Raw genomic sequence first — 72089 nt, forward strand, 5'->3', positions numbered from 1 at the left:
TGGTGGTGATAGTTCAAACTCTGGGTTCTAAGGTCATCAAGGCAATCAAAGCAATCAGGGTAGCCACCATCAACAGTCGGGTCAGGGGAGTCAGCAGAAGCAATCCGGGTATCAGAGTAACCCGAAATAGTTGAATAGTGGACAGTACCACGTCTTCACTGCGAGTTTGTGTAAACGGGATCAGAAGCTTCATAAAAGGGCAGTAAACTCTGTTGAACCGGCAGTACCCCATTACTTGCGCTGGTCTGAGCAGTCCATTGTGTGGAGTCGAGAAGATCATCCACCCAGGGTTGATAATCCAGGTCATCTAGCATGGGTGGTCGCACTTCAGGTTGGAGGGTATAAGTTCACCAAAGTGCTCATGGACGGAGGGAGCAGCATCAATATCCTTTATTATGAGACCTTCCATCGCATGGGGTTGACAGGTAAAAATCTTAAGCCGGCAAACACTGTTTTCCATGGTGTGGTGCCTGGTAAATCGGCATATCCGGTTGGTAAGATAGCTCTGGAAGTTGCTTTTGGAGATGATCATGACTCTAGATCAGAGACATTGACCTTTGAGGTGGTGAAAATCAAGAGCCCTTATCATTCCCTGTTCATACGGCCGGCTTATGCTAAGTTCATGGCAAGGCCCTGTTATGTTTATCTGCAGATCAAGATGCCGGGTCATAAGGGGACCATCACAGTGCATGGGAGCCGGAAGATAGCCTTGGAGTGTGAAGAGCGTGATGCGGCTTATGCTGAGTCGGTTTGTGCAACGAAGTAGTTAAAGTTTTATAAGGATAATGTTGACCCGGCAGATATGACGTATTTGAAAAAACCAACCACAGAGCATGATCCAGTTTTAAATTTTAAGTCGGCAGATGACACCAAGATGGTTGACTTTGTCCCTGGCGACTCATCTAGGAAGTTCAGCATCAGTGCTAATCTAGATCCGAAATAGGAAAGCGCGCTCACGGGACATCTTTGCATGGAAGCCCTCAGACATGCCAGGTGTACCGAGAGAACTCGTTGAGCACACTCTTAATATTGATCCAAAGTTTAAACCGGTCAAGCAGTTTCTTCGCCGTTTTAATGAGGAGAGACAGAAGGCCATTGGAGAAGAAGTAGCCCGGCTCTTGGCAGCTGGGTTTATCATTGAAGTTTTTCATCCTGAGTGGTTGGCTAACCCGGTGCTGGTACTTAAGAAGAATGGCACTTGGCGTATGTGTGTAGATTACACAGACTTAAGCAAAGCCTGTCCGGCTGATCCTTTTGCTCTCCCTCCTATTGATCAGATTATTGATGCTACGGCAGGTTGTGAGCATTTGAGTTTTTTATATGCTTATTCTGGTTATCATCAGATCAAAATGGCAGTTAAGGACCAGGAGAAGACATCCTTCATAAATCCCTTTGGAGCCTTCTGCTATGTGTCTACGCCTTTTGGGCTCAAGAGTGCCTAGGCGACTTATCAGAGGTGTGTGCAAAATTGCCTTCATAACCAAATTGGGCGGAATGTTCATGCCTATGTGGATGATATTGTGGTGAAATCCACACAGAAAGAGACACTGATAGATAATTTGAAGGAAACCTTTGATAATCTCCGGATCTACAAGATGATGCTTAACCTGGCCAAGTGTGTTTTTGGTGTGCCGGCGGGTAAGCTCCTAGGTTTTTTGGTGTCTAAGAGAGGGATTGAAGCTAATCCGGAGAAGATCAAAGCTATCAACTCTCTGGCTAAACCGGTGTGTATCAATGATGTGCAGCGCCTGGCGGGTCATATCGCGGCGTTAAGCCGTTTCATAAGCCGGTTGGGGGAGAAGGCTATCCCTCTGTATCAAATGATGAAAAAGATAGATAACTTTGTCTGGAGTGATGCTGCTGATGCAGCGTTTGAGGATTTAAAGAAGCAGCTAATTGAACCGCCAGTGCTCGCAGACCCTATTGATAAGGAGCCTTTATTGTTATATGTGGCTGCTAATAGCCGGGCTGTCAGTGCTGCCATTGTGGTGGAAAGGAAGGAAGCAGGAAAGGAGTATCCGGTTCAAAGGCCGGTTTACTATATCAGCGAAGTGCTCATTGAGTCCAAGTAGAGGTATCCGCACTGGCAGAAACTTGTATATGGAGTGTTCTTGGCCAGCCGGAAGCTTAAACATTATTTTCTGGGCCATCATATCACTATGGTCAGCTCTGCTCCTTTGGGAGATATCATCCAAAACAGAGAAGCAATTGGCTGGGTCGCTAAGTGGGCCATTGAGCTTGGACCTCACGGATTAAAATATGTGCCTCGCACGGCCATCAAGTCTCAAGCATTGGTGGACTTCATCAATGATTGGACAGAGCTACAGATACCTGAGGAAAATACGGATAACACATATTGTACTATTCATTTCGATGGGTCCAGGTAGTTGGAAGGCTCGGGGGCTGGAGTGATTCTTGCTTCCCCTCGAGGTGATAAATTTTGCTATGCTCTTCGTTTGATGTTTCCTTGTACTAACAATGCAGCTGAGTATGAGGCCTTACTCCACGGTCTTTGGATGGCTAAGGGAATGAATTTAAGTCGGGTTAGATGCTTCGGTGACTCCGATTTGGTGGCTCAACAAGTTTCTGGTACTTGGGATTCTAAGGATCCACTCATGGAGGCTTATCAGCGAGAGGTGGACGTCATTGCTGGTCACTTCAAAGGTTATCAAGTTGAGCACGTTGGTCGGAGGAAAAATGAAGCGGCAGATGCTTTAAGCCGGCTGGGCTCTCAACGTAAGCTGGTACCGCCTAATGTCTTTCTTGACGTCTTGCATAACCTATCAGTTAAGGTTCCTATAGAGGAGGATTTGGCTATTCCTGACCCGGAGGCTCAGTTGGTGGCGGCTCTTCATGTAATCCTAGATTGGACATTCCCTTATTTGGCCTATATGACCCAGGGTGAGTTACCTGAGGATGAAACCTTAGCCAGGCAGATAACTCGGCGGTCTCAGTCAATGTAGATTGTTAATGGAGAGTTACATCATCGTAGTTTCACTGGGGCATTTCAACGTTGTGTGTCTCCGGAAGAAGGCTGTGAGATCTTACGAGAAATTCATGAAGGAGATTGTGGTCATCATGTCGGTTCAAAGTCCCTTGTGGCTAAAGCTTTCCGTCATGGGTTTTATTGGCTAACAGCTCATGCTGATGCAAAGGACCTCGTCCGCAGGTGTGATGGATGTCAGAAATTTGCACGATGTGCCCATGTGCTGGCTCAAGAGTTGAGGATGATTCCAATTACTTTACCATTTGCAGTTTGGGGGCTCGATATGGTTCGACCTTTCAAAAGATCCAAGGATAAGAAGACTCACCTTTTGGTGGCGGTTGATAAGTTCACTAAGTGGGTAGAGGCAGAGCCGGTCAGTAACTGTGATGCAGCAACGGCAGTTCAGTTCATGAAGAAGGTGATCTTCCATTTTGGCTTTCCACACAGCATTATAACAGACAATGGCACTAATCTTTCTAAGGGTGCCATGGAAGAATTCTATCAACGTGAGAATATCCGGCTTGATGTGTCATCAGTGGCTCACCCCCAATCCAATGGTCAAGCTGAAAGGGAAAACCAAGAGGTCTTGAAGGGTATTAAACCCCGGCTTATGGTTCCCCTGTAGAGGACGCCGGGTTGTTGGGTGGAAGAGTTGCCTTTAGTGCTATGGAGCATCAACACCACCCCAAATAGATCCACAGGATATACACCTTTCTTCATGATTTACGGAGCAGAGGCGGTTCTCCCTAGTGACATCCGTCATGACTCGCCTCGGGTGGCGGCTTATGTGGAAGCAGACAATGAAAGAGCACGTCAAGAGGCACTTGATCTATTGGATGAAGAGCGGGACATAGCAGCAGCTCGTTCGGCGATTTACCAGCAAGATCTGCGCTGTTATCACAGTCGCCGGGTTAAAACCAGAACTTTTCAAGAAGGCGACCTGGTGCTCCGGCTTATCCAGGATCAGACTGATATGCACAAGTTATCCCCACCTTGGGAAGGACCCTTTGTGGTCAGCAAGAATCTAAACAATGGGTCATATTACCTTATCGATATTCGAGACCACAAGGACTCACGCACATCGGAGGAGGAGACCCACCGGCCCTGGAATATTGCTCAGCTTAGGCCATACTACACTTGAGCCACAAGCTCTTCTTATGTACATATTTAGACAGTGTATATATTATGATTGATATAATAAACCAGCATCCCTTCTAAAGCAGGGCCTCTATCTTTCTCACAAATGATTTTTTGGTTACTGGGGGATTCCGGCTTACGCATGAAGTTATGATTACCCTTTGAACCGGCTGAAATATATATATATATATACTTGGGGGTTTCCTACCCAGGTTAAAGGGACCAAAGAGTTTGTTGTAAAAGCACAGCTCAAACATAGGTACCCCTTGGGCACAACCCACAATATCACTTGGGGGCTTGGTCGTATTCGAACCATAGCTTAAACCCTCTTGATAAGCGTAAGGCCACTAGGGAAATCACTTGGGGGCTTGGTCATATTCGAACCATAGCCTAAACCCTCTTAATAGGCGTAAGGCCACCAGGGAAATCACTTGGGGGCTTGGTCGTATTCGAACCATAGCTTAAACTCTCTTGATAGGCGTAAGGCCACCAGGGGAATTACTTGGGGGCTTGGTCGTATTCGAACCAAAGCTTATACCCTCTTGATAGGCGTAAGGCCACCAGGATGATCACTTGGGGCTTTGGTCGTATCCGAACCATAGCTTAAACTCTCTTGACCGTCGCAATGCCACAGTTATGACAATTCAAAACCTCTTGATTTTTTGGGTTTATTTAATACAACTTATCATACTTTATGATTCTAATGCACCGGTGTTCATTAAACCGTCTTGGTTTTGACTATAAGTCGCCAGTATAATATCCGGTGTTTTTAACAAAACCCGGTCTAGTTTTATTCATAAATCGGCAACATCCGATAATTATCAGGCTTCCAGTTGTGGATTATAACCCTCACTACACTCGTTTGGTCAACCAACGGTGTGATCAACTAGCACAGGTATGATATCTTTTTAATGATTATTATTTCCACTAGCTTTGGTTATAAACCATGATAAATTCATGTTGGGGCAGTATAATCCGTCCAGCGGTAAACCGCCAGGACATTTTTTGGCCCTGTTTGGTTCAGCTTTTATCAACGGATTCTGCTGCAGCGTAGCAGAATCTGAACCAAAGGGCGAACCCAGACGAATCCGATTCCAGAAATCCGCTGCCAAAATCTGAACCAAAAGCGGAAGCAGCCCAGGACGTGCTTTCCAAAATCTGATTCCTCTGCGGGCCAAAATTTGAAAAATCTATATCAGCTAGTTTGCCAAATGACATACATCTTTTTCACATATGATTTTCCATAGTTGTTTTTCCCCAGCAGATTTTTCGCAGCTGCTTTTAGAAATCCACAGCCGAACCAAACAGGGCCTTTGTCTGTTGTATGAAGGAACAGCTTCAGGATGGATAATATCATCAGGCATACATTGCGTACTCTCACATGACGGATAAAGAAGTATCATAAAACAGCCAAGTGTGCACGAGGGCATAGCAAAGCAAAATGTTTGAGCTAGCCTATTACAAGGCATTTCAAGCCCAAAAGATAACCGTTTTTAAGTCTCACAAATAGCAGCTGATAAGCCGGCCCCGGCTCATGAATCCTGACCCGGCTGACTGGATGGTTGCGCTTCACCCCTTGCCGGTTCGTCGTTTTCCACCGTCTGGAAGTTGGGTTTGGACCAGTCAAAGCCATGAAGGACGAAAAATTCAGCTTCATCATCAATCAGACCAGACGGGGCAATCTCAGGGGCAAAAGTGTGCTTACGGATTGGCGGCATTAAGTCCATCACTTTATATGAAGGAGTCGCCATCTTCTTATTATCTGCATCAAAACCCGACTGATACTTGCTGAGGTTGGTTTCCTCACCAATGATGGTAGCATGAGGACAAATTTCCTTGACACAAGCAGCAAAATCTTCTTGATCAAAAGGTGTTCCATCTTCTTTGAGGCTGGGATACCCTCTTCCTACATCCACCAGGTCTAATTCTGGCACCCAGGCTTTAGCACTGCTTAAAGCGGTTATAGCTCCGGCTCTCGCGCACGATCATTTGATTTCTTGAAATCGAGCGGGCAAGATAGAAAGCTTCTTCAAGATATCACTTAATAAAGTCGGCCCTTGATTCACGGGGGAGATGGTGGCAAGAGTTTGTTGGGCTCCGGTGTGCAGCTGTTCAACCAAAGTGTAAACCGCCTTCAGCTTTACTACGGTATCTTGGCTCAGATTACTGCTCCTGGGACCTGTAAAGATTACACGATGAATTAAGTAGCGGTTTATAATGGAAAATACTCAATTTGAAGTATGTAACAAGGTGATTTACCGAAGATTGCAGAAACCATCTGAGACACACGGTTTTTTAAACAGGTGAGTTCAGCTGTAACCTCTTCCAGAGCTGCCTCAGCCTTCTCAGCGCGCCACGTCAAGGCAGTCTTTTCATTGGCCTAAGCCTCCTTCTCCACCGTGAAGCTGGTATTCAATTTTTCGGCCTCGGACACACTCAACTGGAATTTTGACTCAGTTTTCTTTGTCTCTGTCTCTTGAGTCGCCAGCCGGGCCTTGGCCTCAGACAGTCGAGATTCCAGTTCTGTGGTTGCAGCCTGAATACAGCATAATGTTGTTTCAGTTTCATGGCAGATTATATAGGATAAGTCCCAAGTGCTTTGTAAGCAATAACACTTGGCACTTGGGGGCTAATGTCTGTCAGCGCAAATTTTTCAAAGGAAACAGTTTTTTCTAAAAAGTCCCAAGTGTTTTGTAGGCAACAATAGTCGGCACTTGGGGGCTAATGCATGTTGCTTGACTTTTTTCTACAAGTGAGCCGGATAAGCTGTCAACAGTCTCAGCTGGCTCATGAGGGCTATACAGTTCAGTTATATGCAGTAATTACTAGGACCAGATCATTCATACTGATTAAACCGGCCCTTGGGGGATACACATGCAAATTGAAATATTATAAGCATCTGGTTTAGTAGCAAACCGGACTTGGAGGGAGTCTAAGACAGAGGTTTCTAAAAGTCTCCAGATCACTCTATATTCTCATAATCAGTAGACTTGGAGGCTAGCAGGGTATATAACTTATATAAACCGGAGAACGTACCTCATATTTTTGGTGCATCTGCTTGACCATCTCAATTTCTGAATCATGGCTAGAGTACACTTGACTGAGATAACCATATAACACTTCACTAATACTCAGGTGAGCATAGTGGGAGATGTCAAACCTCACCCTCTGCCTTTCCATAACTTCTTGTTTAGCGGAGTGTCGCGCCAGAACAGTTGGGTTCCCTGTTTCAACAAATCGGGTACCAGTGATTAAAACTCATCACTGTGTTTCTCCGGCGGGTTAGCTGAGCTGGACGGCTCAAGGCTTGATGGATCGATAGCAGTTTCATCCGCAGATAGTTCAGGCACATCCGGTTGAATGTTGAAAGCATGGTCCTCTGGTTGTTCAGCGTGTTCTGGCACAAAAGTTGACTGCTCTGGTTCCTCAGGATGTTCTGGTACAAGGTTTGGCTGCTCTGGTTCAGTGGTTTTTGGATTCTCAGCCGGCTTAGTCACCTTTGCTTTCTTGGGCTTTGCTTGACCGCTAAAAAAGGATTTAAACAAATCAGCATAATGATGTATATGTAAATATATACAAGAAGGGTAGTTATCTTTACCCGGGGGCGGTTTTGAAAGCCGGCAGTTGAGTTTCTGATGAATCGCTAGAGGAGGATCGGGAAATCTTCTGCAAAGATAAAATTGAAAGTGAGTAATGAAAGTAATTCATTGAACAAATACAAGGATTGAAGGTCAAAAACAACCGCATTCTGACATTTCTGAGGAGTCTTTGGTAATTCGAAGGGTAAATCGTCATCTCCACCAGACCGGGTCTGTCGGCGGCTCTCATGTTGTTGTCATTTCAAAAGAAAATGAGGATCTAAATAAGCCAAAGGGTGTGAAAACCTTACTTTCCGGGTTACTCGTCGAAGTTTCTGCCTTGGTAAAGGTTCTGAGTCGGAGGAAACGATATTTACCTCTTCTTCAATTGCCTGGCTGGCACCCGTGTCATCCTGGCAATAGTCAGTGTCAATAAGGTGGTTAAAAACAGACCAAGAGAATCAAGGGCTACCTCCGACTCAGAGGTGTCATCCAGCTTGTGTAACTCAAAGGCGGTTGGCTTCTTCTTCTTCGATTTTCTAACGGTTTTCTTGGCGGCTATCGCAGCAACTCTAGCTTTCTTGGCAGCCTCATGGTCATACTTGACTTTCCAAAAGTCAGATTTAGCCTATGGAAGGGTAGCATGTTGAAATTCATGCAAAGATTTAAACTGCTAAAGAAAAAGAAGTCAAAGGATTTACCTCTGGCGTCGGGTTAAGCTTGCAGAAAGGATTTAACCCCACTATGCTGCAGTCTTCATACTTGTTGTTAACAAGAGTGGTTGCCGTTTCCACAATGGCGTCTTCGGTCAGACGCGGGGAACTATGACGTAATGGATCATCTGTTCCTCCGGTGTAGTTACACATCAAGCCGGATCGGCATCTCAGAGGGATGATCTGCCATGTGACCCAACAGCGGATCAAGTCAACTCTAGTTAAGCCATTTCCAAGCAAGGCTTGAACTTTTTTGATTGTGGGGACAAGTTTCTTGCGTTCAGCGGCAGAAAGCTTATCATGAAGTTGATACTTGGCGTCAAGACGTTCAGCACGGTTACCCGACATTGGATTTTCATCAGACGGTGAAGAATCCTTGCAATAAAACCATGTTTGATTCCAGTCTTTAGGATGGCTTGGCAGAACTACAAAAGGGAAGATGGCATCCCGTCTGTGTTGAATCGAAATCCCGCCAAGTTCTAAGCTAGGACCGTTGGTGTATTCATTCTGGCGGTTCATACAGAAATATTCTCTGAAAAGCTCCACAGTAGGTTCTTCTTGAAGATAAACCTCGCAGAAAACTTGGAAGTTGCGGATATTTGATATGGAATTGGGTCCGATATCTTGCGGATGAAGCTTGAAAAAATGCAGAACATCTCTAAAGAATTTTGAACCGGGTGGTGAGAAGCCCTGGTTCATGTGATCAGTGAAAACAATAATTTCACCGTCCTTCAGCTGAGGTTTCACTTCAGCCGGGTCAGGAGCACGGTAAGACATGACACTTTTTTCTGGTAAGTATCCAACAGTGACAAAGTCTTTCAAAGTACTTTTGGTGACTATGGAAGGGACCCATTTGCAAGTGGTCATCGTCTTTGAGGCATGATGAAAGGACAATCTAAAAAGAAATAATTTGCCGGATTAAGTTAGTTGGTGAGATTGCAAATCAACAACTATAGAGTATGTTTTAAGCGAGGGCTAATGATATATGAGGTACAGGTAAGCCGGCGGAGTAAGTTGCCATGACTAAGATATTCAAGAATGACCAAAACAAGATTGGCTAAGTACTGAGACAAACAAGTTCCATAGATGGAGGTTATAAATTTGGATCTACCGCCGTTCAGAAAAAGGGGATAAATTCATCTATAAAAGGTGATAGTGGAAACACAAAGAAGCCCTAGAGGAGATTTGCCACGGCGGGGATGTGATCTAGTATTAAAATAAGTGCTAAAACTACCACCGTGCAAGCTTTCCATATCTTTTGGATCTAATACGTGGATCTAAAATAAAGGAAAAGAAGGATGATGATGAACGTAGATGAACACCGAAGAACACCGATGAAACCCTAGTGGCAAGATTAGTGATCAACAGAGGAAGACTTACTGGAGCTGTAAGAGCAGTGGAGTTGCACCACAGTTCTCTAGTCTTCTCAGGGCGATGCAGTGGCGAGAGTCGAGGACGAGGATGGAGGTCGAAGACGGTAGGGTTCGTACAGGGAGTCGCGTTGTGAGGAAGGAGACGGAGAAGAATGGAAGATGGCTTCTGGGTCCTATTTATAAGGAGACAGAAATAGGCAGGCGCGAAAGACGAGGAGGCCAAATGACAGTTATCCAGCTAATTGGACGCCTTGATTTTCGGGAAGACATTAAGATAAATTTCCGTTAAGATGACATCATGGTGGTTTTCCGAAAATCTAGGAGATGACGTCATGGCGGGTTACAAGGTTTTCGCAGCAGGAATGAAAGGATTTTTCTAAGTCTTGAAGTTTGACATGAACGAGTCCAAATCAACCTGGGGCCTAATGTTGGGGATATGACTATTAGGTATGGCCCTTCTAGGAGGGGCCGGGTTAACCCTATGAAGATATACCACAATGAAGCCCAAGGTCACATGGCGATTTATAGATAGGCTTAGTAGAGGGCCCAGACCCAAAGGCGGCTTAAAGCCCATGAGTATGAACCGCCATATATGTAAACTTGTACTGTGAGGCATATGTAAAAGGTCACTGAGCCAGATACGTCGTATAAGCCGGCCGAGACTCTAAGGGCCGCAAGGCGTCTACCCGTGTATATAAGGGGATGACCTAGCAGCGGCTTAGGACAAGAAACAACAGATCGAGAGCCGGGTCAAGCATATTCGCTCCCTGCTCGTCGAAACCCTAGCAATACCAACTACAAAATGGACTAGGATTTTACCTTCATCGTAAGGGGCCCAACCAGTATAAACTCTCCGTGTCCTTTGTCCTGTTTAACCCCTTTAAGTTAACCTCAATGCGATGGCTCCATGACTAAGTCCTCACACTAGGACATCTGCCGTGACAATTCCACGATAAAGGTCGTCTTTCACTACAGTAGATTTCCTTCCCCGTCGTCGGTAGCCACCGCAACTGCATCACCATCATCGACTCACCAGATGAACCTGTGGACTACACGGGCCGCAAGAGAGGTCACACTCTTTTGTTTCTGCTTATTTTATTCATTACTTAATACTACCTTATGCTTTATCAACCTGTTCATGTCTTAGACTACGAGTCAGATCCAAATTAATGTTCAAACTTGAGTTTTAAAATGCTTGTGGGGCATATATCAAGGAAATAATGAAAAATATCTCTGTCTACTATATGGTTCACCTAGGGTATCTACTATGTGGTTTATCTTGGGTGGGAAACAAACAGTAAAGCAACCATCATATGTCTTTCTATTAAAATAAAGCTATCACAAGTCAGCTATCATTAGCTTTGGATCTCTCTGCCGGTTGTTACCATCGCTCTGGATTTCTGCATGCACACCTTACATAATCTCATTATATCTACTATGTCAGTTATAGTTGTAAGTGCATCTAGTGCCCCTTAATGATTTTGGTGTATTGAAGACTTATAGGTTAAGGGACTAATGTGTTTATGAGTGTACACAGGTTCTATAAGTCTATGAGGAGTTTGATATTTACGAAGAAAGTCAACCCCTAAAATGAATGTCTTCAGTTGAAGACTTTGGTTTTATTGAAGACTTTGAAAATGAGGAAATTGGTGTGACCTTGAAGACTTTGATATTGATGTGAGGATTATGAAGCGTGAAGACTTCTGTTTTCATAGTTTCATTTTCTCTTTCTTGAGTCATTGGAAACACCGTACTGTTAAAGGGAGTCGAGGTAAAACTAAGGAAAAGTTTCCAAGTGATGCTCATCTCAAATCCTACACCTACCCAATCCTTTTGAGTGAAGCCATTGGAAATCTCATACAGTTTAGTCAATTTCTTCAGTGACAGAGACGAAGTTCTTCTGTTCTCTGAGGAATTTGTTCTGACTAAGGAGTTAGGGATTCGCTAGTATGGGTTGCCTACAAGTGAGGAACATGATAGCCTTGAGGAATTCGAGAGCTCAAATTTCTGACCGTTGTTGTGTTATTCCCCAGTTTTCCCAAAATATCTTATCCACCTAACGGTCATATCATTGAAGGGCATTTATGTCTTATCATGTCGGGCTGCTCCTCGCCTATAAATAGCCGCCCCCTACAACCACTAGCTGGTTGGCTGCTCCGAGAGAAACCGGCACTTGTCATTGAGAGCATCCCATCCTCCAAGGACTTTGAGCAAAAATCATCAGTGAGGAAAACCCAAACCCAAACACCTACAACCCAAAGTGATTGAGCATCATTGAAGAGATTGTTCCTATGTGGAACCGACGCTTGTTACCTTTGAAGACTATGCATTTTCCAAACGGTTAGGCGTCATGGTCTAGAGCATCCAAGAGGAATTGTGGATCGCCGAGTGACCAAGTCTGTGAAGGTTTGGAAGTCACCTGAAGACTTACCATGAGTGATTGGGCGAGGTCTGTGTAACCTTAGCTAAAGGAGAATACGGTGAGGACTGTGTGTCCGGGACTGTGTGTCCTCAGGTTTAAATACCTAGCCGCTCCAACCAGACGTACAACTGTCACAACAGTTGGAACTGGTCTACCAAATCATTGTCTTCACCGAGCTACTGGTTCTATTTCCTCAACCCTTCCATTTCCTCATTCATGTATTGATGAAATTTATCATTACTGTTTGAAGGCTTTGACTGAAGACTTTCTCATTTCCCCAATCCTATTTCTTTAGTCACTTTGTCTTCTACCTGCTTATCCTGTTTACACGTTACCTATACTCTGTGCTTGTTTCAAATCATGATGATGACTGTGTTACTGCCATGTTATGCGTGCACCTGAGTACTTATTCCGCTGCATGTATTTCTTCACTTAGCAAATTCCTCAAGTTGAATTTCCTTAGTGATGAATTTGTAAAAATCACCTATTCACCACCCTCTAGTCGATATAACGCACTTTCAATTGGTATCAGAGCAAGGTACTCCCTTGTTCTGTGTGATTTTGGTTTAACCACCTGGAGTTTTAGTTATGTCGACCGCAGGTATAAAGAAAGTGTCATGCCCCATCTTTGATGGTCATGATTATCCCAAGTGGAAGGCTGCTACCTCCTGAACTTGCGTTGGATTTCCCCAAAGAGGAAGGGATGATGCAGCAGAGTAGCGTAAGTATTTCCCTCAGTTTTTGAGAACCAAGGTATCAATCCAGTAGGAGGCCACGCTCAAGTCCCTCGTACCTACACAAAACAATAGCTACTCGCAACCAATGCGATTAGGGGTTGTCAATCCCTTCACGGTCACTTACGAGACTGAGATCTGATAGATATAATATTTTTGGTATTTTTGGTATAGAGATGCAAAGTGAAAAGTAAAAGGCAAAGTAAAAAAGCAAAACAAGATTAAAGTGATGGAGATTGATATGATAAGAATAGACCCGGGGGCCATAGGTTTCACTAGTGGCTTCTCTCAAGAGCATAAGTATTCTACGGTGGGTGAACAAATTACTGTTGAGCAATTGACAGAATTGAGCATAGTTATGAGAATATCTAGGCATGATCATGTATATAGGCATCACGTCCGTGACAAGTAGACCGAAATGATTCTGCATCTACTACTATTACTCCACTCATCGACCGCTATCCAGCATGCATTTAGAGTATTAAGTTAAAAACAGAGTAACGCTTTAAGCAAGATGACGTGATGTAGAGAGATAAATTCATGCAATATGAAATAAACCCCATCTTGTTATCCTTGATGGCAACGATGCAATACGTGCCTTGCTGCCCCTTCTGTCACTGGGAAAGGACACCGCAAGATCGAACCCAAAGCTAAGCACTTCTCCCATGGCAAGAACTACCGATCTAGTTGGCCAAACCAAACGGATAATTCGAAGAGACTTGCAAAGATAACTAATCATACATAAAAGAATTCAAAGAAGATTCAAATATTATCCATAGATAGACTTGATCATAAACCCACAATTCATCGGTCTCAACAAACACACCGCAAAAATAAGATTACATCGAATAGATCTCCACAAGAGAGGGGGAGAACTTTGTATTGAGATCCAAAAAGAGAGAAGAAGCCATCTAGCTACTAACTATGGACCCGAAGGTCTGAGGTAAACTACTCACACTTCATCGGAGGGGCTATGATGATGTAGAAGCCCTCCGTGATGACGGCCCTCTCCGACGGAGCTCCGAAACAGGCCCCAAGATGGGATCTCGTGGATACAGAAAGTTGCGGCAGTGGAATTAGGTTTTTGGATCCTCTTCTGATCGTTTGGGGGTACGTAGGTATATATAGGAGGAAGGAGTATGTAAGTGGAGCTCCGAGGGGCCCACGAGGCAGGGGGCGCGCCCTAGGGGGTCGGGGGGCGCCCCCACCCTCGTGACCGCCTCTTTGACTCCTTGGAGTAGGGTCCAAGTCTCCTGGATCATGTTCGGTGAGAAAATCACGTTCCCGAAGGTTTTATTCCGGTTGGACTCTGTTTGATATTCTGTTTCTCCGAAATACTGAAATGGGCAAAAAACAGCAATTCTGGGCTGGGCCTCCGGTTAATAGGTTAGTCCCAAAAATAATATAAAAGTGGAAAATAAAGCCCAATATAGTCCAAAATAGTAGATAATATAGCATGGAGCAATCAAAAATTATAGATATGTTGGAGATGTATAAGGCATCCCCAAGCTTAATTCCTGCTCGTCCTCGAGTAGGTAAATGATAAAAAGAGAATTTTTGATGCGGAGTGCTACTTGGCATAATTTCAATGCAAATCTTCTTAATTGTGGTATGAATGTTCAGATTAGGAAGATTCAAGACAAAATTTCATATTGACATAGAGAATAATAATACTTCAAGCAAACCAACAAAGCAATTATGTTTTCTTAAAGTAACATGGCCAAAGAAAGTTCATCCCTACAAAATCATATAGTTTAGTCATGCTCCATTTTCGTCACACAAGAATGCTCTCATCATGCACAACCCCGATGACAAGCCAAGCAACTGTTTCATACCTTAATAATTTCAAACTCATAAACTTTCACGCAATACATGAGCGTGAGCCATGGATATAGCACTATGGGTGGAATAGAATATAATGATGGGGGTTATGTGGAGAAGACAAAAAGGAGAAATCTCACATCAACGAGGCTAATCAATGGGCTATGGAGATGCCCATTGATTGATGTTAATGCAAGGAGTAGGGATTGCCATGCAGCGGATGCACTAGAGCTATAAATATATGAAAGCTCAACAAAAGAAACTAAGTGGGTGTGCATCCAACTTGCTTGCTCATGAAGACCTAGGGCACTTGAGGAGGCCCATTGTTGGAATATACAAGCCAAGTTCTATAATGAAAATTCCCACTAGTATATGAAAGTGATAACTCAAGAGACTCTCTATATGAAGAACATGGTGCTACTTTGAAGCACAAGTGTGGAAAAAAAGAATAGTAGCATTGCCCCTTTTTTGGGCCTTCTTTTTTTCTTTGGCCTTTCTCTTTTTTTGGGACAATGCTCTATTGAATGATGATCATCACACTTCTATTTATTTACAACTCAATGATTACAACTCGATACTAGAACAAAGTATGACTCTATATGGATGCCTCCGGCGGTGTACCGGGATATGCAATGAATCAAGAGTGACAAGTATGAAAAAATTATGAACGGTGGCTTTGCCACAAATACTATGTCAACTACATGATCATGCTAAGCAATATGACAATGATGAATGTGTCATGATAAACTGGATGGTGGAAAGTTGCATGGCAATATATCTCGGAATGGCTATGGAAATTCCATAATAGGTAGGTATGGTGGCTGTTTTGGGGAAGAAATAAGGATGTTTATGTGTGAAAGAGCGTATCATATCACGGGGTTTGGATGCACCGGCGAAGTTTGCACCAACTCTCGATGTGAGAAAGGGCAATTCACGGTACCGTAGAGGCTAGCAATGATGGAAGGGTGAGAGTGTGTATAATCCATGGACTCAACATTAGTCATAAAGAACTCATATACTTATTGCAAAAATCTACAAGCCATCAAAAACCAAAGTATTACGCGCATGCTCCTAGGGGGATAGATTGGTAGGAAAAGACCATCGCTCGTCCTCGACCGCCACTCATAAGGAGTACAATCAAATAACACCTCATGTTTCAAATTTGCTGCATAACGTTACCATACGTGCATGCTACGAGACTTGCAAACTTTAACTCAAGCGCTTCTCAAATTCACAATTACTCTACTAGCGTGACTTTGATATTACTACCTCCATATCTCAAAACAATTATCAAGCATCCAACTTTTCTTAGTATTCAACACACTCAAAAGAAAGTTTCACAAATCTTGAATACCAAGTATGTTATTATTAAGCAAATTACCATGCTATTAAGACTCTCAAAATAATTTAAGTGAAGCATGAGAGATCAATAGTTTCTTTAAAAAAAATCCACCACCGTGCTCTAAAAAATCTAAGTGAAGCACATAGATCAAAATTATAGCGCTCAAAAGATATAAGTGAAGCACATAGAGCAAAACTACATAGCTCAAAAGATATAAGTGGAGCACATAGAGTATTCTATCAAATTCTAATTCATGTATGGCTCTCTCAAAAGGTGTGTACAGCAAGGATGATTGTGGCACACTAACAACCAAAGACACAAATAATACAAGATGCTCCAAGCAAAACACATATCATGTTGGTGAATAAAAATATAGCTCCAAGTAAATTACCGATGGAAGTGGATAAAAGAGGGGATGCCTTCCGGGGCATACCCAAGCTTTGACTTTTTGGTGTCCTTGGATTATCTTGGGGGTGCCATGGGAATCCCCAAGCTTAGGCTCTTGCCACTCCTTGTTCCATAATCCATCACAAGAATTCACCCAAAACTTGAAAACTTCACAACACAAAACTTAAAGTAGAAAACTCATGAGCTCCGTTAGTGAAAGAAAACAAAAAACCACTTCAAGGTACTGTAATGAACTCATTATTTATTTATATTGGTGTTAAACCTACTGTATTCCAACTTCTCTATGGATTATAAACTATTTTACTAACCATAGATTCATCAAAATAAGCAAACAACACACGAAAAACAGAATCTGTCAAAAACAGAACAGTCTGTAGTAATCTGTAGCTAGAGAAATATATGGAACCCCAAAAATTCTAAAATAAATTTATGGACGTGAGTAATTTATATATTAATCATCTTCAAAAAGAATTAACTAAATATCACTCTCCAAATAAAAATGACAGCAGTTCTTGTGAGCGCTAAAGTTTCTGTTTTTTACAGCAAGTTCAACAAGACTTTCCCCAAGTCTTCCCAACGGTTCTACTTGGCACAAACACTAATTAAACACAAAAAACACAACCAAAACTGAGGCTAAATAATTTATTTATTACTAAACAGGAGAAAAAAGCAAGGAATAAAAATAAAATTGGGTTGCCTCCCAACAAGCGCTATCGTTTAACGCCCCTAGCTAGGCATAAAAGCGAGGATAGATCTAGGTATTGCCATCTTTGGTAGGCAATCCATAAGTGGCTCTCATGATAGTTTCATATGGCAATTTTATTTTATTTCTTGGAAAGTGTTCCATGCCCTTTTTTAATGGAAATTGAAATCTAATATTCCCTTCCTTCATATCAATAATCGCACCAACCGTTCTAAGGAAAGGTCTACCAAGAATAATAGGGTAAGAAGGATTGCAATCTATATCAAGAACAACGAAATCTACGGGCACATAATTTCTATTTGCAACAATAAGAACATCATTAATCCTTCCCATAGGTTTCTTAATAGTGGAATCTGCAAGATGCAAGTTTAGAGAGCAGTCATCAAAATTACGGAAATCTAGCAAATCACACAAAGTTTTGGGGATAGTGGAGACACTAGCACCCAAATCACACAAAGCATAAAACTCATGATCTTTAATTTTAATTTTAATAGTTGGTTCCCACTCATCATAGAGTTTTCTAGGGATAGAAACTTTCAACTCAAGTTTTTCTTCATAAGATTGCATCAAGGCATCAACAATATGTTTGGTGAAGGCTTTCTTTTGACTATAAGCATGTGGAGAATTTAGCACGGATTGCAACAAGGAAATACAATAAATTAAAGAGCAACTTTCATAATTAAATTCCTTGAAATCCAATATAGTGGGTTTAGCAACATCTAGATTTTTATTTCTTTCAATCCCACTTTCATCAATTTCATCATAAAGATTAAATACTCCGAGTTTTTAGAACGCCTTCTAGGTAAAGGAAGATCATATTCAGTTTCATCAAGATTCATATTGCAAAAAAAAGATTTAATAGGAGACACATCAATAACTTTTAGATCTTCATCTTGATTTTCATAGGAATTGGAAGAACACGCTTTAATAAAGGCATCTTTGGAAGCACGCATCCTAGCGGTTCTTTCCTTGCACTCATCAATGGAAATTCTCATGGCTTTGAGAGACTCATTGATATCATGCTTAGGAGGAATAGATCTAAGCTCTAAAGAATCAACCTCAAGAGAAATTATATCAACGTTCCTAGCCAAATCATCAACTTTAAGCAATTTCTTTTCAAGCAAAGCATTAAAATTCTTTTGTGAATTCATAAACTCTTTAACACTATTCTCAAATTCAGAGGGCATCTTATTATAATTTCCATAAGAGTTGTTGTAGGAATTCCCATAATTATTAGAAGGATTACTAGGATATGGCCTGGGATTAAAATTCCCTCTATAAGCGTTGTTACCAAAATTATTCCTACCAACAAAATTCACATCCATAGATTCATTGTTATTCTCAATCAAAGTAGACAAAGGCATATCATTAGGATCAGAAGAAACACTCTTAGTAGCAAATAATTTCATAAGTTCATCCATCTTTCCACTCAAAACATTGATTTCTTCTATCGCATGTACTTTTTTATTAGAAGATCTTTCAGTATGCCATTGGGAATAATTAACCATAATATTATCTAGGAGTTTAGTAGCATCTCCTAAAGTGATTTCCATAAAAGTGCCTCCCGCGGCCGAATCTAAAAGATTTCTAGAAGCAAAATTCAATCCGGCATAAAAATTTTGTATAATCATCTACAAATTCAAACCATGAGTAGGGCAATTATGTATCATTAATTTCATTCTCTCCCAAGCTTGTGCAACATGTTCATGTTCAAGTTGTTTAAAATTCATAATATCGTTTCTAAGAGAGATTATCTTAGTGGGAGGGAAATACTTAGAGATAAAAGCATCTTTGCACTTGTTCCAAGAATCAATACTATTTTTAGGCAAAGACGAAAACCAAGCTTTAGCACGATCTCTAAGCGAAAAAGGAAATAGCTTCAATTTAACGACATCATTATCGACATCTTTTTTCTTTTGCATATCACATAAATCAACGAAGCTATTCAGATGAGTAGCGGCATCTTCACTAGGAAGGCCGGCGAATTGATCTTTCATAACAAGATTCAACAAAGAAGTATTGATTTCACAAGATTCAGTATTGGCAAGAGGAGAAATCCGAGTGCTAAGGAAATCATTATTATTGGTATTGGTGAAGTCACGCAATTTGGTAGTATCTTGAGCCATTGCGACAAACAAGCAATCCAACACACGAGCAAACAAAAAGGCAAGCGGAAAAGAGAGGGAGGATAGAGAGAGAGGGCGAATAAAACGGCAAGGGTGAAGTGGGGGAGAGGAAAACGAGAGGCAAATGGCAAATAATGCAATGCGAGAGATAGGGATTGTGATGGGTACTTGGTATGTTGACTTTTTGCATAGACTCCCCGGCAACGGCGCCAGAAATTCTTCTTGCTACCTCTTGAGCTTGCGTTGGATTTCCCCGAAGAGGAGGGGATGATGCAGCAGAGTAGCGTAAGTATTTCCCTCAGTTTTTGAGAACCAAGGTATCAATCCAGTAGGAGGCCACGCTCAAGTCCCTCGTACCTACACAAAACGATAGCTACTCGCAACCAATGCGATTAGGGGTTGTCAATCCCTTCACGGTCACTTACGAGACTGAGATCTGATAGATATAATATTTTTGGTATTTTTGGTATAGAGATGCAAAGTGAAAAGTAAAAGGCAAAGTAAAAAAGCAAAACAAGATTAAAGTGATGGAGATTGATATGATAAGAATAGACATGACGACAAGCAAACAAACTAGCACGCGAGCAAACAAGAGGCAAATAGAGAGGGAGGATAGAGAGAGAGAGGGCGAATAAAACGGCAAGGGTGAATTGGGGGGAGAGGAAAACGAGAGGAAAATGGCAAATAATGTAATGCGGGAGATAGGGATTGTGATGGGTACTTGGTATGTTGACTTTTTGCGTAGACTCCCCGGCAACGGCGCCAGAAGTCCTTCTTGCTACGTCTTGAGCTTGTGTTGGTTTTCCCCGAAGAGGAAGGGATGATGCAGCAGAGTAGCGTAAGTATTTCCCTCAGTTTTTGAGAACCAAGGTATCAATCCAGTAGGAGGCCACGCTCAAGTCCCTCGTACCTGCACAAAGCGATAGCTACTCGCAACCAACGCGATTAGGGGTTGTCAATCCCTTCACGGTCACTTACGAGAGTGAGATCTGATAGATATAATATTTTTGGTATAAAGATGCAAAGTAAAAAGTAAAAGCAAAGCAAAAAAAGAAAAGAAAGATTAAAGTGATGGAGATTGATATGATGAGAATAGACCCGGGGGCCATAGGTTTCACTAGTGGCTTCTCTCAAGAGCATAAGTATTCTACGGTGGGTGAACAAATTACTGTTGAGCAATTGATAGAACTGAGCATAATTATGAGAATATCTAGGAATGAACATGTATATAGGCATCACGTCCGTGACAAGTAGACCGAAACGATTCTGCATCTACTACTATTACTCCACTCATCAACCGCTATCCAGCATGCATCTAGAGTATTAAGTTAAAAACAGAGTAACGCTTTAAGCAAGATGACATGATGTAGAGAGATAAATTCATGCAATATGAAATAAACCCCATCTTGTTATCCTCGATGGCAACGATGCAATACGTGCCTTGCTGCCCCTTCTGTCACTGGGAAAGGACACCGCAAGATCGAACCCAAAGCTAAGCGCTTCTCCCATGGCAAGAACTACCAATCTAGTTGGTCAAACCAAACGGATAATTCGAAGAGACTTGCAAAGATCTAATCATACATAAAAGAATTCAGAGAAGATTCAAATATTATTCATAGATAGACTTGATCATAAACCCACATTTCATCAGTCTCAACAAACACACCGCAAAAAGAAGATTACATCGAATAGATCTCCACAAGAGAGGGGGAGAACTTTGTATTGAGATCCAAAAATAGAGAAGAAGCCATCTAGCTACTAACTATGGACCCGAAGGTCTGAGGTAAACTACTCACACTTCATCGGAGGGGTTACGATGATGTAGAAGCCCTCCGTGATGACGGCCCTCTCTGGTGGAGCTCCGAAAAAGGCCCCAAGATGGGATCTCGTGGATACAGAAAGTTGCGGCGGTGGAATTAGGTTTTTGTCTCCTCTTCTGATCGTTTGGGGGTACGTAGGTATATATAGGAGGAAGGAGTACGTCGGTGGAGCTCCGAGGGGCCCACAAGGCAGGGGGCGCGCCCTAGGGGGGGCACCCCCCACCCTCGTGACCACCTCTTTGACTCCTTGGAGTAGGGTCCAAGTCTCCTGGATCATGTTCGGTGAGAAAATCACGTTCCCGAAGGTTTTATTCCGTTTGGTCTCCGTTTGATATTCTGTTTCTCCGAAATACTGAAATAGGCAAAAAAAATAGCAATTCTGGACTGGGCCTCCGATTAATAGGTTAGTCCCAAAAATAATATAAAAGTGGAAAATAAAGCCCAATATAGTCCAAAACAGTAGATAATATAGCATGGAGCAATCAAAAATTATAGATACGTTGGAGACGTATCAAAGGCCATGACGAGGAAGCGCCTCATGGTGATGAACAGCAAGTTGTGGACCATCACTGAGATTGGTCTTACCGATCTATGCAAGATGGCGCATGTTGATGATATTCACAAGTACACACGGTTGGACACTATGGCGAAGGACATCATCTGCTCCTGCCTATCCAGAAATCAGTTCAGGCTCATTATGCACCTCTACAATGCGAAGCTTCTCTGGGACCAAATCTCTGACGTCTATGAAGGTCATTAAACTCGTCATGATCCCTGGTTTCATGAGTTCAAGGAATCACTCAAAACGATGACTTTCAAACCTGAACCATCATCTTCAGCACCATGCCTCATGGCAAAAGGTGCAAATGTACCCGAATATTCCTCATCTGAATCTAGTGGTGATGAATCTGATGATGACTTCGGACCTAGCTATTCCAAACTTGCTAAGATTGCCGTCAAACAACAAAAGGCTTTTGAAAAGGTTCAAAATCCGCTAGACAAAAGCGATGACCTGTTGGGTGCGAAAATGGATCAAACTCAAACTGATAATCTTCAGCGACTACAGTATATGTTTGATAACCTTCAAAGTCATCATAACACTCTCTTAGCCGATCATGAGAAGCTTTCTTATGAATTTCTTCAAATAAAGCAAGATCTTGAGAAGCTAAGGGTGAGTCATGAAGATCTTCAGAAGGAAAATGATTCATTGCTTGCTCAACAAATCAGTTTCGCTCAGGATGAATTCATTCCACCATGTTTGAAATGCATTGAACATGAATATGGTGATCCTTCACCTAAAAGTTCAAATGCTTCTATTGCTGCTAATTTTTCAACTATCTCTGTGGTCACAAATTCCTCATCTGAGATACCACAAGTATCACTGACGACAATGCAAGTTTGAAGGAATTGTATGTGACAGGCATGTACAAAAGCCTCAAAGGGCATCAGGCTCTTTGCGATGTGCTTAAAAAGCAGATCTTGAACATGAACCATAGGAAAAGAGGGTATTGCCTTTGAGAGGAAACTCAATGCTGATAGGACCTACTTGAAACCTGACCAGTATCCCAAAACCACATGGGTTGCTGCAAAAGGACCTCCCGTAGATCCATCCACTTTATCTAGCTTTACATGTGAATCTTCATATTCATCTGATGTGTCATTTAACTCCAACTATAAGCTGTTGAAAAATCAGAATGGTGAAGTATTTGCTAGATATGTTGGAACTAACTGCAGGAATGGCCCCCCTATGAAGAAAATATGGGTTCCCAAAAGATGCCTTGAAAGTCTTCAGGTGAACGTCCTCATGACACCACCTGTGAAGAATAGGAACCCCAGATCAAATTCTTCATATGGACGAAAGTCTTCATATGGATCCAAATCCTCATACGGATCAAATTCCTCACGTGGATCCAAATCCTCATATGAACATCGTCATGCGAACGCTTATGTTTCGTAGTGAAAATCTAAGAGCTGTGAATATGTGCATTATTCTTCAAATTATTATGTTCATAAGTCCTCGAGGAATTTCTTTACTTATTCATATGCCTACTCTAACCCCTCTTCTGTGAAACAAAGTGCACTAGCTTCAATGCCACATTTCTCTTATGGAGCTCGCAGAATGATGAACTCTTTGGCACCCCTCCAAATGTAGGTGGTGAAGAAAAAGAACTAATCTATTACGCAGGGTCAGGTCTCCAGACGAACTTGAATGTCTGAAGAATTTGCTAGAGACCTGAATATGCTTGAAAGGACACAAGCTAATCATGAAGAAATGAATGACTCATTTCTCACGTCCCTATACTGCTATATCTGATGTACTGCTTGATGTAATTCAATCTGATGAATTTGTTGTCCTATTCTTCACTGATGAAGTATATCAGTTCGTAAGATGCACTAATTCATCTGCATGATGATCAACCCAAAGCTACTGAGTGGGTCCTCGAAAGTGGATGTAAAAATCACATGATCGGTGACAAGAACTTATTGATGGACACTTCTTTATCTCCATTGCATCTGAAGCATATCACCTACGCTGACAAAGGCAAAAGGAAGGTATTGGGTCTAGGTAGGATTGCGATCTCAAAGGGTCGACACATGGACAAATTCATGCTTGTCGAGTCCCTAGGATTCAACTTGATGACTGTCTTAATGCTTTGTGATCTTGATATGGTTGTCATCTTTGGCAAATATCGTTGCATTGTGCTCATGGAATCTGAAAATTCTAAAGTCTTCGAAGGCTTTAGGAGAGGAGACTTGTATATTGTTGATTTCTCTGCAAGACCACAACCTGCCACATGTCTACTTGCAAAAGCTTCAGAAGGCTGGCTATGGCATCGACGACTAGGTCATGCTGGCATGAGGAACTTACATACACCCGCGAAGAAGAAGCACATCATTGGCATCGAGAGTGTCAAATTCCTCAAAGATCATCTTTGTGGGGCTTGTGAGCCTGGAAAGACGACCAGATACAAGCATCCCTCAAAGACTATCATGACTACCACTCGTCCTTTTGAATTGCTTCACATGGACCTCTTTGGCCCTACTCATTATGCCACACTAACAAATGCAGCATCTCTATATGGCTTTGTTATTATTGATGACTATTATCGTTACACCTGGCAGCATATCATCACTTACAAATCTGAAGTGCAGGAAGTCTTCCGACGGTTTTCCTCAAGGGCATCTACAAATTTTCGGTGTGAAGATCAAGCATATTAGGAGTGACAATGGGACCGAATTCAAGAATACTGGTCTTGATGACTATCTTGATGAACTTGGTATTACTCATGAGTTATCTGCCCACACACTCCTCAGCAGAATGGCATCGTGGAGTGCAAGAACAAGACTCTTGTTGAGATGGCTCACACTATGCTTGATGAATACAAGACGCCTCGTCACTTCTGGACTGAGGCAATTGACACTGCGTGCCACATCATCAACAGGGTATTGATACGTCCATTTTGCATCATGCTTTTATATCGATATTTATTGCATTATGGGTTGTTATTACACATTATGTCACAATAATTATGCCTATTCTCTCTTATTTTACAAGGTTTGCACGAAGAGGGAGAATGCCGGCAGTTGGAATTCTGGGCTGGAAAAGGGGCAAATATTAGAGACCTATTCTGCACAACTCCAAAAGTCTTGAAACTCCACGGAAGTCAGTTTTGGAATATATAAAAAATATTGGGTGAAGGAAGCACCAGAGGGGGGCCACCCACCATCCATGAGGGTGGGGGCACGCCCTACCCCCCTAGGCGCGCCCCCCTGTCTCGTGTGCCCCCTGACAGGCCTCCGGTGCCCATCCTTGGCTATATGAAGTCTTTCGCCCTGGAAAAAAAATCATAACCAAGCTTTTGGGACGAAGCACCGCCACCACGAGGCGGAACCTTGGCGGAACCAATCTAGGGCTCCGGCGAAACTGTTCTGCCGGGGAAACATCCCTCCGGGAGGGGGAAATCATCACCATCGTCATCACCATCGATCCTGTCATCGGGAAGGGGTCAATCTCCATCAACATCTTCACCAGCACCATCTCCTCTCAAATCTTAGTTCATCTCTTGTATCCAATCTTTGTCTCAAAACCTCAGATTGGTACCTGTGAGTTGCTAGTAGTGTTGATTACTCCTTGTAGTTGATGCTAGTTGGTTTATTGGGTGGAAGATCATAAGTTCAGATCCTTTATGCATATTAATACCCCTCTGATTATGAACATGAATATGATTTGTGAGTAGTTACGTTTGTTCCTGAGGACATGCGAGAAGTCTTTCTATAAGTAGTCATGTGAATTTGGTATTCGTTTGATATTTTGATGAGATGTATGTTGTCTTTTCTCTAGTGGTGTCGTGTGAACGTCGACTACATGACACTTCACCATTATTTGGCCATAAGGGAAGGTATTGGGAAGTAATAAGTAGATGATGGGTTGCTAGAATGATAGAAGCAAAAACCCTAATTTATGCATTGCTTCGCAATGGACTGATTTGGATCTATATGGTTCATGCTATGTTTAGGTTTACCTTATGTTTGACGAGATTTTGTCACTTATTTACCTAGCCCGCATGTCATATGGAAAATATAAATAATAATATGAAGCACTAGTGTGTACATTCAAGATGATAAGTGAATCTGCCGTATGTGCACTTTCTCTCTCTCAAATACTTGTGCTAATTTCCTTGGCTTAATTAGGTGGGCTCGACATCATGATACAGCCCATGCCCTGGTGCATGCATGATCGACCGGAGGGATATTGTTTATTTGATAGTGCTATAAAATAAGTTGAATTATCCAATCGGGAGAACCAACACGTACATGCAAGTACGGTACACATCAGCTAGCACGTGCATGCATAGTCTAACGACCTTTTTTTAGCATCAGTACAGACACAAGCGCTCATATACACGTGCATACATTCATTCCTATGAATGTACACACGCACACCCTACCCCTATGAGCACCTTCGAGAGACTGAGCCGGCATATCATCTTGAGATTTACGAAGTCACCGTAGGTACCTCGTCGTCGACGGAAATGTCTCCTTCCACTGAAAGCGCATTGCCGGAAATTCTGAAATAAATTCAGGAATAATGCGAGCACCAGGATTTGAACCCTGATAGGTTGGGGATACCATTGTCCACCTAACCAACTCAACCACATGTTGATTCGCGCATAGTCTAACGACTTGATTGGTGGCCCATGCATTAGCTAATGCCACGTTTATTCAGTTAACAATAAACTGAGACGTGCAGCTTCACTTATGCGTACAGTATTTGGGCTAGTGGAACACACCTAACAACTAAGTAGATATCTACAGAGATGGTCAAGGTTGTTAGCAACCAACCTCTAGATAAGCATTCACGCCATGCATGCAGCGGCCGGAGCCTCCGCGAGCGGCACGGCAGAATAGCTCGCTCAGCAACTAGTCGGGGCGGCGGCAACTTATCTCTTCATTCATTCTGCTACCCTAGGACTCCCCTATATAAAGAGCACGTCCTCTCATATTGAGCGGGGAGGGAGAACGACACCGCCACGCCGCTCAGGCGGACACGCGCATAGCCGGCCGCTCGAGCAGAGGCCGCCGTCAGGCTGCACCCACTGAGGAAGACAGGCCATGCGGCCACGCCCAGCAGAATTTCATCCCTATAGCTCCATCGTGCTGATCCTTTCTTCCAATACCTCCACATAAATATTTCCTTAGATCGATGGAGGTCATTTCTACTACATCGTGCTCAAGGTGATATGGTAAGATTGGTAAGAATGAATATATTGTTGTTTATTTGATCTATATAGGTCTTTTCGCTTGCTACCGATGTACAGGTCATGACGTCTTGTGAGTGGAGACGAACAGGTCTTAGGATGTGATGAGATTATGAGCACAATAAGCAGCCTCATATGGCCATGTCCGCTGAGACGTCAAACATGTCGTCTCGTGCTCCATTTTACAGGTATCACATGATGGCGAACAGGGCTTGCGCGTGATGTACCCCTTGCGAAGGGTGGCGATGAGAGCATGAGCACGGCATGCGACCCTATGCGGCCATGACCAGAGAAATGAGGAAAATTCCATCTCACGTTCCATTTTACAGGTTACCGTGACAGGAGACAAACCAATCTTGCAAGGGAAGGCGACGAACATGCCCGAGGCTAATTAGATCGGATTACACCGGTCGTGGGTGTGCTTGTCAACCCAAATACAGGTGTAGGTGATGAACATGGCCAAAACAGATTAGATAACTTTACACTGGTCGTGGGTGCGCGTGTCAAATAAAATATAGGTGCAGATGATGAACATGGCAATGACATATTAGATTGGTTTACACTGACCATATGTTTGGTTAGCCAGTCTAAATACAGGTCTAGGTGGAAGAAATGGCTCGGAAAATTTGATCGGTTTACACCGATGTAAACACAGATGCAAATGCTTTTTGATCTAAAAAGGTGTTGGTACGTAGATAAAAAAGAGATAAAAGATGATCAGGTCAACACTAGTACTTAGGTTTTGAGGCATGCTAGTAGTAGGACGGTACATGTTATGCAAAGGAGAAGTGAATAAATGGGTTGAGGCGCTATACAAATTAGTATCTCTACTCCTAATGTCTGAGTTGGTAGGATTGCGTCCATGGTTTACTTTCGTCTGGTTTATTTTTGTCTGGTTTATTTTCGTCCGGTTTATTTTCATCTCACATCCCACCACCATATCTCATCAAGTTGTTTTTTTACCTTCACAATAAAAACTTTCCTAACCTTTCCAAAGTTTCCTAACTAGGCACGTTATAAACGGGAAGGAACTGATAGCACGTTACCAATCAATAAAATTTAGTTTTATGACAATCAATTCCAAATCTTAATTTTTCTAATGCATCGACCTTTGCCTTTTCTAAGTGGTTGTTTGCATAAGGAGAGTTAGCCACGGGTATATCTCTACTCCTAATGAAGGAGTTGTTGTTTGGTTTCGCTTCGCTTCATTACCTTGGCCAACACATTCCCAACAGATTCAAAAATCACAAATCAGAATTCAACCTTTCCATGTACAACACATTCCCCTCGATCTGTTTCCTACGTCGATCGACAAGGACGCCCCAGCCGCCTTCGCGGCCCTCTTCGCCACCGTTGAGATCAGAGACGAGCCGCCGCCGCCGTCATGGATTTCCAGTGACGCCCCGCAGAGCGGCCCACACCCTCGCCAATCAATGGCATCAATCACGTATCAATCGTGCATCAATCACACATTGAACAGGAGGACCTCGCCTCATCGGTCGTCCGCCATCGGAGCCCATCTCCTTCTCCGTCGTCGTGCTTGTGCATCCGCCGCAGCCGTCACCCGGATCGCGTCTCACGCTGTCGCCGTCTTCCACCATACTGAAGTGGTTGCCGCCAACAGGACACCTCCACCCCGCCCCGCCCCATCTTGCAGCACCCGAATCAGTGCATGCAGACGCACGAGAGACGCAGCCACTCAGGGCATGCAGATGTACTGAACTCTAGACCTGATCGATCAGTGCATGCAGGCGTACTGAAACCGGGACAAGCAAGCCTCTGCTTGCAAGGTAGCAGCAGCACTGGGATATACATACTATACTAATATGCATACAGCAAAGTACTGTGATTTGCCCTAGTAGATTAGTTCCATTTTAGTTTTAGTTATAAACCATTTAGTATAGTACGTGAAGTCGGCCCTCCAGTTAGTACAGAAGTATTTTCTTTATCTGCTGGTGAAGGTAGCTGCTATCGTTTCCAAACAGACTCAAAGTAATTGCTATTGGGTTCTATCGATTTAGAATTAACATGGCACAGATGTATAGCTAACATTTTTTGGATGGCTACAAGTACATTTTTCTTAATTGTAAACCATGATGTATTTTCTTTCGGTAACTCGAATCACTGACCTACAGCATGATAGCCCATATATTTGTGCGGAAATGTTGGAGATGGCCTGTTTAAAATGATGTTTTAGAAAAAATTTCAGTAAAAATCAGGGTGCCAGCAGCGTGATGTTTGTATAATATTTCAGGAGAAGTGGATCTTTTTGGACAGTTATAGCCTCCAACTTTCTGAATGAGTATCAAAAAGAATGCTATGAGGTAATGCAAGCACTTATATTCAACATATGGGCTACTCTAGGTTGCATGCTAAATTATGATTAGAAGTATCTCTATTTTTCAATCTAAGGCGTCTGAACTTTTTACTACTGTTCTTTTACATCCAAGTAACATTGCTTCCTAATTTCACTTGATTTGCATTGGACGACTCCCAGAGCTAGGAGCTCAACGAGCACAGGGATCTGTTCTGAGCTCCTCCCTGTCTGTTCTCATGTTTATTGTATCAACACATTCATTAAATGGGTGTACTGTAGTTCATATCTTATTTGCAAGTTGTGCAAAGCTGATGCTATTTGATCGTCTTAGTTAGATGAAAAATCAGGCAAGGTCTAAGGAAAGAAGAATTGAGGATCGGGAAGCATAGGAGCAGATTCTCGCGATATGTTATTGCGTCATCTTAGCCGATAACAAATGGAGAAGAATCAGAAAAGAAGTGGAGGATGAATATTGGACCAAGAATTTAATGAGGTCATGTGAATCTTTTGTCTTCACTTTGAGGTAAACTTCTACCTACTCCTGAGATCAGTGAATGATGTGTGGATTGAAGAATTAGTTTCTGGCTAATGGAACTACTAACTAGAATCTGAATATAAATGTTTAAAATCAAAACTGGGTTTAAACAATTGAGACTTTGATCTAGCAGTAAAAGCAAAGTTGTAGAGCATATGAAGGAGGTGGAAGTATGTAATACTGAAAGCTGATTTTTTATGCATGATTAGTTTTAAGAAATACTTTTATGCATGTTATTGATACCTGCATCTCCCTTGATCTTCTTGTAGTAGAAAGAAATTAGTTGGTTGGTTACCCTATAATTTAGTGCTAATTACTCTCCACCCATCTCATCACATTCTATTCACCTTGGATTTAGATCAAGGTTCAGATCCTGGCGCATTTTTCTCGGTGAAAACAGATTGCACAATTGCAGATGCAGAGGGGGAGAGAGGAAAAGGATTTCATGTCTCAGCCAAGCAGGAGTCGTTCATCTCCATGCAGCTGGAGCAACGCGCGTGCAAATGCGAGCCCACAGTAAGCCGCCATTGCCTTTCTCTTAGCCCAATCGCCCTCTCTGCACATATTTTGTATGTGTGTCCTTGCAAAACGATCAATATCCCGCATAAGTGGGATACTTTGCTCAGCTTGCTCCACTATTGAAGTACTTTGTTGTAAACACGTTTCTACATAATAATTGTTAATACCTTAACTTTGATGTGAAGGTTTGCATTATTGTTGTCGGACCTGAATTACATCAAAGACTTCAACAAGGGATGTTTTCCCTTTCACGTGATTGTCTTGCTGCCTTCCTCCTGCCTTTCAGTTCCATGCATGTACGCAGCTCCAAGATCCAGAGGCGTGCGATTGTCACGGCAAACGCGAGTAGCAAGGATGACAAGGCGGAGGAGGGAGGGAGAGTGTTCAACCCATCTAGGTTGCGACCAACCAATCTCCGCTAATATCATTCATGTTGGTGCTGCCACTCTCCACGGAGGTGCCGGTCGGCCGGCACATACGTCAGTACGTCATCTATCTCAGATTCTCAGTCACAGCTATGATAATTGGAATATATTCATCTCCAGCTACAGGCCCATATTTTTTTGGTTCATGGAAATAATTTTATAATTTTATCCTGTAGTTTCATGCTCCACATTTTGATAAAATTGACAAATGTCAGATTTGATTCGTTATTAGGTTCATGAATGCCAGGCACTGCTCTTTTTTGTGAGGACTGTGGTCAGCAGCGCTGCTTACCACGTTGATGATTGTAGAAGCAACACCCAAAAGGAGTGACATCACAAAGACGGAGGACGACATCGAGCTGAGGTGAGCCATTGCCAATTTGCCATGATACACAAGAATGGAAGTGATTTGTTTCTAATTCTGGCACAAAAACTAATAGAAGTCATGTATTATGGTTTTTAATGCTTGTGTATTTTTCTGTGATCTTTAGAAGAATTGTACCCTGAGAAAATTTGAGAAATCAATTGTATGTAACTTTGGAAATTAAGTATGTTGGTAGCATTCTGATGTTTAATATACTAGGTGACACCCCGCACGTTGATGATTGTATGTAACTTTGGAAATTAAGTAGTGGGGGTGGGCCTTTTCGCATGCATGTTATGTGATGATGCGGCATGCTTGCATGTTAAGAGAAATAGTTAGAGGGGGTAGCTATTTAAATATAGAAGATACCAGGGATCATACAACATGTGAAAAGTCATTAATAGCAACATATTTAGTATGACCTTGTTAAAGTGATGGTCTACGTGATAGCTTTCAATAAAGCACTAAGCCTCAATTGAACTGACAATATCTTGAGAAAGAGAAAGGTTATATGCTACAAAGGTTGTTTAAAATGTCGATTTGTTGGATAAACAAACTATGGTATATACATCCTTGGTGAACTTAGTTATGTATATGTACATTTGTGAGTGTTGAATAATGTCGCCATGTTGTGGATTTGGTGTTGACTTGCCTAATTTCTGTAGTATTATATGGTTCATGCAGGCAAATATTTAAGGTAAGGGCGATGGCTCTATTATATTGGAGTGTAAATTATTTGAGTAATGTATATTTATATATCTGTTGCCCCTGCTCCTCTTGTAGCAACACGAGCCACATTGAAGCCTGTGGCCAAGAAAGTTCTTATTAAGTCCGCCGCTCGCCTTGAGCAGCGCACGAAGAACGCTACCGGCTTCGATGAGCATAGATGTCGTTAGAGGATGCTGTCGGCGGCTCTGCCCTCAAGATCTGTAGGAAGGTCATCAACAAGCTCACCTCTATGCTCAACCATTGCCTCAAGGTGAGAAACCCGATTCATACGACATCTATGTCATTTAATTTGTACTCATGGGTTCTATATCACCTTAGCTGATTTCAGTGCCTTGAGCTTTTCTTACATTTGTGAATGGTGTAACATCTGCGGGATGATATCAACAAGTTCAACGTCAAAAATGAGCTCAACATTTTAGAGCATTTACTACATCATGGTCATATACAAGTATTAGATGGCATCATATGTAACTACAACCTTCCTCTTCAGCATGTCTTTTATTTTGCGGGTATCATGTCTTTTATTTGGCAGGTAGCATTTATGTTGAAGACGATTCTTTAATCCTTTCTGAGGTGAAATACAAGCATGTAGCCTACCTCCCTTAATTATTGTATGATGGAGTTTTTGTTGATACAAAGCAATATTCATGCGAGGCCTCACTAATGTAAACTAAAGAAAAACTATTTAGTAGGCATATTTCATTTCTTAATGGGCGAGTATTTTACAAGTCACGATGCTTAGTTTATGTCTGACCATACTGTGAACACATAATAGCATTGAGTAGCGGGGTGAGGTGGTGGGCGCAGTCGCAGGCGCATGGCAGAGAGAGACAGAGATGGGATTGGATGTGATGGCTGATAATGCTGATGCAGTTGCTGTCCATTTTGAGATGAAGAAGCGTTGTTAATGTCATTTTATAAAATATAGAAAATTTGGATATATCAGTTAAAATAAAAAATAGGGTGATGCTGAGTACAAAAAAATTTAGCGGGGAATCTTCTTGTATCCCCCAACTCTACCCATGCAACACGCTGGACATCCATGTCTATCCCCTCTGGCGGCTACAAGGAGTAAGAGAGAGTGAGATGAAGGGTGAGCGGAGAAAGGGAGAGATGGAGATATATAGAGAGAGGAAGAGCGGAGAGAGGGGAGGTTTACATGACATTGTTGTTGAGTTACTCAAATATATATATATGCATTATAGCCCGTAGCAACGCACGGGCGTTCTACTAGTAAGCAGTAGAGGAGGAGTGGAGCTAGCCGCCCACATGCATAGTCGGCAGCAAGGCCACATACATAGTTGGCCGCCATCTTACCCACGCACGTCTTGTGCCTTGGACCCTTGGTCCTTTTCTACATGTACAACATACGCGTTGTTAGAAATGTTAGGTGATCAAATGGTCAAAACGTTAATTATCATAAGTTAATATGGATCCAATAATTAAATTCAGGATTACTACTAATTAAATGGTAATTTACCAATCCAGCCCGTGATTGGGGGGCTAAAATTATACTAATATGGTTAGGTCCCATAGTTAAGGCAGCGCAAGCAGACTAGCACGTAGAGTCAGTCCAACGTATTAGTCACCTGCCTCCCAAAATTCACTTTAAATCCAATCTAGAGGCACTGCCCATTGACCTGAAGATCAAATCATTGCTTCGGCAAGGTGCCGGAGGCCTGAACGACTATGCTGCTACGTCCTTTGATCGGCTACATCGACTTGATGGCGTCTCCAAACGCAGGTTTAATCTACACTCCTAATTCCACATTAGATCGAACTTTGTATTCACGTGGTTAGAGAAGATCCAATTTTTCATTCCTCAGTTCCGGCTAAACCACCCAATTAGTACTTAGATTATTTTAACATTTGGTATCAGTAGCTATGTTGGATCTAATTGCGTGAATCAATTCTACGTGTAGATTAATTTGTCTGGTATAACTTGCCTATAAAACTGCGCCATCAGGCATCTTACACGATTATCAAGGTCGCCGCCGTTCGTTTTAGTCCGCATCAGCGTCGCCAAAAATTGCACCTTGTGCATGCATGAGCCGTTGGCATCCCACTCATTAGTTCTGAGCGTTGCCGTCGCTGATGTCTTTGCTTGCGCATGAACGATTCTCGCATCACAAGTCGAGCCACACGAGCGCATCAGGGGTCGTGCCCGTGCCGCCGCGCATCAGGGTCGTGCTCGCATAGCAGTGAGCATCCGCTGCGCGCCTCAGGCAGTCGCGTACGCCTGTTCATTTGCATAACGTCCGCTCCACTCGATCTGATTTTCTTACTGGTCGTGGCGGCAGAATAGGAAGCTGGCTCGGTTTTGGTGGCGGTGCATTACGAGGCTGACTAAGTCGTTAGGGATCGGCTGCACTTTGGTAACTGAATAAGTGCCTCCGAAATCGGGCGTTAGATGAGTTGTGTATGTCATTCTGTATATAGTATGCACTTGAAATTCTGCTCATTAGCCTTCATGCAGTTGATGGCTGTTTAAATTATTTGTATGATTCAGTATATTTTATGAGTTGTTTTTGCATGATTTGGTATATTTTATGAGTAGTATTTTTTCCCTCACGGGTGCTGTTTCATACAATTACGTCCTTAGCATGTGCACTGTTGTACCCTTGATGGATTATACGTGCATTAATTCTGTTAGCTGCCGGTCATTAGTTAATTGCTAGTGCTTTATTTAGGCAACAGTGCATGATTTATGGGCTACACTGCTATTTCCTCGGCTGCACAAGTTACGCTGCCATTTAGTAAGGCAATGTTTATTATTTTGTTTAATTAATTATGCTGATTAAATTGCACGGTTGATTATTCTTAGTACGTGCATTTCAGCAGTTATTTTTTAGCATCAGTGTTGAATTAGAATGGAACCAACGAGAAGTTTTGGTTTAACACTGCTATATATTCTCAGGGTAATTGTGATGATTATATTTCAGTACTACATGGTTACATATTGACCAACATTGTATGTGATCAAGATTATTTTCGACCTTTTATATAAGGCATCTATATATCTTGAGATAATCACAATAATTAATTTTTATGACGCATGATTATACTCTGACCAAAGTTGATTATGATCATGATTTCTAGAATTAATTTCCAAGTAAAGATATTTCATTTTGTTCCTTTTCGTTACTGCCCAACGGTGTTGCGAATAAGGATTCTATTAAATCAGTTATTTCTAGGCTCCTAAACTCAATTGAGCACCTCAATGGGACTAACTTTCCTACCTGGAAGGAGCAGATTTTGATTAACCTTGGTGTCATGGACCTTGATTATGCACTTAGGGAAAAAGCTCCAGTTCCTTTGTCCTCTGATGATGAAAACCTTGCTGAGAGAACTAAGGTTTATGAGGCTAATAAGGAGAAGTGGGAGCGCTCCAATCGCTTGTCTCTCATGATCATGAAAAGCACAATTACTCTTGGGATTAGGGGAGCAATCCCTGATTCTGAATGTGCTAAGACTTATCTAGCGTCGGTGGAGGAGCAATTTAAAGTCTCAACAAAAGTCTACGCTAGTACGTTGATCATGAAAATGCTCACCACTAAGTATGATGGTAAAAGCGGCGTGAGAGAACATATCATGACTATGAATGATATGGCCGCAAAATTAAAGGGCATGGACATGGAGATTTCTGAAGGCTTTCTGGTTCACTTCATTATGACTTCTCTCCCTATGGAGTATGGTCCCTTCGAGATTAATTATAATACTCAGAAGGAGAAGTGGACCATGAGTGAGCTCACATCTATGTGCGTTCAAGAAGAAGAGCGGCTTAAGGTTGAAAGGATAGATTATGCTCATCTTACTTCCATAAACTTAGGGAAAAGAAAGTCTCAGGGTGATGGGAAACCTAAGAAGAAGATGAACATATCTAATATTGATGCAAGCAAGCTAGGGAACTTTGGCACCAAGGACATCGCTACAGAGCCTAAGGGTCCTAAGTGTCGTTTCTGCAAGGAAGATGGGCATGTCATGAAAGAATGTGATGGCTTTAAGGCATGGCTTGCTAAGAAGGGTAATGAATCAATTTCCTAAGTTTCAAAATATTTTATTTATTTTCCCCTAAATAAAGATGAGTTGACTCAGGTGCCACTTGCACATTTCAAACTCATTTCAGGGATTCCATTCCGTGAGGACACCGAAAAAGATGGATCAAAGCCTTAGATTTCCAAGTGGCAAGGAGACTGATGAACAAGGATTAGTATTTCTCCTTAAGTATTGGTGATTGTTCATCCTCCGTCTTAATAATACTCTTATGTTCCTAGCATGAGGGACCTTATTTTGTTTCTCTATGAGATGACGGATTTGTTATTTTGCTAACAAATATTGTGTTATTAAGAGTTGTCATGATGGTTCTGGTTGTGTTATCTCTTGTGAATCCTTGATGTGTATTATGAGTGCTCATCGAAATGATGACACTATTATTTAAGCCATATTTCGAAGGGGAGAATTAAACACTCTCATTAAGAGACACCTTCATCTACTTGCCTTATCTGGTTTAGGCCACACTATTGGTTATATTAAGGGAAATAAGTAAAGAAAACTAATAAATGAGTTCTTTGCGGTACTTAGGATTTGGAATTAATACGCCAAATGTGTTCCATTCCCTATTGGTTATATTACTCTTTTATTACCTCCGTCGCTAATTATTTGCATCAGCCCATGTTTTAGAAGAACAACGTTTTCAATGTTGTTACCCGATATTCACCACCGTCAAACTCTTAATATTTATAGAATGTTTACATCAGTGGGAGTTCTATACAAAAGGGCAATGGAGAACTAAAGTTGCTCATAGAGGAAATAAGAAGGGTAATTGGATTTTACGCTAAAGTGAGTGGGAGCTAGTATATCACGTTATGTACTTTATGGCACGATACATATAAAATTAGTTTACCACAACTAAGCCTACTGTCTAAGTAGATGACTAATATTTTTGTGCGATAAGAAATCCACACATTAGCACACGAGTAACAACAATTAAGTGAGTATCATGTTGTCAAAGATATCGTCCAAGACCAAATTTTAAATTCAGCACATATGCACTAAGTGCATGATAGCTGATCCCGTAACTAAAGGCTTATCATTAATTTTGCTAGCATAAGTATAACTCAAGGCCTCTAATTGTTGGATAATTATATAAATGAGATCTCGAATATTGATCTGGACAATAAGAAAAGTTTTGTTTCGCTCAATTAGTGCACATGATGATTAATAAAGAAACAAACTACTAGGACCATAAGTAGGGAGTATGCCTGCATGCACATACAAACTCCCAACCATGAATAATTATCCGTGTCAAGATGGAGTATGATGCTATAGATAATGGGGTTCCAGTAATAACTATTTGATTACTGTGAATACATTACCTTGGTATGATATTTTTGTCGAGATATGGACTAATGATGATTAACCATTCGATCAAGTGGGAGAATGTTAGAAATATTAGGTGATCAAATGGTCAAAACGTTAATTACCATAAGTTAATATTGGACCCAATAATTAAATTCAGGATTACTACTAATTAAATGGTAATTAACCAATCCAGCCCGTGATTGGGGGGCTAAAATTATACTAATATGGTTAGGTCCCATGGTCAAGGCAGCGCAATATATATAAGGGGGCAGACTAGCACGTAGAGTCGGTCCAACGTATTAGTCACCTGCCTCACAAAATTCACTTCAAATCCAATCTGGAGGCACTGCCCATTGACCTGAAGATCAAATCATTGCTTCGGCAAGGTGCCGGAGGCCTGAACGACTATGCTGCTACGTCCTTTGATCGGCTACATCGACTTGATGGCATCTCCGAACGCAGGTTCAATCTACACTCCTAATTCTGCATTAGATCGAACTTTGTATTCACGTGGTTAGAGAAGATCCAGTTTTTCATTCCTCAGTTCGGGCTAAATCACCCAATTAGTATTTAGATTATTCTAACACGCGTATGACAGCCGCATCGACAGGCCACGTTGCCTTTTGTAGTAAGAAATGGTGAGATGATCATGTGATCCGTTTGCTTCTCAAATACTAGATGACCCGTTGCGCCAATGGCGCAAAGGGTGACAGCAAGCCAAGTATTGTGAGAGTGGTAATAGAAAAATTCAGACACAGATCAAAATAATAAATACTTATGTGGTACATATGCATTATATTCTGTTCATGATTACTGTTTCTCCTGGAACACTCTATGCTCAATGATAGTGCTATATCCCTTGAGTGGAAGGTGGATGCTGCCAGGTACGGCATGCCTCTTCCTTGCTTAGCATATTTGTTGTTGCTGGTGAGTACTCAATGTTTGAAACAGAGAAAGTAGTAAAACAGATAATTATAAATAAGGGTGGCATTATGCATATTAATAGATCGATGAGGAACAACAACAGAGGTTATATAGGTAAAAGCATAGGTGGTAGCTGTTCAAAAGCAACAGATAGGATCGTCGAAAAACAGAGGAAGGTTTCCTCCTATTACAGAGCTTGATTAGTAGTCCTTAGAATGCTAGATGATATTTAAATACGACTTCCATTGCTATCGATGCTTCATATAAAGGCAATGGACGATAAGAACCGGGTGCTGCTTTGTGCTGACCTTGAAACGAAAGGCACACATGTCTCCTTCATGGATTTTTGCAAGGCGGCGGAACTCAGACCAGTTGGTTGTTACGGTGGCTCTCTTGTTGGTTCCTAGCATGATGCGACAATTGGCGTGTAGATCACTGTTTGCAAGCCTGAGTGGCTCCAGCGGTGATCACGGTACGTAAATAAGCTAACTCAGTCCGCTTTTGCGCTATCAGCACGTGGTTATGTAACAAAAATAATAATTGGTGCAAAAATAGTAAATACTCTTTTGATTAGTCTCATGGATATAGTTCAGTAAACAGAAATTGCAAACAAGGTATAACATGCGTAAATATGCAATTTAATTTACATGGTAGAAGAGGGCCCTCTGTGCCATTTAACTGAAAAGAGCTTATGTTTAATTATGATTTCAGTTTAGCTTGGCTTAAACTCCTCCTAGTTGACTCATTCAATATTTAGCATGGGTGATCAAAAGGACTAAATTAAATTAGACCCTACATTGGAAACACGTGCATCACCCGTACATGGTAGAAAATGTCCTCTTTGTCATTTAACTAAAATTAGATTATGTCGACTTGTGGTTTCACCGTTTCAGTTCAAATAGCATGCTCCTCGTAGGAGATCAACATTGAATGGAACTCTATATTGGAAAAACATCAATACAAGAGAGCCCGTCTAGAGCAAGTACACAAAGAAAGTATTTCCAATTTAGTACTTAGAACTTCCTTAATATAATTTATACTCAAAGAAGAAGGTGCCATTAATAGTTCAATGTGCAACAAAGAAATGTAATGATGTCATGAATAATGTAGTTTTCTGTATGTATACAGAAGTAAGAAATTCAGATTCATGCCTTCTAGCGTTTTGTCAGCATGGTTGGCTCCTCGAGCAAAAGAAATGGATAACAGACAGGATAAGAGAGGAACTTGTGCTTCTCGCAGCATAATATAGCATTATTCTGGAAGCTTTGTCAGCATTCTTTGTAGCGGCAGTAAGCATACAAACTTGGCGCCATACATAAGACATGCACACCTATGCACAAAAGTTAAAGGGGTGTTAAACACTTTCAGCAATTTATCTATAACAAATATGAACATCAATCTCACCAAACTGGCGGACAACTGATCAGTTGGACATACCAGGGTGTGACCACCAGAAAGAGCATCAATGTCCTTGTCACTCAATCCTATGTGGATGGAGAACACCTAACTGAGGTGGTCAGATCCTGATACAACAGTAAGTTCATCATGTCAGCCTAGTAATATCCAATGTACACACCATAAAATCCACAGAATAAAGTACAGACAAGCATGCTCCGTTAAACCGTGCCTATAGAAGCAGCGCAAATAAGGGAATGGTCTAGCATTCATAGGGCGCATCACATAGACCGAGACAGAATTTAAGAATTTTGTAGGTACACCCAAACTTAGAGAATCATGCAAGTTATGGAATTCGATTTGGAATATCAAAACAAATCAAATAATTACTCAACAAGTTTAATTGTGTTCTCTCAAAAACTATGCCAACTACAACATGGTTACATAATTAACACTTGACACCACTATGAATTGCGAAATGCCTAAACGATGATATGCTAACACCTTCTACAAGCATTCTGTCACTTAGTTGATGCCAAAAATAACAAAACAATCAGCCATGTTTATCAAATAGAAGCTATGTGGCTGTGTTGATATAAAAGACGCTGCACAATAGTACCTTGGGTGGCGTCAGGAAGACAACCTTTCTGGAGGAGGCTCGGGCTTGTCCTGCAAACAAACCATTATAAACATCGGCAACAAACCGTGCGCATACACACACACATACAGGGAAATAAAATTGCTGCTCTTCAGTTATTTCCATGTAAACAGATTTTAGACAGCAATGTGAGAATATGAGGACATACATGTTCTAACTCAATCACAAACAACAGTACAGGAAACATAAACATTCATGTAGCTACCGTGTTAAGTATTATTCCCAGTCAGCAGCTATCCCATAGTAGATAGAAAGGCGAACAAAAGGAACACATGTATGAACATAAACGGTGACCTACAGTCTTATGTAGGGGCATCAATAAACTACACAACATTCCTGGAGAAAAGAGAGGATGCAAGAAAATACTTACAAATGTATGGCAAATGCATTGACTCAATAATCAAATAATATACTTCTTATTGTCTGTTTTGCTTGTAATAACAAAGCCAAAACCATTTGCTCTTTCAAACATCTCTTTTAAAAATCAGACAAGAGCACGTACCATCAAGAACCGCCTGGAACAACATAGTGAAGCAAGAAACAACAGTGGTGCCCAAAACATACTTTACTTTTGTAACTGCGAACTTCTACTTCCATCCGGCGACCATATTACGCGGCTACCTTCGGCAAGGATTTGAAGAAAAAAGTTACCCCAATTGCAGAAATAAGTCAAGAAATTTGGGCAATCAATTTCTGTGAGATAAAAAATGCAAGATAACCGATGTGAGATGCCGCAGAGAACAACCGCCTAATTAGTTGAGACAAAATCTTGCACCACTCGATCAGCTCGGCATTATAGTTGCAACCACCCATAAGAACCATGAATGGTTCACCCTAAAGAGAAGTATACATCAGAATTGAGAGGGAATCACCTGATGCAGTGTGATATGAGGCTGTTCAACTTGGTCATCATGCCGCCGCTGCGCTGGAAACCCCACTGAAGAGATCCAGGCAGAAGCACCTAGTTGAGAGAGAGAGGTAAGGTAGATGAAGAGATAGATGGAAAGAGAGATGGGGGAGGATGAGCATACGTGCGGCGTTCATGAACTCTGCAAATACAAACGCTGGCCGCTGTTGCTGTCCTCGCAAGAATCTGATGGACACCCAAACCCTAGGTGCAAAATAAAAATTAATTTAGGGAGGAAGAAATCAAAAGGAGGATCATACAGTGTGAAAAAACATCTTATTAAGTTACAGAAGAAGTACATCACATTCCTCTGAAAGCAGAATACCCTGTTAACAAGTCACCAATTTTCTTTGCACAACTCCGTGTTCCTCCTAAACTTAGTCAATTACACTCTGCTCGATAGTCATAATTTTACGACAAGAATTGCCACTGTGTTCTATCCAAACTGCTAGTCAAACCAGGTCGCTGATAGAAGGAAATATACACTGCAACACTCCAAACTGATGCTCCAGCTGGCAAAAATCAAGGAACACACACAACTAATTTCTTATTTTCATTGTAAGGATGTCCACGTATTCCTTCAAAGTTAACAGAATGCACCGTGAAAATAATATTTTAATACCCAGCCAATGGTAGCAGTTTGTCAAGCCCATTTAGTCACAGGTTCATACATACTAATCAGGGTTATTTCTACAGGTAGAAATTACCGCAGCCAATATGCTAGCTGGCAAACAGCACAAATTTTAAGGTAGAATTACCAGCTACTATATTATATCCAGCAAGGATGCCATACCAGACGCTAAATATGGGGAAAACAGTAGCTCGACCAGCGCTGCTAAATCATCAATACATAACAAGCTGAAGTATTAAATCTCGCCAACATCAGCAGGCTAGTTGGCAATATCCCACTTCATAGCGTGTGGATGTGGAAAAACTCAATCTGATAAACATGTGTAAAGCAAATGAACTGACCTTGATGTTAGCACACAATTCCTCCATCTGATTGTCTGACTGCCAAACAGGACAAGAAACAGAGTAAACAGGCCTGTTGAAGCCTTGAAAGGAACAAAGAAGTCCAGAGCATGGGCAGCTTACTTGCTTATCATCCGATACAAGGTTTTTCGACACCATCTTCTCTTTGAACTTCCGGATGTTTGCTGCACAATTGCACAAAAGTTTAGATGTTAGAGTTGATTGCAAATGATAAGAATTCTACTGGGTGCCAGATTCATCTTGTAAACTGAAAACAGAATGTGTCCTGAGCTTACTGCCGAGCTCGTCGTATGCATCGTCCGACATGGTGTACTTATCAACGAATGAGGTGTCCTCCAGCCACCCGCCGGAGGTCACCGACGAGGGGTCGAGGTCGATGACGTGCAGCCGGTACCTACAGAGCAATCCACTTTCAGTCCAACAACAGCAGCAGCCAGTAGGTAGCAAGAGGAGATGTGGGCGGCGGACGGACGAACCCAACGTAGGGGGAGTAGGCGGCGAGGGGTGCGGCGTCGCGACCGAGGTCAGCGACCCTGGCGCCGGCCTCATCGCGGAGCTCGAGCCGCATGGAGCCCACGGCCATGCCCGCTTCTCCTTGAGTGCCTCCATTGTTGTCTGCGAGCACAGCGGACCCACCCACCCCCGGCCGCCATTAGAGGTGGGATCCGTGCTGGAGACAAGCAAGCGAGATGGGTTGGGTTGGTGGGGCATACCTGCTGCGAGACGCGGATGTCGGAGCGCGGAGGAGGGCGAGCCGATCAGGGCCGGTCTGCTTCTTCCCCTATCGCCGGCCGCCTCCCTTTCCCTCCACCCACCTGTCGACGGAAGCGAGCGAGGCGGGGTTCGAGGGGAGGGGATTGTGCGTGTGCCACGGCTCGGGGGGAGCGGGGGAGATGCAGGCCGGCTCGGTCCTCGCTGCTTCTCGCTGTTTTCTTTTTCTACTCGCTCGCCCTATTCATAGCAGACACGTGGATGCAGCGGTGGTGTTTTGAGCTGCAAGTTTTATGAGATACAAAACAAGTCGAGTAAGACGTGTAACATTTTCAGCCCCATCGGCACATAAGAATACCTCTAGAAAATTTGATGAGATCAGGATCAGCTTGCTGATGTGTAGGGCCGGCACGGCTACACTTAGAAAACTATCACAGGCAAACCATTATGAGTTAGGCCCTGAATTTTTATAAGTAGACAAAGACACGATATGAGGTGCATTGTAAAATTCTCAGAGTATGTATGCCATCAGTGATCATGTGTGAAGAAGCCCTGTGCATGGACCCCTGCACACTCAAGATCATACGTGGTTGAGTGGTGTGATGAGGAGTTCCATCAGCTCCATGTTATGTTTGTGAGCGAGCCGGTCTACGGCAAAGTCACATACTTTGGTAGCACACTGAAGACTATGCGGAGATCGAGTGATGCATTGAGGACCGTGATTCCCTGATTAAAGATAAACTGGTTCACACCATGTGCAAAATGATTAACAGTACCAATGCACTTTATTTGATCATTCGGTACCAACGAGGCCGGATATTTCATAGAAGTCTCTTGCAGCGCAATCCTTTTCCGTGACCGATGAGGCAGGAAATCATTTGTTGTGACCGACGAGGCTGGACGCACTATCTCCTTGGCCGACGAGGCTTGGAGACATTACCTCTTTCCGTGACCGATGAGGTCGGAAATCATTTGTCCTGACCGACGAGGCTGGACGCACTATCTCGTTGACTAACGAGGCTTGGAGACATTACCCCTTTTCCATGACCGACGAGGCCGGAACCCTTTTGTCCTGGCCGACGAAGTTGGACTCACTCGGTTCACGACCGACAAGGCCGAACACATTTTTTGAGACTTTCCTATGAACCCGGTGACGACGAGGCCGGAAGTTTTATACCAAGGGTGGACAAGGCCTTAGAACATTCATGTCTACCATTTTACTTCTCAACATATCATGAGAATATTTCAGGTTCAAGACGACGACTATCAGCGCAGCTTAATCGGAGGTGTTCCGCGGATTGGCCCGCGGATGTAATTAATCGGATCATCTTACGAGGCTCCGGGAACCAGAATCTCCACAATCACTGGATATTAGTTAGATGTACTTGTTCGTGGCGCAGCCTATGTAAGCATGTGGAAAACCGCACTTTGTAATTCTTATGAGAATTAATAAAGTAGTATTTCCCTATGTGAGACTGTTCTCTTTTATTTATTTGTATACAAATGTATACTGGCACGCTCGCATGTTATTTCTATTGCCGTTGCGCATTAGGAAATACCCCTACATGGGGGAGGTTTCTTTTTCGCGAAACACCTTAATACTTATTTTGTAGTTGAGGATGCTTGCAAGAGGGGTTAATAATAAGTGGGATGCTTGTCCAAGTAACGGCAGTACCCAAGCACCGGTCCACCCACATATCAAAATATCAAAGTACCGAACGTGAAACTTATGAACGTGATGAAAAGTAGCTTGACGATAATTTCCATGTGTCCTCGGGAGCGCTTTCCTTTATATAAGAGTTTGTCTAGGCTTGTTCTTTGCTACAAAAAGGATTGGGCCATCTTGTTGCACCTTATTTACTTTTATTACTTGTTACCCGTTACGAATTACCTTATCACAAAACTATCTATTACCGATAATTTCAGTGCTTGCAGAGAATACCTTACTGAAAACTGCTTATCATTTCCTTCTGCTCCTCGTTGGGTTCGACACTCTTACTTATCGGAAGGACTATGATAGATTCCCTATACTTGTGGGTTATCAAGACTCTTTTCTGGCGCCGTTGCCGGGGAGTGAAGCGCCTTTGGTAGGTGGAATTTGGTAAGGAAAAATTTATATAGTGTGCTGAAATTTACTGTCACTTGTTACTATGGAAAGTAATCCTTTGAGGGGCTTGTTCGGGGTATCTTCATCCCGACCAGTAGAGAAAATAGTTGCTCATCAACCTACTGAACCTACTCAAAATGTTTACTTTGAAATTCCTTCGGGTATGATAAAGAAACTGCTAGCTAATCCTTTTACAGGAGATGGAACATTGCATCCTGATTTGCACCTAATCTATGTGGATAAAGTTTGTGAATAATTTAAGCTTGCAGGTATGACCAAGGATGTTATCAAGAAGAAGGTCTTCCCTTTGTCTTTGAAGGGAAAGGCATTGACATGGTTTAGGCTATGTGATGATATTGGATCATGGAACTACAACCAATTGAAATTGGAATTTCATCAGAAGTTTTATCCTATGCATCTGGTTCATCGTGATCGTAATTACATATATATAATTTTTGGCCTCGTGAAGGAGAAAGCATCGCTCAAGATTGGGGGAGTCTTAAGTCAATGTTATATTCATGCCCCAATCATGAGCTCTCAAGAGAAATTATTATTCAAAATTTTTATGCTCGACTTTCTCTCAATAATTGCTCCATGCTCGATACTTCTTGTACTGGTTCTTTTATGATGAAGACTATTGAGTTCAGATGGGATTTATTGGAAAGAATTAAACGCAACTCTGAAGATTGGGAACTCGACGAAGGTAAGGAGTCAGGTATAACACCTCAGTTTGATTGTGTTAAATATTTTATGGATACCGATGCTTTCCATGAATTTAGCACTAAATATGGACTTGACTCTGAGATAATAGCTTATTTTTGTGAATCCTTTGCTACTCATGTTGATCTCCCTAAGGAGAAGTGGCTTAAATACCATCCTCCCATTGAAGTAAAAGTAGTTGAACCTATTAAAGTTGAAGAAAAGACTATCACTTATAATGTTGATCCCATTGTTCCTACCGCTTATATTGAGAAACCACCTTTCCCTGCTAGAATAAAGGATCATGCTAAAGCTTCAACTGTGGTCAACAAAAGTAATATTAGAACACACAAATCCTCTTAGAAAATTGAAGTTGAACCTAGTATTGCTATGGTTAAAGATCTCTTGTCCGATAATATTGATGGGCATGTTATTTACTTTCGCGATGAAGCTGCTAGAATTGCTAGACCCGATACTAAAAATAAACCTAGACCTGTTGTAGGCATGCTTGTTATTTCTGTTAAAATAGGAGATCATTTCTATCATGGCTTATGTGATATGGGTGCTAGTGTGAGTGCAATACCTCATTCTTTATATGAAGAAATTATGCATGATATTGCACCTGCTGAGATAGAAGGTATTGATGTTACAATTAAGCTTGCCAATAGAGATACTATTTCACCGATTGGGATAGTTAGAGATGTTGAAGTCTTGTGTGGGAAAGTCATATATCCTACTGATTTTCTTGTTCTTGATTCCCCACAAGATGACTTTTGTCTCATTATATTTGGTAGACCCTTCTTAAATACTGTTAATGCTAAGATAGACTGCATAAAGGATGTTGTTTCTGTTGGTTTAGGGGATATGTCTCATGATTTTAATTTTTCTAAGTTTCGTAGACAACCCCATGATAAAGAATTTCCTAGTAAAGATGAAATTATTGGTCTTGCTTCTATTGCCGTGCCTCCTAATGATCCTTTAGAACAATATTTGCTAGACCATAAAAATGATATGTTTATGAATGAAAGAAGGGAAATAGATGAAGTATTCTTTAAACAGGGGCCTATTTTGCAACACAATTTTCCTGTCGAAATTCTAGGGGATCCTCCTCCACCCAAGGGTGATTCCATGTTTGAGCTTAAACCATTGCCTGATACTCTTAAATATGCTTATCTTGATGAAAAGAAGATATATCTTGTTATTATTAGTGCTAACCTTTCAGAGTAGGAAGAAGAGAAATTATTGAAAACTCTAAAGAAGCACCGTGCTGCTATTGGATATACTCTTGATGATCTTAAGGGCACTAGTCCCACTCTATGCCAGCACAAAATAAAATTGGAAAAAGATGCTAAACCGGTTGTGGATCACCAACGACGGTTACGTCCTAAGATGAAAGAAGTGGTAAGAAAAGAAATGCTAAAGCTTCTTGAGGCGGGTATAATTTACCCCGTTGCTGGTAGTCAGTGGATAAGTCATGTCCATTGCGTCCCTAAGAAGGGAGGTATTACTATTGTTCCTAACTAGCAAAGTGGCCCGCTGGATGCGCGGGCTAGGATTTTATTAAGTTAAATTGTGAGTGTATATTGTTTGATTTGTGTAACGGAAAATTGAAAGCAAATTTGATTAAATTTTCAAATATAGGTAGCTTGCGAGCATAGTTTTTGTAACGTTTGAATTTTACTTATAAATATATTTGTTGTCCCTTGATACTTTAGTTGATAGTTATGCATTCTGTACGAACTTTTGTTTTATGATCGTTTGTATTCTTCAAATTTTCTTTTGCATATTTATCGTGACAATTTTATCATGGTGCTCAGTTTTTCATGTAAGCACCAATTTAAAAGTTCTTTGTTTTGTGTAGTGATAGTTTATTTTGCTACCAATATTATAGATTGGCATAGTTTATTGAGTGATTTTGTTAAAAAAATATACAATATTTATGAAAATAGAACTATGAACCTTGTTGCGCGGGCTTTGAAATTAAAAATGTAAAAATAATAAAGTATTTTTGAAACATTTTGGAAACATACATGATCTAGCATAATACTCATATTTATTTAATTTTTGACATAAATAGTTATTTTGTATTCTGAGCGAAATCCGATAGAACCAATGCTATGTAAAAGCTACAATTCACAGTTTTTCTAGCTATAATTGTTTTCACTCATAGTACGACACACCTCAATATTTGTTGAAACATTATAAACATGTAGTATTACGCTAGAATATTGTAACGCCCCAAGACCGATGTGCCAGGTGTCCTCCAGTTATTCACTGTTGTTGCCTTGTCTTTGCTTGCGTGTCATGCATCTCATATCATGTCATCATGCCATCATGTCATAAATCTTTTGCATCTCAACTAAATAAATTGTGTGGATCATCGATCCATTTAAATCGAGGGAAGAGTGACTTCTCTTTATAACATATCCTCCTAATATTTAGGGAGCTATTTTAAATATTCCATTAATTTGGAATCACCAAAACACACTTGCAAGTAATTCCCCAGGCCTTTGTTATCTCACATCTTGTCCTCAAACTTTGCCCATATTTTTTTCTTTCTTCGCTTTCCCGATCTCCACAAAAATTCCGAACATTTTTGGACTCTCCAAAAATGTTTTGTTAATTCAAACTTATTTGAATCACATTCAAAAGTGTTTGAATGCAATCCTTCCAAGCGGTGCCTAATGCATTTTCTCGGGACGAACTCATTTTTATGAGTCCGGGAAACTTAACCGCATGCCCAAATGTTTTCTCTAACCCCTCTTTTTCCATTTTTTTCTCCTCTCTTTACTTTCTGTTAAAGGAAACTGAAAGAGAGTTGGAAAGGGAAGAGAGAGGCCCAGCCTAGCCGGCCACTAGGGCCTCTAGTAGCCACCTCCCACCAGTGGCCTATAGGCCCATCCAACCGCGGGCCTTCCTAGGCCAAACACCAGCGCCGGCCCATGCCAGCCCACCTACAGCTAACCCTAGGCGCCCGACTCCTTTCTCCCTCGTTTCCTTCCCCCTCGCGCCGCCAGAACCCTTCGCCCGACCCCTCGCTCAGCTCCTCTCGATCCTCCTCCTCCTCGTTCCTCCTCCCGCTGCCTCACACCCCCCTGCACCGCATCGCCAGGGAGAGGAACTCCCCAGCACACGCGCCCCCCTCTCTTCCATCGCCCCCGCTTCAGTCTCTCGTTGTCGCCTCTCCTCCTCCGCGCCCCGTCGCCTCGGCCTTGCCAGCCTCACCGAGACAGAGCCACCGCTCGAGCCTGAGGGCCTACCTCCGTCTCCAGTCGTCACCAGCGAGCGACCCCGTTCCCTTTTGCCTCCTCGACGCCTCGCAGCTGTCGTCTCGTCTCGCAGGCCGCCGTCGTCGTCCGCCATGTTCCCAGCTCCCTCTGTTGACCGAGCCGCCGCCCCGCCGCCCGCACAGCTCCATCCGTACAGCCGCCGCGCCCTGCTGCCACTGCCTCCTCCTCCGGCCATGGCCTTCCTGGTCGGATCCCGCAGCCATTTTGCCGTTTCGGACTTCCAGCAGCGCCTCTGCTACGTGCAAGCAGAGGACAAGGCGCTCGCTCGCCCCCGCCATGGGTTCTCGCCTCTGGACCCACCTCCTCTCCTTCTCCTCTGCGCCCATGGGCCTCGACGCCCTTGTTGTTGCTGCTGTTGCTAGACCACCATGGCGCCCTCATGGAGACTAGGGCCACCACCGAGAACCACTGGTCCTGTCAAGACATGCACACGGAGACCCAAGTCAGGAAACTATCGATGGCCCTCCAAGTTCAACAATCGTCGACATCGGAGTACCACTACTTCAACGTGTGTACAACTACGCGGATTCGCTGAGTACCCCATCGGATTCATCAAGTTCGACTACCCCGCAAGACCCGGAGCGCCAAGTACCTCTACCACCTTCTTCGGAATCCTAAGTATGCCAAGTACTTCGTCACCCGGCGCCTAAAACGACTCCCGACGCCGAAGACCCATGAACAAAGACCGTCAAGTTTGACTATCATCGACCTCCGAAGAACAGGGTTTTGCCGAGCACCCCTTCGTTTTGTCAAGACCATCAAGTCCCTCGACGACAAGTGCACGACTACGCGGATTGTACCAAGTACCCCTTCGTTTCGACAAGACCAGCAAGTCCGAAGAATGCCAAGTTCGACGACGCTCTCCGCCCGAACGACTACCGCCGACGCGTACCTCTCCGTCGCCGTGGGTTTCGTCAAGTTCAACGGTGAACCCCGAAGCCCTCGGATTTGTCAAGTCCGAAGGTGCAAGTACCACTCCGAACCATGTACGACGACCATCGCCGAAGACCCGTGTAACGCGAACGTCAAGTTCGACTACCGTCGCGTGAACCGCTACTTCCCACGACGACCCCGTGAACAACTACTTCCCCTTCGACACGTGTACCCCTACCGCCGAACTCAATCTATTCCGATAATGCATGCTTCGAAGGTATAACCCCGAGACGACCACCCGTGGACCGTGTGCAAGAGTTTTATGAGATGCATGTTGGTTGTTGTTATCCGCCCGTGAACGTTAGTTGTTCCCTCGTTTGACACCGTCGTCTACCCGTGGGAACCCGGTATCCGGGAGCACCCCATCTTGTTGCATGACACACTCACACCCACTTCCTTTTGCACCGGTATCCCCGTGAGCTACCAGATCATCGGAATGTTCCCGCGGCATCATTTCCGTTTCATCTCAGTGGCACCCCTTTCTTTCCACCACGGTGGCCAATGCTTCATAATGTTCTTATCAACTTTTTCATAAAAATTTCATAAAACTTGCTCCTATCATGCGCATCATGATAATAACATTTAAATGTTTAAAATTGTTGTTGCACCAAATGGATAAATGCATATGGGGATTTACCGGGTTTGTTGTTTATTATATCCGGTCCCATTTAAATTGTTTAGGTGGTTTAGTCTTGTTATGTTTCAGCTCTTGCCATGTTAACCAACATTTAATATTGTTGAGTACCTAAACAAGAGAGAACTAAATAAGTCATGTGGTGTTCCGTCAATATGCAACTAGTTGCATATTGAGCTCCACTTAATTTGTAGGTTTGTTTTGTGCATTTTGCCATGCCATGTTTCTTTAAACCGGACATGCATCATACTTGGTTGTGCTTCATGCCATGATTATGTGGTGGTTGTTTACTATGTTGTTTGTTTCTTTCCGGTGTTGCTTCCTCGGGTTAGTTCCGATAACGCCGCGTTTGTGAGGATTCGTTCGACTACGTCCGTTTGTCTTCTTCATGGACTCGTTCTTCTTCCTTGTGGGATCTCAGGCAAGATGACCATACCCTTGAAATCACTTCTATCTTTGCTTGCTAGTTGCTCGCTCTTTGGCTATGCCTATGCTGCGATACCTACCACTTCCTTATCATGCCTCCCATATTGTTGAGCCAAGCCTCTAAGCCAACTTGTCCTAGCAAACCGTTGTTTGGCTATGTTACCGCTTTGCTCAGCCCCTCTTATAGCGTTGTTAGTTGCAGGTGAAGATTGGAGTTTGTTCCATGTTGGAACATGGATATTTTGTTGGGATATCACAATATCTTTTATTTAATTAATGCATCTATATACTTGGTAAAGGGTGGAAGGCTCGGCCTTATGCCTGGTGTTTTGTTCCACTCTTGCCGCCCTAGTTTCCGTCATATCGGTGTTATGTTCCCGGATTTTGCGTTCCTTGCGCGGTTGGGTTATAATGGGAACCCCTTGACAGTTCGCCTTGAATAAAACTCCTCCAGCAATGCCCAACCTTGGTTTTACCATTTTCCACCTAGCCTTTTCTTTCCCTTGGGTTCTGCAGACTCAAGGGTCATCTTTATTTAAACCCCCCCGGGCCAGTGCTCCTCTGAGTGTTGGTCCAAACTGAGCTGCCTGCGGGGCCACCTCGGGGAAACTTGAGGGTTGGTTTTAATCGTAGATAGTCTCATTTGAGTGTGCCTTGAGAACGAGATATGTGCAGCTCCTATTGGGATTTGTCGGCAGATTCGGGCGGTGTTGCTGGACTTGTTTTACCATTGTCGAGGATGTCTTGTAACAGGGATTCCGAGTCTGATCGGGTCTTCCCGCTAGAAGGAATATCCTTCATTGACCGTGAGAGCTTGTGATGGGCTAAGTTGGGACTCCCCTGCAGGGATTTGAACTTTCGAAAGCCGTGCCCACGGTTATGGGCAGATGAGAATTTGTTAATGTCCGGTTGTAGAAAACCTGAAGTTTATCCTAATTAAAATGCATCAACCGCGTTTGTAATCATGATGGTCTCTTCTCGGCGGAGTCCGGGAAGTGAACATGGTGTTGGAGTTATGCTTGACGTAGGTTGTTTTAGGATCACTTCTTGATCATAGTACATCGACCGTGCTTTGCCTTCTCTTCTTGCTCTCTTCTGCGTATGTTAGCCACCATATATGCTAGTCGCTTGCTGCAGCTCCACCTCATACCTTTTACCTTACCCATAAGCTTAAATAGTCTTGATCGCAAGGGTGCGAGATTGCTGAGTCCCCGTGACTCACAGATACTTCCAAAACCAGTTTGCAGGTGCCGATGTTACCCAGCAGGTGACGCACCCAAGCTCAAGGAGGAGCTCGATGAAGATCTTGTCCATTGTGTTGTTCCGTTTCAGTTGATCAGTAGTGGAGTCCAGTCGGGACGATCGGGGATCTGTGTAGCATTTGGGGTAGTCTTCTTTTATTTTGGTTCCGTAGTCGGACCTTGTGTGTATCTGGATGATGTAATGCTTTATTCATGTATTTGTGTGAAGTGGCGATTGTAAGCCAACTATGTATCTTTCTCCCTTATGTATTACATGGGTTGCGTGAAGATGACCTCACTTGCGACATTGCTTTCAATGCGGTTATGCCTCTAAGTCGTGCTTCAACACGTGGGAGATATAGCCGCATCGAGGGCATTACAAGTTGGTAATCAGAGCCTTCCCCGACCTTAGGAGCCCCCTGCTTGATCGAATCGTTGGCGTTGTTGAGTCTAAAAAATGTTTCGAGTATTTTAGGATTATATATATCGGAGAGTAGGATTCTTTTTACTCCTCAGTCCCTTCGTCGTTATTGTGAGGCATCGTGACGTAGAGTTTTGACTCTTCTCTTCTCAAATTTCACTAAAAAATTTAGGACCATGCGGGTATCTTGGAATCGTTCCAATGGTTTTGTGACGAGAACATTGTTCTTGGTGCCTCCTGACATTTAGGGGTTGTGGCAGTGTCCCGGAGAGTTGAGCTCCAAGGTGTTGTCGTCACAATTTTATCGTTGCAGTTCTGGAATACCTGAGTTTAGTTTCACCGACATCGAAAATCTCTTTTATGTAGTTGTTGGTGAGATAACCTCGACGCCACCCAGTACTGGGGCGGGAGTTCGGGAGTATTGCCATAACTCGTATAACGGATGCTTTTCGAAGGTTGAGGTAAATGATTTCCGAAGGTTTCTTGGTTATGTGTTGAGGGATGGATACAGCTGGATGTAGGATTTGTTAGTTTTGGGTGAGATATTATGCTTCCCCTATATCCCCAACACCTGATTGTATAACCGGAAAATTTCGGGAGTTTATAAGTGGGAATTCAAGTAGCTCTTAGGATATCTTTCCGACAGATGTATGATATGAAATTGGGGTTCGACGTCTAGTGGTCCGCCTATTCACGGTCGGTTTTACAGTGGTCTTATTGTGTCTTAAAGAGTCCTTGGCTATGCCGACTCGGGGACGCTTAGTATGTCATGTGCACTGCCTTGTACATGATGGTGCTGTACGACCGAGCCCATGTAGGCCCCACCAGGAAAACTTCGGACGAAATCTCGATCATATGTTTGTTCTCGCTTATTTTGCAAGCCAATCCTTTGTTTTGTTTTTGAGTTGTGGTATTCAAGTTGCTTCGAAGTCAAGTGTTGATTCCATACCTTCCCTAAGCGGTGTTCGCATACTCCTATGGGAATGCAATCCTTCTTGATCATCGAGATTGTCATGTCAATCTTGTTCAACCGGTGTGTCTGTCTTCAAGTGGATCCGATCACTTCAACATTCGCAACATCAACTATCAGTTCTTCTCAACGATGTTTGTTTCATCCATCTCCAAGTTGCCTTTGTTTTTTCCCGCCCTCCCTCCCTTGTTTTTCTTCGAGGACTCATATATCTCAATCAAGTATCATTTTATTGATGTGAAGTCTCTTCTTTCTTTCCTTTCAATGTTCTTATCCGGTGATTCTCATGAAGATACTAATGGAGCCTCAAGTTCATCATCCTTCGTTCTTTTCCCTTCTCCGGTGGATTTAATCCAAGTTTTCGGTGTTGACCATATCCTTTTCCACGTTTCAAATGTTTTCCCATGCCGTTGCACCTCTTTATCATTCACTTCTCATTATTTAATTGGTCCAGAGTGTTCAAGATATCTCGAAGATTTGTGTTTCCACTCTGGTTTCGTAATCCTTTCAAGCTCTTTCGAGGTTGTTATCTCATTCAAGCCATTTAATTCAACCGGTGCAATTTCTCTTTCGAGTAATCATTTCAACAGTGTTTTCTCTTGAGTGGGCCCTAAACCACAGTTCTTTTCCCAGGATCTTACCTGACTCTTCTAATTTTCCCGGAGTTATCCTAAATTCCTTTTGAAGTTTGACGTAAGAATGATTCATCTTCAGTCATATGTATTTCTCCAATATCGTTTCGAAATTCTTTTCATCGTTGGTTCAACCTTTCTAGTCTTCATCCCGGAGTATCTCAACAATTCATGGTGGTCTTTATCATCGTCATTCTCTGCATTTGAAGACCGAAGAAGAGTTTTCCTCCATATCTTTTTCCGCTCTCTCAAGGATCAATGGATCTAGCTTTGTGTCATCCTCTCATAATTGTTTTCGATTGTGAGATATTCTTTTCATCCTTCCGGAGCAATTCAGGAGTCTTTGCAGTTTGTTTCTCCGGAGCCCATCATTCTCAGCTTTCAGCTATCATTCTCCAAATCTTACCGGTGCATCGTTCAAGTGATCTCTAATCAGTCGTGATCCCTTCGTTCACATGTATCTAGATTGTCTCAAGTATTTTCTTTCATTTCACAATTCTTCCTGGTGTTTCTTTATCTTTTCTTCGTTCATTTCCAATTAATAGGGTGGTTCGTTCAAGATCTCTTCCTTGGTTATCATATCAATTTATTCGTTCTTCCAAATTCTACCAGTGGATCATTGAAGTCTTTTCTCAAGTTTGTGTTATATCTCTCTTAATTCTTTCTACGAGAATAAGTAGTATGCCAAATCCGTTGTTTGTCATCAATTAAATTGGTGAAGGATAAGCATAATGTAATTATTATTCTTGTTTCATTGAGTGAATTCAATTCCTTATTCCGGAGGTTCATCATATCACATTCTCGGTTCGAGAGGCTTATCTTTTCTTTTCCAAGATTTCCAAGCTCTCGCAATTATATCACCACGGAGATCCATCTAAATCATTGCAAGGATTCACCTTGTGTTTTCAACTTCTCTTTCTTTTCGTTTGATCATTCTTTTACCGGAGTTCTTCATGGAGGCTCTACATGATGGTTCATCAAGGATTCAATTTCTTCTCGAAGTGTTCATTGAGATTCTTTTCAGAGGAGTTCAAGCATTCTTCATCTTGCAATCCGGAGTGCAGTTCTTCCTATCTAAACTTTTGAGGTGGTATTATGTCATTCTTGTCAAATTTGAGTTCGTGTTTCATGATTCACATCTTGCCAAGAATGAGATATTTTAAATCCATCAATCTCTTCATTGGAATTATCTTGGGTTATATTTCACCAAAGTCTTCCCTAAGGATTGTTGCTATTTATGGTGTTTATAAATGACCCAAGTTCTTCAACTATCCTCCCGGTGAAATAAGTTTCTCGTCTCCTTGTTCAAATCAATCCAATCTATTGTGTTCGTTAGTGGCAGAATTTCACCTCATAGTTTTGAGATGTTTTCCATAAGCCCACAACAAGCTTACTCTTTTCGTTGTGGATTTTTCCAACAACTCCGTTCGACCCTTCTCCTAAGGATGCCTTTTCAAGCTCAATTGTGGCAGAAGTTGGCATTTTCTTCTCCATTTTCCTATTTCAATTATCTATCATCTATTCTTTCGTTTCGGAGGCATTGTGATATGCTTCTTTCAACCATCATCTCATTTTATCAAAGATCATGTTCTTTCCTTTGCTTATCCATTTAACTAGAGTGTTGTGTCCTCTACTCAAGTTCTTTTCGCCTTTTTCAAGACTTGCATCTCGTTTCTACCGGAGTACTTGGATGTACATCTTATCCATTGCAACCCTTTTCTCATGTCTTTCAACCTACAGGGTTCTCGTGAGGTTCCGTCTTCCTCTTTTCTAACGGAGTGTTTTCAATTTCGATCATCTCCGTTGTTTTCTTTTCTCAAATGGTTCAACCTCTCAAGGTTCATGGTTTCACTCGTTCGTCAAAGAAGCAACTTAGTTTTACCTCTTATCTTCCTCTTCCTTTTCCCTCCGGTGCCATCCTAGATCTCGGCACGAGATCCTCTCGTAGTGGTGGAGTGTTGTAACACCCCGAGACCGATGTGCCAGGTGTCCTCCAGTTATTCGCTGTTGTTGCCTTGTCTTTGCTTGCGTGTCATGCATCTCATATCATGTCATAAATCTTTTGCATCTCAACTAAATAAATTGTGTGGATCTTCGATCCATTTAAATCGAGGGAAGAGTGACTTCTCTTTATAACATATCCTCCTAATATTTAGGGAGCTATTTGAAATATTCCATTAATTTGGAATCACAAAAACACACTTGCAAGTAATTCCCCAGGCCTTTGTTATCTCACATCTTGTCCTCAAACTTTGCCCATATTTTTTCCTTTCTTCGCTTTCCCGATCTCCACAAAAATTCCGAACATTTTTGGACTCTCCAATTTTTTTGTTAATTCAAACTTATTTGAATCACATTCAAAAGTGTTTGAATGCAATCCTTCCAAGCGGTGCCTAATGCATTTTCTCGGGACGAACTCATTTTTATGAGTCCGGGAAACTTAACCGCATGCCCAAATGTTTTCTCTAACCCCTCTTTTTCCATTTTTTCGCCTCTCTTTACTTTCTGTTAAAGGAAATTGAAAGAGAGTTGGAAAGGGAAGAGAGAGGCCCAGCCTAGCCGGCAACTAGGGCCTCCGGTAGCCACCTCCCACCAGTGGCCTATAGGCCCATCCAGCCGCTGGCCTTCCTAGGCCAAACACCAGCGCCGGCCCATGCCAGCCCACCTACAGCTAACCCTAGGCGCCCGACTCCTTTCTCCCTCGTTTCCTTCCCCCTCACGCCGCTAGAACCCTTCGCCCGACCCCACGCTCAGCTCCTCTCGATCCTCCTCCTTGTCGTTCCTCCTCCCGCCGCCTCACACCCCCCTACACCGCATCGCCAGGGAGAGGAACTCCCCAGCATGCGCGCCCCCCTCTCTTCCATCGCCCCCGCTTCAGTCTCTCGTTGTCGCCTCTCCTCCTCCGCGCCCCGTCGCCTCGGCCTTGCCAGCCTCGCCGAGACAGAGCCACCGCTCGAGCCTGAGGGCCTACCTCCGTCTCCAGTCGTCACCAGCGAGCGACCCCGTTCCCTTTTGCCTCCTCGACGCCTCGCAGCTGCCGTCTCGTCTCGCAGGCCGCCGTCATCGTCCGCCGCGTTCCCAGCTCCCTCTGTCGACCGAGCCGCCGCCCGGTTGCATAGCCGCCCCGCCGCCCGCACCGCTCCATCCGTACAGCCGCCACGCCCTGCTGCCGCTGCCTCCTCCTCCGGCCACGGCCTTCCTGGTCAGATCCCGCAGCCGTTTTGCCGTTTCGGACTTCCAGCAGCGCCTCTGCTACGTGCAAGCAGAGGACGAGGCGCTCGCTCGCCCCCGCCATGGGTTCTCGCCTCTGGACCCACCTCCTCTCCTTTTCTTCTGCGCCCATGGGCCTCGACGCCCTTGTTGTTGCTGCTGCTAGACCACCATGGCGCCCTCATGGAGACTAGGGCCACCATCGAGAACCCCCGGTCCTGTCAAGACGTGCACACGGAGACCCAAGTCAGGAAACTATCGATGGCCCTCCAAGTTCAACAATCGTCGACATCGGAGTACCACTACTTCAACGTGTGTACAACTACGCGGATTCGCTGAGTACCCCTTCGGATTCGTCAAGTTCGACTACCCCGCAAGACCCGGAGCGCCAAGTACCTCTACTGCCTTCTTCGGAATACTAAGAACGCCAAGTACTTCGTCACCCGACGCCTAAAACGACTCCCGACGCCGAAGACCCATGAACAAAAACCGTCAAGTTTGACTACCGTCGACCTCCGAAGAACAGGGTTTTGCCGAGTACCCCTTCGATTTTTCAAGACCATCAAGTACCTCAACGACAAGTGCACGACTACGCGGATTGTACCAAGTACCCCTTCGTTTTGACGAGACCAGCAAGTCCGAAGAATGCCAAGTTCGACGACGCTCTCCGCCTGAACGACTACCGCCGATGCGTACCTCTCCGTCGCCGTGGGTTTCGTCAAGTTCAACGGTGAACCCCGAAGCCCTCGGATTTGTCAAGTCCGAAGGTGCAAGTACCACTCCGAACCATGTACGACGACCATCGCCGAAGACCCGTGTAACGCGAACGTCAAGTTCGACTACCGTCGCGTGAACCGCTACTTCCCACGACGACCCCGTGAACAACTACTTCCCCTTCGACACGTGTACCCCTACCGCCGAACTCGATCCGTTCCGATAATGCATGCTTCGAAGGTATAACCCCGAGACGACCACCCGTAGACCGTGTGCAAGAGTTGTATGAGATGCATGTTGGTTGTTGTAATCCGCCCGTGAACGTTAGTTGTTCCCTCGTTTGACACCGTCGTCTACCCGTGGGAACTCTGTATCCGGGAGCACCCCATCTTGTTGCATGACACACTCACACCCACTTCCTTTTGCACCGGTATCCCTGTGAGCTACCGGATCATCGAAATGTTGCCGCGGCATCATTTCCGTTTCGTCTCAGTGGCACCCCTTTCTTTCCACCACGGTGGCCAATGCTTCATAATGTTCTTATAAACTTTTTCATAAAAATTGCATACAACTTGCTCATGTCATGCGCATCATGATAATAACATTTAAATGTTTAAAATTGTTGTTGCACCAAATTAATAAATGCATATGGGGATTTACCGGGTTTGTTGTTTATTATATCCGGCCCCATTTAAATTGTTTAGGTGGTTTAGTCTTGTTATGTTTCAGCTCTTGCCATGTTAACAAACATTTAATATTGTTGAGTACCTAAACAAGAGAGAACTAAATAAGTCATGTGGTGTTCCATCAATATGCAACTAGTTGCACATTGAGCTCCACTTAATTTGTAGGTTTGTTTTGTGCATTTTGCCATGCTATGTTTCTTTAAACCGTACATGCATCATACTTGGTTGTGCATCATGCCATGATTATGTGGTGGTTGTTTACTATGTTGTTTGTTTCTTTCCGGTGTTGCTTCCTCGGGTTAGTTCCGATAACGTCGCGTTTGTGAGGATTCATTCGACTACGTCCGTTTGTCTTCTTCATGGACTCGTTCTTCTTCCTTGCGGGATCTCAGGCAAGATGACCATACCCTCGAAATCACTCCTATCTTTGCTTGCTAGTTGCTCGCTCTTTTGCTATGCCTATGCTACGATACCTACCAATTGCTTATCATGCCTCCCATATTGTTGAGCCAAGCCTCTAACCCACCTTGTCCTAGCAAACTGTTGTTTAGCTATGTTACCGCTTTGCTCAGCCCCTCTTATAGCGTTGTTAGTTGCAGGTGAAGATTGGAGTTTGTTCCATGTTGGAACATGGATATTTTGTTGGGATATCACAATATCTTTTATTTAATTAATGCATCTATATACTTGGTAAAGGGTGGAAGGCTCGGCCTTATGCCTGGTGTTTTGTTCCACTCTTGCCGCCCTAGTTTCCGTCATATCGGTGTTATGTTCCCGGATTTTGCGTTCCTTACGCGGTTTGGTTATAATGGGAACCCCTTGACAGTTCGCCTTGAATAAAACTCCTCCAGCAATGCCCAACCTTGGTTTTACCATTTTCCACCTAGCCTTTTCTTTCCCTTGGGTTCTGTGGACTCAAGGGTCATCTTTATTTAAACCCCCCCGGGCCAATGCTCCTTTGAGTGTTGGTCCAAACTGAGCTGCCTACGGGGCCACCTCGGGGAAACTTGAGGGTTGGTTTTACTCGTAGCTAGTCTCATCTGAGTGTGCCTTGAGAACGAGATATGTGCAGCTCCTATCGGGATTTGTCGACACATTCGGGCGGTGTTGCTGGACTTGTTTTACCATTGTCGAGGATGTCTTGTGACCAGGATTCCAAGTCTGATCGGGTCTTCCCGCTAGAAGGAATATCCTTTGTTGACCGTGAGAGCTTGTGATGGGCTAAGTTGGGACTCCCCTGCAGGGATTTGAACTTTCGAAAGCCGTGCCCGCGGTTATGGGCAGATGGGAATTTGTTAATGTCCGGTTGTAGAAAACCTGAGGTTTATCGTAATTAAAATGCATCAACCGCGTGTGTAACCGTGATGGTCTCTTCTCGGTGGAGTCCGGGAAGTGAACACGGTGTTGGAGTTATGCTTGACGTAGGTTGTTTTAGGATCACTTCTTGATCATAGTACATCGACCATGCTTTGCCTTCTCTTCTCGCTCTCTTCTGCGTATGTTAGCCACCATATATGCTAGTCGCTTGCTGCAGCTCCACCTCATACCTTTTACCTTACCTGTAAGCTTAAATAGTCTTGATCGCGAGGGTGCGAGGTTGCTGAGTCCCCGTGACTCACAGATACTTCCAAAACCAGTTTGCAGGTGCCGATGTTACCGAGCAGGTGACACAACCAAGCTCAAGGAGGAGCTCGATGAAGATCTTGTCCATTGTATTGTTCCGTTTCAGTTGATCAGTAGTGGAGCCTAGTCGGGACGATCGGGGATCTGTGTAGCATTTGGGGTAGTCTTCTTTTATTTTGGTTCCGTAGTCGGACCTTGTGTGTATCTGGATGATGTAATGCTTTATTCATGTATTTGTGTGAAGTGGCGACTGTAAGCCAACTATGTATCTTTCTCCCTTATGTATTACATGGGTTGTGTGAAGATTACCTCACTTGCGACATTGCTTTCAATGCGGTTATGCCTCTAAGTCGTGCTTCGACACGTGGGAGATATAGCCGCATCGAGGGCGTTACAAATATGTTTGTTGCATTTTTTACAATCTTTTCTTCTGAATCATGTGCGTGTATACCCACACCTAAAAAATCCAAACCGCTATACACATCTGCAATAATTTTGTTGGTCAGTATTTGCTTCCCTACACGTGCAAGCAGCAGCAGCTGTACCAAGGGTGTTTATATCACCACGTTATATATTTTTCTCTGAAAGTGTGCACACTACTTCATGTACAGACACATGGCTTAATTATCACGTTATGAAAGGCCATATGTTTGATGGGTCCCACCAATATCTTCTTGACTTTCCCCATTCCGTAGTCATCTTGACTTCTCCACTCTTCTTCTAGTATTCATTATTTCACACAGTGACAAATGTTCATCTTTACCGATCCCCTTTCTCCTTATTCTCTCAGCTCACCTCAAATTTGCTTGCACCAGATAGCTTCCATCAGGTTGCTCTTCTTAGTGGCCGGATTGAGGTTGATCGCCCTCCACCTGCAGTCAACCTGGCAGAGCTGGTTCTGCCACAGGTTAGCCATGGTAGACTACAATTCAGAGTATCACACATGTATTTTTTCATAGTATCAACACACGTATTTGGGATGTGCAATACTGTACGCAATCACTTTTTAGTAGGAAACAAATTGTGTTTTTTGGGTAGAAAAAACATTTTCTGGTGGAAGCCCATGAGGATCACGCAAGTTTTTTTCTGGTGGAAGCCAAATAGGATCACTTTGCTCGCACTCACACTGCACAGACCTCTGAGTCTCACACGGCGCTGTGCCTGATCCCCTTTTCATCTCCTATCTCCTCTGTACAAAATTCATTCTACCCGAGCGCTGTGGATTTAATTCCCAACACCACCTCAGTTTCCCCTCTTGATTCCTTGCCGCGACCTTGCTCGTAGACACCTGCATGCACCTCTGCAGCTCGCCTGACTGTCGCGGCGATGGGGTGGCCATCTCGTGCGCCTGATTTGGCTCCCTGTACGCCTCCTCGATCTACCAGGGCAGTCAACATTGATGTAGGGTTAGCAGGGCTCGATGAGAAGCTACGCAATGGAGAAGGCTAGCTTGTCAATCTTAGACAGTGCCGCTGTCGTCGACGTCCTTGGTGGCGACGTGGGCGTGGATCTCATCTCCCACATCCTGCTTGAATCCACCTCAATTTTGAGGATGCTGGTGGTGTTGTCTTCCATCGCATCATGGATGTCCCGGAGCGAGGCACCCCGACAGGTCATCTTCATCCTCGATAGTGGAAGCCTGACTTCGGCGGCTCATTCTTCACCCGCAGGTCCCCCCTTCATCCTTTCCTGACTATCTCATACTCGTATTTTTTTTCTTGTTTCTTATCCTTTCTCTACATATCTATGGCTAAAGCAATATAATGTACATGAAGGTACGACTTGTTTGTGAAATATGTAAATCTATTTATGGCCCCATACACATTTTCCTGTACTTGGGACTGGTATCTGAAGTGTTAGGCCCCCTTCCCCCATTCATATTCAAAACATCTAAGAAATTAATTAGTTCATTTGTAATTAGCTTTAGTTTTACTATTTTCCAAATATAGAATTAATTTTTAAAAGTGAATATGAAAATGTGTGCTATTACATTTTACATATGACCTATAACAATCCATGGATGTTGTCAGTTGTCACTATTGTCATACTACCTCCATTTCAATATATAAAACATTTTGGTAGACCATTTTAACCTACCAAAACATCTTATATTTTGGAATGGAGGTAGTACAATAGAATTTGCTTCAAATTTTAGATAATATATAGTGTTGACTTATTGGTATTATTGAGCTACTTCCATCGAATGTTGATGCATGTTACCAATACTTCTGCGAGTAGTAGATCATATCCATTCTGCCATATCATGTTTGCATAGAAAATTCAATTTTATTTTGAGGATAGTTTGCAGTGTACTAATTTTCCATCTACTTATGATTATCTAAAACGGCTAGTAGCATATGTACGCGTGTTTTTACTTCCTACCTTTTGAATATTTTTGTGTTGACTATGTTCTTGACCATATGTCCACGTTGTTAGTTCATTTGCTATAGAAAAGAAAATAACCGGTGTGATCAAGTAAGCATGGTATTTGTAACACCTCGTATGTAACTTGCCCTATTTGTATTCCAACTCTTGCTATTTTTGGCACTAAGTTATGTTATTTCCTCATTGTCGGGTTTTTGCCTTCGTGTTGTTTTGTCTTTGTCATGCATCTCATATCATGTCATCATCTGCATTGCTTTTGCATACGTGTTCGTCTCATGCATTCAAGCATTTTCCCCGTTGTCTGTTTTGCATTCCGGCGCTCCTATGTCCTCCACTGTCCCTTTCTACCTCTTTTCGTGTGCAGGTGTTAAACATTTTCGGATAGGACCGAGACTTGTCATGCGGCCTTGGTTTACTACCGGTAGACCGCCTGTCAAGTTTCGCGCCATTTGGACTTCGTTTGATACTCCAACGGTTAACCGAGGGACCGGAAAGGCCTCGTGTGTGTTGCAGCCCAACACCTCTTCAAAGTGGCCCAAAACCCACCTAAACCTCTCCCATCACCTAGGCCGTTCGATCACGATCGCGTGGCCGCGAACCGCGCCTTATTTGGACTCTCCTAGCTCCTCCTACCTCTATAAATAGCCCCTCCTCCAAAATCCCGGATCTCCTTCCACCCTAACCCTAGAAAAATTCCTCTCTGCGCAGCCGGACACGTCCGCCGGCCGCCGGACACACCGCCGCCACCACTCAGGACGTGCCACCTATCGCCACCGCACTCCTCCCGTCGTCGGCCCGGGAAGCCCGCACCTGGCCCCCGAGGCCCATCGCCCGCGCCCCGCCGCCCCGCGCCTCTCTCCTCCGCCGCAGGCCACCGCGCCGGACGGAGCTGCCCCTCGCCGGTGAGCTCGCGCCACCGCGCCGGCCTCCGCCTCCAGCGCCGCCCGCCGTCCCGCTGCTCCGGCGCCGTCCCGCGCCACCGCACCTCGCCGTCCTCTCTGGCCGGCCTCCTCCTCGGCGCCCTCGTCCTCTCCGGCGGCCCCAAGTCCAACTTCGGCGGCTACAGTACTCCGGCGACGAACCTCGATCGGTGTGCAAATCTAGATCTGGAGTTTGGATCCGGTTGACTTTTCCCCCCGAAACCCTAGTTTTATGCATACTTTGACATGCCATAACTTCATCATCGTGGCTCCGATTCACGCGTGTAGCATATCAAAATGTTCATCTCGACGAGTACTCCATTTCACCTCATTGCATCATTTTCATTTGAGCTCATCTTGATGCCCTAAATGCTGTTGGAAGAGGGCTATGTGATGTTACTTTCAGATCCATATCAGCATTTGCTCATTCGTCATTTTTGCCATGATTGATGTGTGCATGCTATGATCCTGAGCTCTACATGTGTTTTGAAGTATGCCATGTTATCTTTACAAGGGTGTATGCCATGTATTTTTGTGATCTCTGTGGTGACTAGTACAAGCATGCAAAGTAGCTTACTTAATGTTGCTGATTTCAGGGACTTAGAAATATTCTAAGTCTTTGTCCTGCTGTAATTTTTATGCCATGTGTTCATGTTGCTACCGAGTGATCTGTGCCTCTTTTGAGCATGATTAGTAAGGATGTTTTGTAGGTATTGTGGTGCTCTATCCATCCATGTCTTTGTTTGCATTTATGGAGCACCCTAGCTTGAGTCAATCGAGCTCTACTTTTGCTATAAAATGTTCCTGGCAGATTTTTGTCATGTTTAGGAATTTTGCCGAGCTTGTTGTAGTTGATCCATGCATGCTATGTTGTTGTTCTTGCCATGTTTAGCTTCTATACCATGTCTACTTGCTGGGTGTATGCTTAGTTTGTCATGCAATGCCTTGTGGTGAGTGCATCGAGCTCGTAAACATGCCTACTTGATATCTGTTTTGCCATGTTCCAGTTTTTCTCTAAGTCTGAATCTGTTAATGATAATTGCTATGTTCACGTGGTTGCAATTGTATTTTCTGATCCCTTTTGGCTTATGGTTAGTAAGGGACTTTTGTTATATGCTTTGAGTAGCTTCATGCCATGCCTTTCTCTGCCATGATACGTTCCTGTAGCATGTAGTTTTCGTGCTCTAAACATTGCTTCCTGATGTCAAATTTGTGACTTGTTTATTTCACTAAGTCTGAAACCTGTTATCATTTGCACTTTTGCCATGCTTGTTTGAACCTGCTATTGAGTGAATTAGCCGTAGATCAGTGTTCATATTTTGTCAAGCATCTTGAGTGGATCCCTGCCATGTATTTTGTTGTCATGTTGGAGTGCTGTAGCATGTTGTTCTTGATGCATTTAGATAGTCTCGTGCTGTTAATCGCAGACCGGTGCCATATTTGTTTTGCTTGTCATTTCCAAACCGTGCATCCGATTCCGGTGATCCTTATATCGTTTTCGACTGAAATAAACTCACCTTTCCAGTGGCACTCTTGGTTTTCCATGTTGAGGCCAGGTTCAATCTTTTCTCTCCGAATCATGCATATGCATCACATACCGCATCCCGCATATCATGACATGTTTTGCATCATTGTTGCTTGTGCATTGCACGTGGTTGATTGTGTCTCCCTTTGCTTGTGTTATTGTTTTGGGTAGAGCCAGGAGACGAGTACGTGATCGAGGAGCCCGTTGAGTACGCTTACGAGGATCAAGTCAACTCGGAGAACTTTGCAGGCAAGATGACCATACCCTCAAAATCACTTCTATCTTTGCTTGCTAGATGCTCGCTCTTTTGCTATGCCTATGCTACGATACCTACCACTTGCTTATCATGCCTCCCACATTGCCATGTCAAACCTTTAACCCACCTTGTCCTAGCAAACCGTTGTTTGGCTATGTTACCGCTTTGCTCAGCCCCTCTTATAGCGTTGCTTGTTGCAGGTGAAGATTGGAGTTTGTTCCTTGTTGGAACATGTTCATTGATGGGATATCATTATATTATCTTATTTATCTTAATGCACCTATATACTTGGTAAAGGGTGGAAGGCTCGGCCTTATGCCTGGTGTTTTGTTCCACTCTTGCCGCCCTAGTTTCCGTCATACCGGTGTTATGTTCCTTGATTTTTGCGTTCCTTACACAGTTGGGTTATAATGGGAACCCATTGACAGTTCGCCTTGAATAAAACTCCTCCAGCATGGCCCAACTTTGCTTTTACCATTCGCCACCTAGCCTGTTTTTCCCTTGGGTTCCGCGGATTCAAGGGTCATCTTTATTTAAACCCCCGGGCCAGTGCTCCTCTGAGTGTTGGTCCACCTTGTCAGCCGCTGGTGGCCACCAGGGGCAACTCTGGGCTGGCCTACCGGAAGTTTGGACAATCCGGTGTGCCCTGAGAACGAGATATGTACAGCTCCTATCGGGATTTGTCGGCACATTCGGGTGGCTTTGCTGGACTTGTTTTGTCTTGTAACCGGGATGCCGAGTCTGATCGGATTGTCTTGGGAGAAGGAATATCCTTCATTGACCGTGAGAGCTTGTGATGGGCTAAGTTGGGACACCCCTGCAGGGATTTGAACTTTCGAAAGCCGTGCCTGTGGTTATGGCTAGATCGGAATTTGTTAATGTCCGGTTGTAGATAACCTTTAAACTAAACTTAATTAAAATGAATCGACAGAGTGTGTGGCCGTGATGGCCTCTTTTCGGCGGAGTCCGGGAAGAGAACACGGTGTTGGAGTTATGCTTGAACGTAGGTTGTTCTAGGATCACTTCTTGATCACTGTTCATCGATCATGCCTTTGCCTTCTCTTCTCGCTCTCTTTTGCGTATGTTAGCCACCATATATGCTAGTCGCTTGCATACCCTTCCTATAAGCTTAAATAGTCTTGATCGCGAGGGTGTGAGATTGCTGAGTCCCCGTGACTCATAGATTACTTCCAAAACCAGATGCAGGGACCGATGATGCCATTCCAGGAGATTCAACTGAGCTCGAGTGGGAGTTCGATGAGGACTCAGGACGATACTACGTGTCTTTCCCAGATGATCAGTAGTGGTGCCCAGTTGGGGCGATCGGGGACTATGTTGCATTTGGGGTTTATCTTCATTTTGGTTCCGTAGTCGGACCTTGAGTGTATTTGGATGAATGTAATGTTATTTATGATATTTGTGTGACGTGGCGAGTGTAAGCCAACTATGTATCCTTTTCCCTTTTTATATTACATGGGTTGTTGTGAAGATTACCTCACTTGCGACATTGCTTTCAGTGCAGTTATGCCTCTAAGTCGTGCTTCGACACGTGGGAGATATAGCCACATCGAGGGCGTTACAAGTTGGTATTCAGAGCCATCCCCGACCTTAGGAGCCCCCTTCTTGATTGAATCGTTGGTTTTGTTGAGTCCAGAAAAATGTTTTGAGTCATTTAGGATTATATATATCGAAGAGTAGGATTCTTTTTACTCCTCAGTCCCTTCGTCGCTCTGGTGAGGCATCCTGACGTAGAGTTTTGACTCTTCTCTTCTCAAATTTCACTAAAAAAAAATAGGATCACGCGGGTATCTTGGAATCGTTCCGATGGTTTTGTGACGAGAACATTGTTCTTGGTGCCTCCTGACATTTAGGGGTTGTGGCAGTGTCCCGGGGAGTTGAGCTCCGAGGTGTTGTCGTCACAATTTTATCGTTGCAGTTCTGGAATACCTGAGTTTTTCCGACATCGAAAATCTCTTTTATGCAGTTGTTGGTGAGATAACCTCGACGCCACCCAGTACTGGGGCGGGAGTTCGGGAGTATTACCATAACTCATATAACGGATGCTTTTCGAAGGTTGAGGTAAATGATTTCCGAAGTTTTCTTGGTTATGTGTTGAAGGATGGATACAGCTGGATGTAGGATTTGCTATCTTTGGGTGAGATATTATGCTTCCCTTGTATCCCCAACACCTGATTGCATAACCGGAAAGGTTTGGGAGTTTCATAGGTGGGAATTCTTGTAGCTCTAGCATTTCTTCCGCGGATATTTGGTTTATGATTGGGTAATCCTCACCAAGTATTTGTTCTTGTCTATACCTTGTTGTTTTATTCTTCTTCCTCTATTCAAGTGGTTTCTCAATTTATGGAAATGTGACCATTTCGATTGGAATGCATTCGTTCATTTTGTTCGGATGTTAAGACTATATGTTGCAATTTCGATCCGTTTGATTCAGCTTGATTATATGTTTGTCAAGATGCTAACGGATGTCACCCTCTCCAGGATGGCTCCTCCAACGCGCACGACTCCGAATCCTGATCCGCCACCACCACCTCCACCTCCAGAGGCATGGCAAGCTGTGATGGCCTCTACTAATGCAAACACGCAGCTGATCATGCAGCTCTTGCAAGAGCGCAACCAAGGGAATCATGGCCATGGCAACAATCAGAATCAGTTTGCTACACTCAACTAGTTCCTCACAAACCATCCAAAGACCTTCAGCAACTGTGTCGAGGCAACAGACGTTGATGATTGGCTCGTGGATATCGGCAAGCATTTCGAGTGCAGCAATGTCAGGCCTGAGGACTTTGTCAAGTTTGCTTCATTCCAACTCAAAGACCAAGCTGCAGAATGGTTTCAGCAATACAAAGATTCCAGAGGAGGCCGTGTGATTACCTGGGATGAATTCCGTCAAGACTTCAAAGCTCACCACATTCCTCAGAGTGTTGTTGAGAGCAAGCGTGAGGAATTCCGCAACCTGAAGCAAGGCACCTTGTCTATTTACCAGTACAACATCATGTTTCAGAAGCTAGCTCGTTTCGCTAAGCAAGATGTCCCTGATGAGAAGAGCATGATATATCAGTTCAGAGGTGGCCTCAGAGAAGATCTCCAACTAGCTCTCATGCTCTTTGAGCCGAATAAGTACGATGAGTTTTACAACATGCCACTGAAACAAGAGACTGCTCAACTCAACTGCGATGCTTCCAAGAAGCGAGTTAGAGATGCAACTCCTTCTTCCTCAACTCAAGTGGCTTCTAAGCAGCAAAAGTATTGGCTGCCTCCTCCTCCGTTCCGTCAGCCTTATCAACAGAAGAGTAAAGGTGGCAGTGGATCTTCCCACCCACCCAACCCAGACTTTCAGAACAAGACTTCGTCTCAAGCTCCAAGATGAAGTGCTCCGTATCACCGTCCGCTCTCGGAGGTCACGTGCAATAAGTGTCAGCAAAAGGGTCACTATGCCAACAAATGCTTCAATCAGAGGCATCTTCCTCCTCCTCCTCCGGTGAGATCTGCTAGCACTGTAGTGGTCAAGCACAATCCCAAGCATGCCAAGGTCAACATGATGAATGCAGCTCAGGCAGAGGACTCGTCAGATGTCATCATGGGTAACCTTCCTGTTAACAATGTTCCTGCTAAAGTTCTTTCTGACACTAGTGCATCGCACTGTTTCATCTCGAGACCATTTGCATCTAAGCATGAGTTGTCTTTCCAAGATTTGCATAGACCGTTAGCAGTTGTCTCTCCGGGCAAGTGCTTGCACGCAAGCTACGTGGTTCCGGATGTTTCTATCACGTTGGGTGACTATAAGTTTCTGTCTTCTGCAATGGTCCTTGGTAACTCGGATATTGATCTTATTCTCAGAATGGACTGGCTTTCTAAGCACAAGGCTCAGCTTGATTGTGCTGCCAGGCAGATTCAATTGACTCATTCGTCTGAGGATGTTATGGTCTTTGCCGCTTGGGATGATACCATTCGACTGTTTTCACTCAATGAGAAGGGTGAGCTGGATGCCATCTCTCAGATTCCAGTCGTTTGCGAATATCAAGACGTCTTTCCAGAAGAGCTTCCAGGAATGCCTCCGCACTGGCCAGTTGAATTCGTCATCGATCTTGACCCTGGCACGGAACCTGTTTGCAAACGTCCTTACAAGCTTGGACCTGAAGAGTTGAAGGAGCTGAAGAAGCAACTCGATATTCAAGAGCGTATGGGTCTCATCCGACCAAGTTCTTCTCCTTGGGGTTTTGGCGTTCTTTTCGTCAAGAAGAAGGATGGGACGGACCGACTTTGTGTCGACTACCGTCCATTGAACAAGAAGACAATAAAGAACAAGTACCCACTTCCCAACATCAATGAGCTTTTTGAACAACTCAAAGGTGCTCAAGTATTCTCCAAGCTTGATCTCCGTATGGGCTATCATCAGATTCGCATTCGTGAAGAAGATATCCCCGAGACGACATTCAGAACAAGCTATGGTTCATATGAATACACTGTCATGTCTTTCGGCCTTGTCAACACTCCCCCAACTTTCTCTCGCATGATGAATTTCATCTTCAATGCCTACACAAATGACTTCGTATTGGTCTACCTCGATGACATTTTGGTCTTTTCCAAGAACAAGGAGGATCATGTGAAGCACTTGCGTTTGGTGCTGGATAAGCTCAGAGAACATCAGTTCTATGCGAAGTTTTCAAAGTGCGAGTTTTGGCTCGATGAGGTTCTCTACCTTGGGCATATCATCTCTGCCAAGGGCATAGCGGTTAATCCTGAGAAGGTGTCTGCAATTGTGAATTGGGAACCACCTCAGAACGTGAAGCAACTCCGCAGTTTCCTTGGGCTCGCAAGCTATTGTCGAAGGTTCGTTGATAACTTCTCTAAGATCGCGAAGCCTCTTTCCAACCTTCTCCAGATGCATGTGAAGTACATCTTGTCTCCTGAATGTGACATCGCCTTCAACACCCTGAAAGAGAAGCTAGTCACTTCTCCAGTTCTGACTCCTCCTGATGAATCCAAACCATTTGAGGTCTTCTGTGATGCTTCCCTTCAAGGTCTTGGTGCAGTGTTGATGCAAGAGAAGAAAGTTGTGGCCTATACCTCTCGCTAGTTGAAGCCCAACGAAAAGAACTACCCCACTCATGACCACGAGTTGGCGGCAGTTGTCCATGCTCTTTTAACTTGGAGACATCTCTTGTTGGGAAGAAAAGTGGACATCTTCACTGATCACAAGAGTCTCAAGTACATCTTCACTCAGCCTAATCTCAACCTCAGGCAGACTCGTTGGGTCGAAATGATTCAAGAGTATAACCCGAGTATCGAATATACTCCAGGCAAGGCCAATGTTGTTGTTAACGCATTGAGCAGGAAGGCTTACTGCAATAGTTTAATTCTCAAGCCTTACCAACCCGAGCTTTGTGAAGCTTTCCGCAAACTCAACCTTCAATTTGTTCCTCAAGGTTTCCTCGCCAACCTCCAAGTCTCTCCTACTCTGGAAGATCAGATTCGGGAGGCTCAACTTCTTGATGCTATGGTGAAGAAGGTGAAGATTGGGATTGCCAAGAGTCAACCCAAGTACAAGTGCTATCGCCTTGATGACAAGGATACTCTATTCTTCGAGGATCGCATTGTTGTGCCTAAAGGTGACCTTTGTAAAGTCATTTTGAACGAAGCTCACAATTCACTCCTATCTATTCACCCTGGAAGTACAAAGATGTACCATGACCTCAAACAGTCATATTGGTGGACTTGAATGAAGCGCGAGATTGCTCAGTTCGTGAATGAATGTGATGTCTGCAGAAGAGTGAAAGCAGAACACCAATGACCAGCCGGTCTCCTCCAACCTCTTGCCATTCCAGAATGGAAGTTTGACCATATTGAGATGGACTTCGTGACTGGATTTCCAAATTCCAAGCGTGGCAATGATGCTATCTGCGTTGTCATCGACAAACTCACTAAAGTGGCTCATTTCCTTCCTATCAAAGAATCTATCACAGCAGCTTAGTTGACAGAGCTATATACCTCCAGGATTGTCTCTCTGCACGGCATTCCATAGTTGATATCTTCAGATCGTGGCAGCATCTTCACATCTAAGTTCTGGGATTCCTTTCAGAAGGCCATGGGCACCAACATCCGCTTCAGCCCAACTTTTCATCCTCAAACTAGTGGCCAAGTCGAGCGAGTCAATCAGATTCTTGAAGATATGCTTAGGGCTTGCATCATTTCTTTCGATATGAAGTGGGAAGAGTGTCTTCCATATGCCGAGTTCTCCTACAACAACAGCTTCCAAGCGAGTTCGGGCAAGGCCCCGTTCGAGATTCTCTATGGCAGGAAGTGCTGTACTCCTCTTAACTGGTCAGAGACTGGTGAAAGCCAAATTCTTGGAAATGACTTGATCACAGAGGCAGAAGAAATGTGCAAAGTCATTCGCGATAATCTCAAAGCCGCGCAATCGCGCGAGAAGAGTTACTATGATAGCAAGCATCGTGACTTGGCTTTCAAGATTGGAGACCATGTCTACCTCCGCGTCTCTCCAATGAAAGGTACTCGTCGCTTCGGTATCAAAGGGAAACTTGCCCCTAGATACGTGGGTCCTTTCAAGATCATCAGCAAAAGAGGCGATCTCGCCTATCAACTTGAGCTTCCGTCCAACTTTGCAAACGTGCACGA

The 72089-nt window shown here is 43.4% G+C and overlaps 2 protein-coding genes across 6 annotated transcripts; one reads left to right on the top strand and one right to left on the bottom strand.

The window, feature by feature from the left end:
• Window positions 1–21683: 21683 nt before the first annotated feature.
• On the top strand, window positions 21684–35984 carry LOC147990764 (uncharacterized). The gene is made up of 3 exons (XM_087538381.1): window positions 21684–21915; window positions 34930–35835; window positions 35938–35984. Exons 1-3 carry the CDS (start codon window positions 21684–21686, stop codon window positions 35982–35984), a joined length of 1185 nt encoding a protein of 394 aa, XP_087394507.1.
• A 3108-nt stretch (window positions 35985–39092) lies between these two features.
• Window positions 39093–42984, bottom strand: LOC125555547 (tubulin-folding cofactor B). Of its 5 annotated transcripts, none has more exons than XM_048718466.2 (11): window positions 42763–42984; window positions 42526–42664; window positions 42325–42443; window positions 42152–42213; window positions 42029–42067; window positions 41181–41260; window positions 41022–41110; window positions 40652–40766; window positions 40111–40160; window positions 39534–39619; window positions 39093–39426 (listed from the first exon to the last, which is right to left on the bottom strand). In XM_048718466.2, the coding sequence occupies exons 2-7, from the start codon at window positions 42630–42632 to the stop codon at window positions 41059–41061; spliced, it is 459 nt and encodes a 152-aa protein (XP_048574423.1). In that variant the 5' UTR covers window positions 42633–42664; window positions 42763–42984; the 3' UTR covers window positions 39093–39426; window positions 39534–39619; window positions 40111–40160; window positions 40652–40766; window positions 41022–41058. The 5 variants fall into 5 exon arrangements, with proteins under 5 accessions (XP_048574423.1, XP_048574430.1, XP_048574436.1 ...); XM_048718473.2 differs by having other exon boundaries at window positions 40652–40770; XM_048718479.2 differs by having other exon boundaries at window positions 40652–40842.
• Window positions 42985–72089: the final 29105 nt, after the last annotated feature.

This window comes from Triticum urartu, chromosome 1A (genome assembly GCF_056163025.1).
Source record: "Triticum urartu cultivar PI428250 chromosome 1A, HENAU_Tu73, whole genome shotgun sequence".
Classification (NCBI taxonomy): Eukaryota; Viridiplantae; Streptophyta; class Magnoliopsida; order Poales; family Poaceae; genus Triticum; species Triticum urartu.

Coding starts and splice junctions, on each gene's coding strand:
- LOC125555547 (XM_048718461.2), bottom strand. CDS start 42,632: ATGGCCGTGGGCTCCATGCGGCTCGAGCTCCGCGATGAGGCCGGCGCC. Junction 42,214..42,324: donor TGCATACGACGAGCTCGGCA/GTAAGCTCAGGA, acceptor GCAATTGTGCAG/CAAACATCCGGAAGTTCAAA. Junction 41,261..42,028: donor AATTGTGTGCTAACATCAAG/GTCAGTTCATTT, acceptor TTTTGCACCTAG/GGTTTGGGTGTCCATCAGAT.
- LOC147990764 (XM_087538381.1), top strand. CDS start 21,684: ATGACGAGGAAGCGCCTCATGGTGATGAACAGCAAGTTGTGGACCATC. Junction 21,916..34,929: donor AATCTCTGACGTCTATGAAG/GTCATTAAACTC, acceptor TTCCAAGTAAAG/ATATTTCATTTTGTTCCTTT. Junction 35,836..35,937: donor GGCATGGCTTGCTAAGAAGG/GTAATGAATCAA, acceptor AACTCATTTCAG/GGATTCCATTCCGTGAGGAC.